Raw genomic sequence first — 55,846 nt, 5'->3', positions numbered from 1 at the left:
CACTGTCAGTGTGTGTACAGCGAGGACTGAGATATCCATCGTGTCACTGCAAGTGTCTGTACAGCGAGGACTGAGATATCCAGCGTGTCACTGTCAGTGTGTGTAAAGTGAGGACTGAGATATCCAGCGTATCACTGTCAGTGTGTTTACAGCGAAGACTGACACATCCAGCGTGTCACTGTCAGTGTTTGTACAGTGAGGAATGAGATATCCAGCGCGTCACTGTGAGTGTGTGTACAGTGAGGACTGAGATATCCAGTGCGTCATTGTGAGTGTGTGTACAGTGAGGACTGAGATATCCATCGTGTCACTGCAAGTGTCTGTACAGCGAGGACTGAGATATCCAGCACATCACTGTGAGTGTGTGTACAGTGAGGACTGAGATATCCAGCGCGTCACTGTGAGTGTGTGTACAGTGAGGACTGAGATATCCTGCGAGTGTCTGTACAGCGAGGACTGAGATATCCAGCGCGTCACTGTCAGTGTGTGTACAGCGAGATATCCAGCGTGTCACTATCAGTGTCTGTACAGCAAGGACTGAGATATCCAGGGTGTCACTGTCAGTGTGTGTACAGCGAAGACTGAGATATCCAGCATGTCACTGTCAGTGTGTGTACAGTGAGGACTGAGATATCCAGGGTGTCACTGTAAGTGTGTGTACAGTGAGGACTGAGATATCCTGTGTGTTACTGTCAGTGTGTGTACAGTAAGGACTGAGATATGCTGCGAGTGTCTGAACAGCGAGGACTGAGATATCCAGCGTGTCACTGTCAGTGTGTGTACAGCGAGGACTGAGATATCCAGCGTGTCACTGTCAGTGTGTGTACAGTGAGGACTGAGATATCCAGTCTTTCACTGTCAGTGTCTGTACAGTGAGAATTGAGAAAAATACAGTGTCACGCTAAAACGGCTGTATCTGCTGTTCTATGTGAGATGTCTAAGACTTTGCACACTGTGATGTCAGTGACCCTGAAGCCTTCTAGAGCACAGGACCAGCTCTGCGGAGTCAGAAAAGATACAGCAGCCCTGGGCTCTTGTATTGGCTTTCAAAAACAGTGTCAGTGCAGACAGACAATCTGGAGACACAAGAAAAGCCAAAAGTATTTACAGGTGAGCAGTTTATTTTTTCCTTTAAATAAATTTAAAAATCCTAGGCTTGAAGTTGACCAAAAAGCAATGTGAGCCTACAAACCAAATTACATTCACACCACACCTGTCTCTTTCTGAAAGAGCAGGAATAATCACTTTAGTGCTTGTCATGAAGAGTCATCTTTAATAAATTAGGATGACAGGTGTTAATACTGGTTACCGCAGCAGTATTCCCCTCCCATAAATCAAAACATCCTCTATCAAACACACCTTGTGCGGCACACTGATCCAATATCCCGAAGTCGCATGACTAAACATTGACCGTTTACAGCCACCAGGGGGAAACATATCACACAAAATGAAGGCAAAATTCATTTTCACAAATTCCTCTCAGAATTCAGCACAACCTTTACAAAACCACATCCACCTCCCCCTGCCAGTCCTTTTCAAACATACGAAGCAGTTAAACAGTTAGGATGCCAGACCTTTCCCCTCCAATCCCCACAAGCATCAGTCTCTTTCAGCTCAGCTTCACCCCTCTGACTCAAGGGATAAGGGACTATGTAGCCTCAAAAAGATCATCCTAGATTGTGATATTCGTGCTCATACTGAGACCCACTACAATAATTATTCAAGACTATTAAGATTAAAAATATATGTTACTACTTAAAAGGCACAACACATTGGCCAGCCATGGTGAAAAACTGAGGTGAGACAGACTGTATTCCTCCCCTGTCAGAGTCACAGGCAGAGTGTTGTGGATCAGATGTTAAGGAGCGCTGGTTCTGATTGATGTTCTGCAGAGACCAGGTCTGTGTGATGAGCTGGCTTGGGCTGAGCGAGGTTAGTGTCAGGAGCAGCCCCGGACAGCACCCAGGGCCGGGTCTGGATGAGGTTCTGCAGTGGTTCTAGCCCGATCCAGTGGGCACTAGGTGAGGCTGGCGTTGGAGCTGCTGGTGCCGCTGTTCCTCTTCTGCAGGCACTGCACAGCGCTGGGCACCTGCAGCCCCGTCTGCACCGAAAAACTGCCATTCCACACCTGCGGGGGGCGACAGCAAGCCAGGGAGTCAGCCTGTGTGCAGCTGTGTGACAGAGAGCTGTTTTCCCCTCCCCTCTCTCCCCCACAGTCCTCACCATGAACGCAGGAACTACAGGTTGGGTGAATCTGGATCTGAAAGTGTGGATCAGCTGCTTGGTTCTGGCATTGTAGAAGGACAGCAGGCCTGCAAGACAAGCAAGCCAGTCAGACTAGAGAAGGGGACAGGGAGGGACAGGGACAGGGCAGTGCGCTGCTCTCACCCTCCTCGTAGTTGCAGTAGACCCCGATGCGGTCTGGCACGGGTCCCTCCAGGCTGCGCGCCTTGTTGTTGTGCTTGGCGGTGAAGCTGAGCTGCAGCCAGTTGTTGAGGTGCAGACACCAGGAGGCGCTGCTCTTCCCCAGCTGGTCGAAGCGGCCCAGCGAGCGCAGCGCCACGCCCACCGCAAATGCCTTACTGTCGCGGTCAAAGCGCACCTCCCAGTACTGCTGCCCCCCCTCAATTGCCAAGTCCCCTGCAGGAGGGAGGGGGGGCAGACAGGCAATGAGGGAAACAGAAGACAGGAAGGGTAAGAGAGACCGCTGGACAAACAGGCTATACTCTGTCTCTGTATCCACCAGGACCTCTGTACTATCCACACCCAAAGCATCTGCCGCTCCCACTCTCACCCAGGACAGTGTAGGACTCCGCGGTGAACCGGTCTCGGCCCCCCCGAGACGAGGGCGCTCTCTTGGGAGACATCGCCGCTGTCCTGCAGGGGGCAGAGCAGAGACTGAGGGATAGAGCAGTCCAGGCTGACCGGACAGGAGACGGAGATGGACACTGACTGATGGATGGACAGTGACTGAAGGACAGACCTGGCAGGAGAATGCATGGGCGACCCGGTCCGGTTCTTGTCCTTGCGGATGTCCTGGACCTTCCCGCCCGTGGCATCCCACTCCACACTAAGCTCTTCCACTCGCAGGTTCTGGTGGGCCGAGGCAGCGTCCAGCTTGAACAGGAAGGCTGTGAGACAGCAGGGTTAGCAGTCTTGCTCTCTCGGCTCCAGCCACCCGCCTGGTCCCAGAGCTCTCCTCACCCTCCCACCCCCCAGCTGCTCACCGCTTGTTTCCAAGGTAATGGGTTCTGAGAATTCCCCGGCCACAGCCTTGTTACACGCCTTCACACGGAACGTCATGTATTGCGTGTCGAACCGCAGACCTGCAGGCAGTACAGCACAGCAGTCACACACAGAAAGCAGTAATCACCCACAGACAGTGTAATCACACACAGACACCAGTAACCCTACACAGGGCGGTGCGGTGGCTCTCTGGCTAAGGATCTGTGCCTGTGGCTAGAAGGTTCCCGGTTCGTATCCCGCAGCCGGCAGCCTACTCTGTTGGGCCCCTGAGCAAGGCCCTTAACCCTAACTGCTCCAGGGGCGCCATAAAAATGGCTGACCCTGCGCTCTGACCCCCAGCTTCTCTCTCTGTCTGTGTGCTTCACAGAGAGCAAGTTGAGTATGTGAAAAGACACATTCCTAATACAAGAAATTGTATAGGGCCAATAAAGTGATCTTATCTTATATAACAGTAATCACACACAGACATCAGTAATCACCCACAGAAAGCAGTAATCACACACAGACATTGGTAATCATCAACAAAAAGCAGTAATCACATTCAGACAGAAGTAATCACATACAGACACTGGTAATCACCCACAGACAGCAGTAATCACACACAGAGAGAACTGTGTGAGAACAATTAGTATGTGGAACATTCGGGGTCTGGGCTCGTCAGCATTTGGGCTGAGGAGCACTGATCCTGAGTTTATCAAGAATGTAAAGGAGACAGACATCATGATCCTACAGGGGACATGGTGTCAGGGAGACATGGCTACCCACTGTCCCCCAGGCTACAAGGAGATCATGGTGCTCTCTGTCAAAAAAAAAACAAATCACCGAGGGCAGAGACTCTGCGGGGATCATTGTGTGGTACAGAGCAGAGCTCAGTCACACCATACAATTAGTAAAGAGAGAAGAGTCACGAGTTTGGCTTAAAATCAAAAGAAATATCATCTGTACAGAAAATGAGGTTTTCTTGTGTGCTGTCTACATCCCGCCCTCAGAATATCCTTACTATAGTGAGGGAATTCTCCCTAGTCTCCACACGGAGATCAGTCATTTCCAGGGCCAGGGTAACATGCTGCTCTGTGGAGACCTCAATGCACGAAGAGGCATACTGTCAGACTTCACCAGCACATAGGGAAACACTCACGTATTCGGACAATCCCCTCTGTACCACATACCGGTCACCTAACACAGGTGCAGCCATGACATCACGGTCAACAGCACCGGGCGCGAGCTGCTCCAGCTCTGTCAAGGGCTGGGCCTGTACATCGTAAACAGCAGGACTAGAGGGGACTCTCTAGGCAGGTTCACCTACAGCTCAGCTCTGGGTAGCAGTGTGGTGGACTACGCCATCACCGACCTGGACCCCCCCTGTATCTGTACCTTCACTGTCAGGCCACAACCTCCTCAGACCATAGTCAGATCACACTCAGACACATTCCTAAACACTCTACATCAAACCAACAAATTAGCCATAAACTTGGCCACACAAAAACTAAATCACCTATTCCACAAACTAGCATCAAAATCTAAGCTAAAAATAACTAAATAAAAAAACTATGAAAAAACAAAAGCAATAGAAAAGTGGTTTGATACGGAATGCAATAACATCAGAAATTACTACGAAAACTCTCAAATCAAAAACACAGACAACCACACAACACAGATCTGCGCCTCAGCTACTGTGATTCGGTAAAACTTTACAAACACACGCTGAAAAAGAAAAAAACACATACATAAACAAACAACTTGCAGAAATTGAGGAGTCACTTAATCAGAACTGTTTCTGGGAGAAGTGGAACAATTTAAATAAATCAAAACCAGAAGAATTGGCCATCCAAAATGGAACAATCTGGCAAACATACTTTGAAAATCTCTATCAAAAACTCCCAAATACAAATCAATAATCAATAATCAATGGACAAAAACACCATTTATGAAAAACTTGAAATGTTGGAATTGGCTATCAAAGACAACCAAAACTCCCCAGTCACTGAGCAGGAGATACTGGACAAACTCCAGGCCCTCAGACCACGCAAAGCCTGTGGCCAAGATGGAGTCAACAACGAGATGCTGAGACAGAGCAGCTCAAAGTTGCAACAAGCCCTGCTCAGTCCTCAATCTCATCATGACAGTCGGATGTTTCCACGAGGCCTGGAACCAAGGACTGATCACACCCATCTGTAAGAGTGGAGACAGACTCGATCCCAACAACTTCCGTGAACAGTAACCTGGGGAAGGTATTCTGCAGTATCCTGAATACTCAAATACTGGCCTTCCTTACCAAACACAATGTCCTGAGCAAGAGTCAGATTGGCTGCAGAAGAACCTGGCACTGCTGGAGCAGTACTGTCAGACCTGGGCGCTGATAGTCAATCTGGACAAGACCAGAGTCATGGTCTTCCAGAAGAAAGCCAGACCTTGGGGAAACAGGTACAAATTCACACTCAACAATAACACATTGGAGCACACATCCAGCTACACATATCTTGGTCTGACCATGAGCTCATCTGGGAGTTTTGACCTGGCAGTAAAGGCACTGAGTCAGAAGGCACTCAGGGCTTTCTACGCAATAAAAAGGAGGCTCCTCAACATCAACCCACTAACAAGAATCTGTCATCAAATATTTGAAAGTGTAATCCAACCCATTGCCCTATATGGCAATGAAGAGTGGGGTCCCCACAGAAACTCTGCACATGGAGTTCTACAGAAAAACACCTAACAACAGGTGCAGGGGTGAATTAGGCCAGTACCCACTACTGATAAACATACAGAAAAGAGTATTAAATTATTGACTACACCTAAAAAACAGTGACCAAAATTCCTACCACCACAAAGCCCTGGTGAGCCAAGAGCTGAGCCCAAAACAGAGCCCCCTGAGCCAGCTGGTCCTGAGGCTCACTGACCCAAGCCACACAGACATTAACCAGCATCAGGACAGCACTGCTAGAGCACCACAACTCAGACTCAACCACATCACAGCACAGATCAGACAGCAATATCTCACACACTGGGACACACACACACACAAACTCAACATAAAGTGGAATGCTACAGAACCCTAAACAGACAATACACACTAGCCGAATATTTGACCAAGATAAGAAACAGCAAAAAGAAACAGACCCTGACTACTATAAGTACAGGCTCAGTGACCACAGCCTGGCCATAGAAACTGGACACAGGCAGACCTGGCTGCCCAGAGAGGACAGGCTGTGCTCCCACTGCCAGCGGGAAGAAATGGAGTCAGAGGTGCACTTCCTACTGCACTGTGACAGATATTCTGGGATTAGAGAAACACTCTTCCCTAAATTCAGAAATCTAATAACAGAGTTCCCACACCTGCCAGAATCACAACGAGTCCCAGTCCTACTGGGAGAGGGAGGAGGGAACTCAGTTTAACTGGCAGCCCAGTATGTGATCTCCTGTCACAGCCTGAAGAACAGTGAATCTGTCCCCCAATAATGCTCAATATGTTTACAGTATATGTAAATATTTTATAATATGTCTTTGCTGGAAATGTCTGTTGATTTTATTTTATTTTTATTTTGTTTCATGTTAATTGCATTATTTCTATTTGCTTTGGCAACACTAATTGTACCCATCGGTCATGCTAATAAATCACCTTGAATTGGATTGAATTGAACTAATCACACACAGACACTGGTAACCATCCACAAAAAGCAGTAATCACATAGAGACCTGTAATTACACAAAGACAGCAATAATCACACACAGACACTGGTAATCCTACACACACAGCAATAATCATACAGAGACACTGGTAATCACTCACAGAAAGCAGTAATCACACACAGACAGCACTAAGCACACAGACACGGTAATCACCCACAGACTGCAGTAATCATGCACAGTCAATGGAAATCACATACGGACAGTAGTTATCACAAAAAGGCAGCAGTAATCACACACAGATGCTGGTAATCACACACAAACATGGTGTAATTGTGCCACCTGTTCAATGTGTATTGTGTTGTGTCACCTGTACCTGTCAAGGTGTACTCGGTGTCGCGGATGCCCTCCACCACCATCCAGGGATGTTCCTCTTTGGCGCGTGGTGGCCCCGGGTGGTTGGTGCGACGGTACTCCAGGATGTAGTGGTCAATCTTTGAATCGGGCTCGGGAACCGTCCACACTACCCGGACATTGTTATCACACACCAGGCATTCCAACTGCTGGATCTCTGGGGTCCCGGGCACTAGGATAGAGGGAGGAAGCAGAGGGAGGCAGGGGTAGGAGAGTGGTGGTGTGAGAGGTCAGTGTCCAGAAATGACAGACAGAAGGACTGAGAGGTAGAGATTGATGTCAGGGAGACAGACATGGAGAGGAAGAGATGAAGGGCTAAGCAGCACAGGGCTAGCACTGAATTACCTGGCAGGAATTTGAGGGCCAGCAGCATGTTCCTCTCAGGGGAAAAGTCCACCATCAGGTGACTCATGTTGTCACTGACCTTTGGCTTCAGGGACAGACGGAACGCAGGGGCCATGGTCACACTGCGGACATACAGACACGGACAGCGTCAGTGTACAGACACACAGACAGGTTCAGTGAACAGACACAGACAGGGTCAGTGTACAGACACACAGACACTACAGGGTGTACCTAGAGAGGAACGCAGTACAGATGGACAGACAGTGTCAGCATACACAGTTACATGGCCATCATTAGCAGACAGACTCATGGACAGACAGGCAGATGTGGGATAAGGACACAGCATGGTAAGGGGATGAAGACTGACTGACTTTAGCCACTGATGGAGTGTTGATTGGTTTATGAACCGAAAAGACTACTGAACAGAGGCCGGAGACCAGTCTCAGAGTCTCCCAGCGCAGGGGGAAGGAGAGGAGAGAGGACAGGTGGTGAGAAAGAAGGAGGGCTGTGCCTGTCAGTGTTGAGAAGCAGGCTGACAAACTCACAGACTGTGAGGACAGGGGGGCAGTACTGTACCTATCCTTAATCTCTTTGGCAGCCTGTCAGGGAGGGGAGATAAACAAGGCAGAAGAGGAAAAGAGAGAAAGAGACAGAATTGTTAGTAATTGACAGGCTCTTCAAAATGTCAACCAAAGATTTCCTCCACTCTCCCCCTCCCTCCTGCCCACAACTCTCACTGTATCCCCTTCCTTCAAATTAACTCTAGCGTTAGAATAGCAGGCTGAGCATTCCTGACACTCACACTGCCTGCAGGTCTCACCTGATTGAAGCTGTCAGTCTCGGCCGAACACAGCGTCTGATTGGCCAGCTCCAGCAGCTCCTCTGAGCTCTCCAGCGCCTTGGTGCACGCCGTCAGCTGGCTCTAACGGGACACGAGCAGACAGATCACAGGACAGCACAAGCATTCCCCTGTGGCCCAGCGACACAGAGGACAGAGGGCAGCAGTGAGAGCGCACGGCCAGCTGCACATAACTGGTCTGAAGACCAGTTCATCAGCAAGTCTGACCTAGCAGGAGAAGGCGCACAAGTCTTTCTACACCACAAGAAGGAGGCTCTATAATATCAATCCCCCACACAAACCTCTGGCTCCAATTATTTGAAAATATTAACCAACCCATTGGCCTACATGGCAGTAAAGTCTGGTGTCCAGTTACGGACAGGGATTACACTCAATGGGACAAACACCCCATAAAAACTCTGCATACAGAATTCTGTAAAAACATCCTCAATGCGCAGAGAAAAACTCCTAACAGCGCACGCAGGGCTGAATTAGGCCAATACCCATTTATTAGCACATAGAAGAGGGCAATAAAACATTGGCTGCATCTAAAAGCACCTATAATAATAATGTTGTTGTTGTTGTTGTTGTAAATGTCTGCAAATGTTGTGCTCATTGTTCCTGCTTTGACATCACTGTTATCCCTCAGTCAGGCCAGTAAAGCTGGTTGATCTGAATCGAACAGCACAAGACAAGAGGGAACCACACAGCTGCTACAGCTGCGGACTCTGCCCAGAGGGCTCCTGATGGCGATGTGCTCCACTCCGGGGCAGCTGAGCTACGGAGAGACGGACAGACCTGCAGCTCATAGATGCGGCTGGCTCTCTCCTGCTTGATGCGGGTCACCATGTTCTCCTTCAGCTCATCCAGCACAGAGTACAGAGAGCTGAACTCTGCCTCCAGGTCCTGCTGCACACGGGTGGCGTTTCCCTGGGGGTCAGGGGAAAGCGGGGCTCAGCCTCATTGTGTGAGCTTGTTGTCAACTTGTATTCGCGATTTGAGGTGCAGCTGAGCTTTTTAACATGTTAGAGCTGTATAATGTCTTATTATGACCTTGTGTGTCAGTCACTGTGTCAAACAGTCAATGTGACAGTCAGGCAAATCTGTCAGAAAGTCAATGTGTCAGACAGTCAGAGTTTCCATCGGTCAGTGTATCGGACAGGCAGTGTGTCGGACAGTCAGTGAGTCAGTTAGCGTGTCAGTCAGTGTGACAGCTCTCACTGTGTCAGACAGTCAGTGTGACAGCTCTCAGTGTGTCAGACAGTCAGTGTGACAGCTCTCAGTGTGTCAGACAGTCAGTGCAACAGTTGTCAGTGTGTTAGTCAGTCAGTGAGTCAGTTAGCGTGTCAGACAGTCAGTGCGATAATCGGACAGTATGACAATTGTCAGTGTGTCAGTCAGGAAGTCAGTTTTAGTACCTCCAGGTTCTGCAGGGTTTGTTTCACAGTGCACACAAAGTTTTGAATTTCCTCATTCTTCAGTGCCAAGGTGGTGGTGATTTTTCTCAAAGCTTCCTGAAACAGTAGAGGTCACAGCACAAGGGTTAGGAGACACACTGACACCAGGAGAATAGGGAGAGAGACCCTGACACCAGGAGGATAAGGAAAGAGACCCTAACACCAGGAGGACAATGAGAAAGATGCTGACACCAGGAGGTAAGGAAAGAGACCCTGACACCAGGAGGACAAGGAGAGAGAGACACTGACACCAGGAGGTCAAGAACAGAGAGGCACTGACACTAGGAGGACAAGGAGAGACACTGACACCAGGAGGACAAGGAGAGAGAGACATTGACACCAGGAGGACAAGGAGAGAGACACTAACACCAGGAGGACAAAGAGAGAGACACACTGACAACAGAAGGACAAGGAGAAAGACACACTCACACCAGGAGGACAAAGGGAGAGACATTGACACCAGAAGGACAAAGAGAGAGAGAGCCATTGACACCAGGAGGACAAGGAGAGAGACACTAACACCAGGAGGACAAAGAGAGACACTGACACTAGAAGGGCTAAGAGAGAAAGACACTGACACCAAGCGGACAAAGAGAGAGAGACACTGACAGCGGGAGGCCAAGGAGAGAGAGACACTGACACCGGGAGGACAAGGAGAGACACACACTGACAACAGGAGGACAAAGAGAGAGAGACATTGACACCAGGAGGACAAAGAGAAAGAGACACTGACACCGGGAGGACAAGGAGAGACACTGACTCAATTTTATTTTATGTCTTTCAAAATCATTGTAGCTTTCAGTGACTAAAGCTGAATTTGTCTCATAAGCAGTGTTCCTTCTCTGCGATAGTGGTAGTTTCTTTTGGTACCGGTACAAGGAGAGAGATGCTGACACCAGGAGGTAAGGAAGGACAGGCAGGCAGGACAGATGCCCAGTGACCCCTGACCTGTGATGCCACTCTGTGTGAAGGCAGGAAGCAATGCCCTCTGGGTAAAGGGACTACAAGCACCAGAGGAGCTGCGGATCAGCAGCAGCAAGGCCACCGATACAACACCCCAGCTCCTCACACATCTGCACATCCAGGGGCGCGGGCAGCTGGAGCCCCTTCTGACCAGCAGGGCACAACGCACAGTCCACTGCAGCCAAGCAACAGCAACACAACATGCAAAACAATATGCACGGAAACAATTCGTGTGAATGGCTTCTGATTTGGCTGGCTAGAAACTAGTGTACCTGCAGTAAGTGTAGAGATTCAGAGAAAAATGCTCCTCTCTCCGTCAGTGCCTTGTTATAATGATGCTGATAACGACGCAGGGGCCATAGCGACCCTAACCGATCTCCTTGCCAACGGGAAGCCGTTAACTTGCCGTATGTACATACAGAACAGGATTCCTGATCAATAATGGTAAGGCGTGTCCCGTGTACTGCTGGGCCGACGCAGGTGGGCCCGCACACATCCTGGAATCAGAGCCGAACGGCGCTTTATCCTGCGGGCTCCTTCTTCTGGGGCGCAGGACACAAAAGACCGAGCGCAGCAGCTGTCCGTTGTGTAGGGTTTTTTGCCTGCTGTGAGTATACAGTACGAGCAGGGGTTTTAAGCAAACGTCGCGCCGACGGACGGTGTGACGGGAGAGGTGCACACCTGTCCTGTCCCGGGCCGCTCTCGGAGCTGTGGGAGCGGCCCTGCCGCCGAGGCGGACACTGCAGACTGCGGCGACGTTACCAGCGCTGCTGCAGCGCGGCACTTGTATCAATGCAGGCGGGAGGATATCGAGAACCGCGGCAGTACGAAGGCAGAGGAAGAACCGTTACTGCTCAGCTCGTCCTGACTCGCAGACTCGGAGCGCAATCGGCTCTGTTCCCCGCCGGCCGCCGGTATCCCGAGCACAGGTCGGCGATGCGCGGCGCGACTCCCTGCCACACGCGTTATTTCCCCACCCACCACCTAGTGCAGCGAAAAATAAAAACATTCAAGCCGCCGCAGCTCATGCATCTGGGCCAACGAGCCCTACTTGCCTTCTGATCAGCCATGTCGCCTCCTGCGTTTCGCGCTGCCGTTGTGTTAATCGCCTCTTCTCCCTCCGCTCAGCTGTTCCTCAGACGGACCGGGTGCTGATGCTGCCTGAGCGCGCAGCATCCTCCTCGAGAGCGACCAGCGGCAACCCCGCCGCAGTGCGCAGGCGCCGGGCTGCTGGGTAATGTAGTTCAGAAGGGCCTGCGCAGCTGAGAACTGCTCAGCGCGAACTGATGCAAGTCGGTGTCGCCTAATTTGACATGTGGGGAGGCGTGCAAGACTGGAAGCCACAAGCTATGCAGAATCACTTTCCCTGTCCTGCAGGTCTCCCGAGGTATTCTGCTGTGTGTCACCTCAGACAAGTCCTGGAGGATATTTACAGAAATCCTCAAAAGATTTTGGCTCCAAAGTCCCGCAGATTGTTTTTTTTATTTGTGAACCATTGGCAACAAACTGCGAGGAACTGTTGAAACCACAGCCTGTCCAAACTGCCAGCGGTAAAAGAGACACACAAGGTCTGCAGCCAGACCTCCCCGTGCCATGGCTGAGGAGGACAGAGCAGATGCTGACCTGCTTTCTCAGTGGTCTGTCCTACTTACAGCTCTCGCCCTTGTCTCACGAAAGACATCTCCAGGCCACGGTAAAGGAGGGATGAGTGCTGGGTGATTTTCACATGGAGAGACTACAGGGAGACACTGTGTGGCATCACAGCCCGACTGTAAGTGTGTCCACACCTGCTCCAGTGCACACACACATGCACGCACACACATATACACACGCGCTGTGTGCAGGGTCTGACGCTGATGCTCGTCTCTGGAGAGTACAGTGACTCAGGGAGGAACAGGGCAGTGAGAGAGAAACCGGGGAGACACTGGAGATGCTGGGCTTCTCAGGGGCACAGAGGAGCCCTGACCCTGAGCGTCAGTAAGTCACAGGGTGGTAACACAGAATTTACACTGAAATCTCTTTCTTCCTGTCCCTCTGCCCTCTCACTGCTGTCTGTGCCCCTTTCATCTCTCAAAGTTTCTATCCCTCTCTCTCTTCTCTCTCTCCTCTCTCTTCTTTTCTCTGTCGCCCCTCCTCTTTCTACCCCCCTCCTCTTGTTCTCTCTCTGCACAGGAAACTCTACTGGTGCCTGAGAGCAACAGAGGGGGCTACACAGTCAATCCGCTGGGGTCCACCTGTCAGAGCGCAGGACCTGTGTGAGAGACGGGGGGAGGCAGTGCGTCTGTGCCATTCCGCTGCCATGGTTACTGGCCAGGGAGGACTCTACCTGCTTCTACTCACAGGTAAGAAACCAGGACACACCTGGGCAAGCCCTGGAGGCTCCCGGCGTCTTAGCAGATGTGGTCAGTAACAGTGTTCAGAAACAAACGAAACAAAAGTATTAGACATCGATCCAAGGATAAAGGTGTCATTACATTTTAAAAGAAGATTGAGGTTTGCTCTTGACATGTATAAGGTCACCTGCCTTTACAGATGGCATAAGGAAGCACAGCTTCTGCACCTTGTTCAGGGTGTATTCTGAAAAACGAGATCTAGGGTTTACAGAGTGGGTCTGTCTACAAGACAGATCCTGTAAGTGATGCTTTGAGCCGCTGAGCATCACATCTTGCGAGTGCTGTGCTGTTTCCTGCAAGCCGCTCCTGCCGATGCAGTGCAGACGTGCAGTCCGGCCAGCCGCCCCTCAGTCTGCACGTAGGCAGGAGTTCTGAGCAGTCGACAGCCCCAGGCCCGCTGCAGACCGAGCTTGTCATACAGGACAGCACAGGCCCTGTCCCATCCAGACAGCAGCCCCAGCGCTTCCTGTCCGGGAACCAGGGCCATGTCTGGGACAGCAGGCGCTGAGGAGCTGAGGGCACCACTGTCTAACTGGCTGCAGTAAAGCAGAGGATCTTAATTCATTATAAACTGACAACAAGTAAGTCATGTTCTTTCTTCTAGTACACCTGGATACAGACACGTACACACACACACACACACACACACACACACACACACACACACACACGCAGATCTAGCTGCATCAGCACAGAACAGGTCAAACCACAGTACCCCCTCTTACACAACTGCACACAGACCACAGCAGCGCAGTGAGCCAAGATGAAACAGGGTTCAGAGTGCAGATGCCCCCACATGTGGCTGCCTGGGGAGCAGTGCACTCAGCCAGCACGACGAGAAGCACGCTGTGCTCTCTCTGGGCTTCACTAGGGCCAGGGCTGTACCATGATCTCAAAGGGCTTTACTGCACTTTACTGTGCTTTACTGCACTTTACTGTGCTGTTACCACGATCTCTCTATGCTTTACTGCACTTTATTCTGCTCCTACGCATGCATGCCACATTAGTCCCTTAAAAACTACAATTTTGTTTTTCCATCCATGTTCGAAACCACTTTACCCAGTTCAGGGTCGCAGGACGTGCCAGAGCCTGTCCAGCAAGCCTCAATCACATGGCAGGGTACACCTGGGCAGGACGCCAGTCCATCGCCGGGCCCACAGACACAGACACACACTGTCACCAGAGGACACCCACGAGAACGAGGGGAGAACATACAGACTCCACACAGACAGCACCCCAGGTGCAGAACTGAATGTGGGTCACCACTGCGCCTGGACAATTCTGTTTTCTTCCATGATGACTCTTTCATAGAAACTTGTGAGACAGGCCAGACTGCCCCGGGGTCACTCTAGAGAGGACAGGGTCAGTCCAACGAGCAGGAGCTGAGAATGTTACCTTCCCTCTGTTCCCTCTCTGCCTGGTTGTGTCCAGTGTCGGCCGGCGCACAGAGTATCCTGTGGGTATCCCAGCCCCCCGGCCCGGTCATGGCCGCCGGCGGCTCGTCTGTCTCCCTCAACTGCAGCTTCGGGGCTGAGTCTGCGGCGGTGCAGCTCCGGGTGGAGTGGAGGAAGAGGGATCGTCCCGGGTCAGGCTGTCAGAACGGCACCAAGCTCATATCCGCACTGGCCTCGTCCAACCAGACATCAGCTCGGGATGGTGCGGGTCGCCTGGTCCAACGGGTGGAGGCAAACTGGTCTTCGCTGACCCTGACAGGGGTCACGGCCAGCGACAGTGGGCACTACGTGTGCGTCGTGGTGATGGAGATCCCCAGTCTTGCCTGGCACTGCAGCAACGGCACCCAGGTGGACCTCGGTGAGCAGGCGGCAGCTGGAGGCGCAGGGAGGGAGGAGGGGGGTTAGGGGGCAGGAGGAGAGAGAGAGAGGACAACTGAGGGGCAAGTAGGATGAAAGAAAAAACAGGGAAAGGCGGACTAGGTGGATTGAGATGGACTGTGATGGACAGTGTGGACTGAGATGGACTGAGTGGACTGAGATGGATTGGAGTGGACAGTGTGGACTGAGATGGACAGTGTGAATTGAGATGGACAGAGTGGACTAAGATGGACAGTTCGAATTGAGGTGGACTGGGATGGACAGTTTGAACTGAGATGGACAGTCAGAATTGAGATGGACAGAGTGGACTGAGTGGCTGCTGAATGTCAATGCTAGACAACACTTACCACCCCTCCTTTTTGTCTGCAGAGATGAGTGATGGTCAGAGCAACTCCTCAGATACAGCCATCTCAGGTAACACACAGTCACTGCCTCTCCACCCTCTCTGTGCTTGTGTGTGGATGCCTGAGGCGTAGTGTCGGGGTACAGAGAGCGCTGGAGCCGCTCTGATACAGATAGTGTCTACTGGACGTGACATCTCTCTCTCCCTCTCTGTCTCTCCTGTAGTCATCAATGAAGACAAGAACCACGGAGTTACAAGCCCAGCAGGTTAAACAGGCTTCTTTCTTCTGTCATTCCGTTTCATCCCTCTCTCCATCTCTCCCTCTGTGACTGTTTATTTGCTCAGATCTGAGCCTAACACACACTCACCTCTGAGCCCAAAACACACAGCTCTGAGCCCAACACAAACTCATCTCTGAGCCCAACACACACAGCTCTGAGCACAACACACACTCACCTCTGAGCCCAACACACTCTCACCTCTGAGCACAACACACACTCAGCACTGAACACAAGACACTCAACACTGAGCAAAACACACACACAGCTCTGAGCACAACACACACTCACCTCTGAGCACAACACACACACAGCTCTGAGCCCAACACACACTCACCTCTGAGCACAACACACACTCAGCACTGAACACAAGACACACTCAACACTGAGCAAAACACACACACAGCTCTGAGCACAACACACACTCACCTCTGAGCACAACACACACACAGCTCTGAGCCCAACACACTCTCACCTCTGAGCACAACACACACTCAGCACTGAACACAAGACACACTCAACACTGAGCAAAACACACACACAGCTCTGAGCCCAACACACACTCACCTCTGAGCACAAAACACACAGCTCTGAGCCCAGCACACACTCACCTCTGAGCCCAACACACTCTCAAATCTGAGCACAACACACACTCAGCACTGAACACAAGACACACTCAACACTGAGCAAAACACAAGCTCAGCTATGAGCACAACACAAGCTCAGCTATGAGCCCAACACACACTCAGCTCTGTGTCTGATAGCTGTGGTCACACTGTGACATCAGAAGTATTACAGACAATCACGAGAACAGAGAGAGATGAAAGAACACATCCTGTTTGCACCAAGTGTTCAAACCACACCACAAGAACAGAGAGAGAGCCCCCTTTTTCTCACAGCGTCTGACCCTCTCCGCTCTCACCCTTCCCCCTCCACTCTGCTCTCTCTGCAGGCTGGAGGCTGTGGTTGCTGATGTCAGTGGGGACAATAGCTGCAGTCCTGGCAGTGATAGCAGTGTGTTACTGCCTTCTGCGCTGGAAACAGAAACACAGGAACACAGGTACAAGAGGTGAGGGATGCTCAGCGATGTAACTGTTCACTTAATCATATAATTGAATTAATTAGCAAATATTAAGAAGCTTGTAGTATGACACTGAAATTCAATGTGATGGAGGAACCATAATTGGACAATCACTTCTCCAGCCCTGAGCTGATTTCAAGAGCTTCATTCCCACACCTGACCAGCAGGGGACTCTTTTACGGTTCTTGAGGCCAGAGCTACCTAGCCTTTTCACTCTGATCCACTGCCAGACTTTAATAAAGTGGTGGTGTTAGTGAAACCATTAGGGGGCTTTCACCCTATGGTCTATGTGGGTCCTTATGCCCCCAGTATAGTGATGGGGACACTATACTGTAAAAAGGTGTCGTTCTTTGGATGAGACAAAAAAACAAGGTCCTGAGTCCCTGTGGTCATTAAAAATCCTAGGGCGGTTCTCAAAAAGAGTAGGGGTGTTACCCCAGTGTCCTGACCAAATTTCCCCCTGGCCTTTAACCATCATGGCCTCCTAATAATCCTCATCTCTGAACTGGCTTCATCACTCTGCTCTCCTCCCCACCAATTATAATAGAAGAGCATTGAAACAGCTCAGCGGCCTGCTGCAGCAGCATGGTCCCCTGGAAGAGTGCAGCCTGGGAGGAGATCTGAGCGCACCCCTGCAGAAGCTGCAGTGCGGACAGCAAACTCTCACTGGGCAGACAGTACAGCTGCAGTAGCTGCATCACAGATATCAAAGTCTAACTGCGCAGCTGCAGCGCAGACAGCGAGCTCTCACTGCGCAGACAGTACAGCTGCAGTAGCTGCATCACAGATATCAAAGTCTAACTGCGCAGCTGCAGCGCAGACAGCGAGCTCTCACTGCGCAGACAGTAGAGCTGCAGCAGCTGCAGTGCAGACAGCAAGGTCTAGCACAGACGCACTAATGGCAGCACTGCTCTGGCAGCTTCAGAGCAGACAGTCATCTTGTGTTGTTGTGTAACTTCCTCTCACAAGCTCCACGGAGAAGGTAGAGAGACAGGCTGGCGAGACAGAGAGGCAGACAGGTGGCGTGAGAGTAGGAGACAGGGTCTGTCTGTGGCTCTGTGTGTCTGAGTTCTTCTGTAGCTGTTTCAGTGGTGTCCTTCACTATGTTTTGGTGAGCTGGAGTGGAGGAACCTCTGTAATTTCCTTTCTACATATCTGTCTTCCTGTTTGTCTCCTCGTCAGTCAGCAGTTCTCGATCGGAGTGTCAGCGAGAGAAACTCTTTGTGTCGCTAAGACAGTGTGTCGGCAGGAACTGTAGGTCAGGCCCTAGCGGAGCAGAGCTGGAGGGGCAGTTCAGCCCTGCTGGCGACGAGCGGGGCAGCGGTGATCTCAGTGTCAGTGTGCCATCGTGCAGGAGAGAGTGTGCGAGTCAGTGCGTCAGTACTCAGTACAGTCTAACGTCCTTCTCCCTCTGTCCTGCAGACAACCCCATTTATGAGAACATGACCCGGTCAAGACCTGTGCCACCACCCAGTACCCTGGAGCAGAAGCCCCCGGAGCTCCAGTGCACCCCAAAACCACAGCAGAGGAGACTCCCTCCATCTTCTGCCGCCTGCCGCCCCACACCCCAGTCCCGCAGTCGGTCTGCAGTCGGAGTCTAACTGGGAGATTTCCGCCGTTCATGCAAGACCGCCGCCTCCGGAAGCGCTGTACCCAACGGATCCACTAGAGGGCGCGCCTGTGGCGGGGAGGCGAAGAGCCTGAGAAAGTCCCGCAGACGAGGAAGAGCGGCGGTGAACCAGACTGCAGTCTGATATACGTGATATGTTCATTTCATTAAACAACGACAGAGACCGTCAATAAGTTCAGATGCAGAAATAATAAAGTGAAACTCACTTTTTAAAGCCATTATTGTTGAAATGTAGTTTTTTTTTCAATTTGTAACTGTATTTTGTTTGACAGTTTTAGACAATTGTTACAATTACTATTCAAACAGAAGTTGCTGGCCGTTGGTATTTCACGAGGGGCTCCCGCGAGCCCCCCCGCACTGGGGTCACGTGCCGCGCGCGCCCCAGCCCCAGCCGCCCGTGGCTCAGGTGAGGCGCGCGGAGGTGCGGCAGTTGCTGCCGAGGAACAGAAAGCGGCTCCTTCAGCCCCGACTCGGCTCCCGGCGGGTCGAAAGGAAGAAAGGTGAGTCTGTCGGGAGGACGAACCGGGTTTTCGGCTGGCGGGGCTGTCCTCACACCGCTGGCGAGTCGAGCGGGAAGTTTGGTTGTGATCGGCGCTGTTCCGGACAAACCGGCGCCCCGGTCCTGCCGCAGCCGGACTGCTCCAGAGATCTGACAGGCGAGCTGTCCGGGTAACAGCGGGGGAAGTGTGGGGTAACTAGGGTAGCTGCTAGTGTCCCTGTGAGAGGGCGTCAGAGAGCAGCCTGGAGGACTGCCAGCGGTAACGCGTCAGGACTAATGCCCCTGAGGCTGAAGCTGGTATTGGGGTGTGCGGGACCTGTGGATGCAGTGAGAGAGGTTCGGTTTGTGCACCAGCGTCCTTTTCTTTCACGCTGTCTGAAACGTTTTCAAAGACCTCTTTCCCTCCTGCCTGACGGCCCGTGGTCTGTGACTGTAGAAATAATTCAATTAGCCGAAATTAGCTGCTGTGTGGTGGGTTTCGCAGGCGGGACGGAGGACCGGGGTACAGCCGGGCTGCAGTGAGTTGAACAGGGCAGCTGCTGCTGGTGTCTGTCAGGACTGGGGTCCACTGGGCTCACGCGCTGGGGAGCCCTGCAGGCTGTGCTCTCTCCTGTCCATCAGCATGGCGGGTCCTGGAGGGTCAGCGCCGTGCAGCCCGGGCCAGGATTCAAACTGGCCGGGGCTGGAGGATGCAGAGCGTCATGTGTTGTACAATCCTGAAGCAAAATTACATCGCTTCTAGCTAACAGGCCACTGAGGAAGGGCTCAGCTCGCTGGTTTCGTCATGATTATGGTTATTATCAGGTCAGTAAATCTGAAACCTAAGCTGAGCTCTGTTTGGAAATGAGTGCAAGATCTTGTGCCATATCCTCTTTTTGCATTTTGCTTTGGAGCCTCATGTGTTTTTTTGCTCACTAAATTCCAGTCAGAGTTTAATGTACTAGAGTAAACTGCTTGTGTTGTAGTCTCCCAAGACCCCACCCACCCCACTCCGAAGAATGAAGTGAAAAAAATGATTTCCCAAGAGAGAGAGAAGCCATGCTTTCAGGTTTTACCAGTTATAATGATAGGCAGCAGTGGTTTAAAAATGGTCATTTATATGTGATGGCATAACTGGAATAACCTAACCAGTAAGCCCAAGCCCACCCTCTGTAGCCCCTCCAAGCTGCAGTGCTGTGCAGTTCCCCTGCTCTTGATGTGGTAAAGCCTCAAATGTAAAAGTTCTCAAAGTTCCCCTACTCACTGTGATGTGTTAAAGCCTCAAAGAATGTTTGTAATAAACACACTGTGCTTGTCACGCTACTAAGAAGGAGGTTCTCATGGGAGGGTGACATTAATGCTAGTTCTGTTTCTCTTCTCCGCTGGCTCCTGTCGAGACTTGTCGGCCTGTGTTGGCTGGGTCCTGCTGGCTCCTGCCCTGGGAGTGCCTGACTGCAGGGGTTAGGGCATGAGGGCTGACTGCACTCTTACAACAAGAGCTCCAGAATTACTAAAGCCCCAGAAAACTAACATACAGCACTGTGCCAGCGCAGTCTCCCCGTTACTTGTCCTGGGACCTGAATGAAGGCAAGAGATGTGTGTGTGCACCTGTGTGCAGGGATTCAACACCTCACAGATGGGATCAGGAACCAGACTATTCAGCTTCTTAAAGCTTTATTCTGACATCCACAGGAGGTTAGTGCAAGGAAGCTAAAACCACAGAGTCGCAGAATACTCTTGCCCTTTAGTCTGAGTTCAGATCTGAGCAGCAGAGCCCTCAGCATGCTGCAGCTTGTTAAGATGTTTGGATTCGGCAGTCAGCACTGCAACACAATAATCAAGCCAGGAAGAGACAGGAGCAGGCATTAGTTCTTCTGTATCCGATCGGAAGAGTTGTGTGTGGATCCACACGGAATTACAAAGACGGGAAAAGACACCTTCACAGCACTGCAAACACGGGCTTCAGGTACGTGACTCGGAGCAAAGACAGCAGGATTTCTGACAGAAGAACCTGAGCTGATTCCAGAACAAACAGTAGTCAAACGGAATCTGGCAATGCAGAGTTGATAAAGACACTCAGCATAGTGTTGGTCTTGTCAGAGTTCAAATGTAACAGTAAAAGGTTGCTTCCATTTCTTAAAAAAAGCTCTGATACACTGACCTCAATCATTTGTAGACTGAACACCAAATAGACAGCCTTGACACATAGTTCAAAATATAATTATTAATGCTAAAACATAATAATTGATCATTTTGGAGGCTTTTATAGATATCTACTAATACAGGAGCATTAGAACCACTGTTCTTTCTTTTTTCTGCGTTTTCCAAGTTCACGGGTGATCCCAAAATCGGAGGACTTCAAAACGCTTTATGAGCTGCAAAGGAACTTTAGAAAGACTTAGACCAAATTCACTAGTGAGCCAACACCTGACTGGTTGAAGCTGATTTTCTTCTGTGAAGACGCAACTGAATGAGATCCTTCAGTCACCACTCTGCTGTGCTGTTCCAGTCTCCTGCAGCAGGGCCGTCTCCTGCAGGCCAGTGTTAATTCAGGCCTCCTCTCCTCAGCACATCACTGTTGTTTATCTGCACCCTGGATGTTTTCTGTTTCATTTGCACCCATACCTATATACTAGGCGGCTGCGTTTGTAAATACTGTATAATGACAGAAGAAAGGTTACAAGCACAAGGAAGCCACTTGGTTCTTGTCAATCAATACTGGCCTTTTGATTCCTGGATCTCTTCCAGCGAATTCTCTAGGAACCTGCTCCGAGAAGCCCTCTGTGTGAGGGAGTGCCGCCTGACTGCAGTATTTAGGCTCTCCCTCTTGTGTCCTTGTTTCACTGCTGCTTTTCAGAAAGTTAAACGGTGTTCTGTTGTAATAATCTCTGTGCGATTTAAGACAAGTTCCTTTAATCCATCTGAGTCAAGCATTTCTGTGAGGTTAAGGATGAACTCTTGTGCCTCTCTTTAAGCTGATTCCTCAGTCGCAATCTAAGCTTTTGATTGTGGTGTCCAAAATTGTGTGGTTTTCTAAATGAGGTCTTGCCACCACGTTGTGTAATTTTAATAACTTTGATTTACACTACTCATCTGATCTCTTGACATCCTATCCTAGACGGGAAGAGAGAACGGTCAGATCTCGTAGCATTATTACAGTTTGAGATTGGAAGGTTGTGCTGGTTAACAAAACAAGCTGCACCAGCCCTGGCCCCCTGCTCAAGAGCAGCACTTATTTTCCACAGTGTAGGAAGGACAAGGGGGAGTCAGGGGTACGATCTCTGCCCGCTCCAGCATCCTGTGGACCCACCCTGACGCCTTTCAGAGAAAAACACTGTTTTTCTTTTTTAACTGCTGCACAGGGTCCCTGCAGTCTGCTGTCGAGCGTCAGGGGTTTGGGGAATTTCTGGATGAGCTTTGCTGCAAGCAATACAAAGCCGTAATTCTCAGAGCAGTGGTCATTGTAATTCGCAGAGCTTGTTCGGTGCCCTCAAAAACACCCAAAGATTTCTGCCTGGCCCTGCATTACAGCAGTGCTTTTCCAGGGAGTAGCTATGTGTTTGTTTTCGACATGTGCATGTAAAAGACTTGAGGTAACACAGAGTCCTCCCAGATGAATCAGCAAGCGCACAGCCTTCGTGAGTCATCACTAGGACAGAAGGGTTTCACAACATCAGATCGACAGCTTCTTGTTTATTGATTTTCAGATGCGTCTTCCATCATGGAAAGCCCTGTATGAAATGGGAAAATGTTGTTCCTCACAATATCTAGGCTCCATCAAGGAATGTCTGGGTGAAATTTTGGATTCACTGAGCTACTAGTCTACCAAGCGCGCGAGATGGGCAGGATGGCTGCATCTCATTAGCAGCCTGTCTTATGTTCTTCTCTTGATCCATTCAGTCGGTACTGAAACACAAAAATAACGCTACAGAAACTAGTTAAAAAAACAAAAGGCTGCCCCACTGTATGAGGGAAGGAACTCATTGTTGTGAATGGCTGTTGAAAGGAAAGTCTCAGTTGCGTCTCACTGCTGAATGAATCAATTCTGTTGTTCCAGGCAGTAAGCGCCTAAGTAAACTTAGGCGCTTACTGCCTGGCACATACAAGGCTATGTGTGGAGCTATTATCAACTTAGGAATAATTGAAATTTGACTTTGCGTCCAACTAAATTTTTATTTGTGTTTGAGAAAACCTATAGGCTGAAGTGTTTTCTCAGTGCACTTTCTGTCGCGGCTCTAGGTGGCATAGGAGGTGTCTTCATTCTGAAGGAGTCTGTGCAATTAGAGTTGTTTAATTCAGCAAAGCTGAACTCACTCACACTCACTTGCTTTTCGCTACATTTTCCATCTCTGTCCCGGTTGCTGATGGGGGCCTGAATCTGAACCAGCATATTATGGGAGGTACAGATCTTCTTCTAGACCACGTGAGCTCTTCTAGACCAAGAGGTTATTTTAGGCTCAGACTGGGAGCATTACTACCAGACTGGTCTTTGTCAGATCACAGATGCTAAACGGTGTGGATGCAGAGCAGAAGTAATAAAAGCAGATGGTATATATATTTGTTTACGGTGGATATGAGCAATAAGCATATTGTATTGCTGGTCTGAAAGTGAGGAAGATCAGTATATTACAGTGTTGGAGAGACTGAAGGGGTGTGACTGAAGGTCCCAGGTGCTGTCTGTACAGGTGTTTTTTGAGCAGATGGCTGAAGGCGATCAGGTACTGAGCAGCCCTTGTGGATCAGTTCATTCCAGAGGGTGGAGAGAGAGGACAGTAGGGGACCCAGACCAGAGCCTTGGGGACACCTGAGGAAAGGACAGAGCTCCATACTGCAGATCAGCGAGGTAGGAAGAGAAGCAGGAGACCCTGACCGTGAAGGGTATCAGCTGTTGACAGGAGAATGCAGAGGTCCACAGTGTGCCAGGTAGCAGAGGGACAGAGGAGAGGGAGATCCGACGGTACACTCTCCTCTTCTTTCAGTTTGATCCCTCGTTTGAAAGACTCTTCTCAGCTGCGTTTTGTTGCTGTGTGTGAGTGAAGTCAGACAGCCTGTTGAGACACCCGTCCGAGGCAGGAACTCCCCAGCTGCTCCCTGGCGGCCGCTGTGCACTGCCACTGCGTCACAGCTGTGCTCACCAGGCTGTCAACCGATAGCCCTTCTTGCCAGCTTCACCCCTGCTGCCTTTGTCTGAGCGCTTGTCTCGGGTTCCCCTGTTCACTGTTTACTCTGGGTGGGCACAAAGATCTCTTTGTTACTCTTTTTGCATGATGGATTAGACCTAGAAATGAAGGACAAGACCTTTGAATTATTTTACTTCCAATCAGATTGCCTGTAGTGTACTTCTGAAAACTGTGCAGGGTTCTGGAGGGAAGCACATGTGCTCCTTCAAGTCGGCTTTCTGTACTGTTCAAGTTTATACACTGTGTTTTGCAAAATAGACAACAGGCACTGCTTTCCGAGTCAGTGATGAACTCTCCTGCTGTCTGTACTGGGCCGCGCTCTGTAAGCCTACTGGAGCAGACAGCAGTAAACCAGAGTGCTGACCGGGCCTGCAGTCTGACTGAGATTCTGGAAAATGTTAATAAACAGGGCTTGATAATGCTCTGTTTAAGTTAGGTTAAGAAGTTAGGTTAATGAGCAATCAATTAATAACTTGCATGGTATTCCAGAGTACTTCTAGATTGTGTTGTTATAATGCATGTGAAGCACGGCTCTAGGCAAATTAGAGCACTTTGCATGCAGTGTGTGCTGTATCTCTTATCTGTGGTAAGCATGTCAACATCGATATGAATCGGTTTTCTAGAGCAAAACTTCCTGCTGGTACTGTTCTGAGTGAATGGTTATTTATTAACCCAGAGCTCCACACTGAGAGCTGTTGTGTGAGCCGCTCAGTGGGAAAGGAGTGGATGAGTGGGGCTGGGTTAGCACTGGCTTCAAACTGTCAGGATTTCCTTTAACAGGAAGGGCACATACCTTTAAATCAATACTTGATAACTGCGCATGTACCAGAAATGTGACAAGTGTTTCTTTGAAAAATGCTTGTTTAACATTTATAGTCCAATTTGACTTCATTAGACAACAGCCTGACCTTCATGGGATTGGGATTGTGACACCATGACAGAACTCTGTTGAAGAGGCAGCACATTGTTATTAACTCAGGTACAGATTCTGGTGACGTATTGAAAAAGAAGTCCACTGTTCACCTATTGGAGGCTGTAGTATGTTAATATTTTCGTAACTGCCTTATGTTAATACAGTTCTTTGTTGAATGTTTGTGGCCTGCAGTAAAGAAGTGAAGGTTGCTACTAAGAAGAGAAGGAACAGTTATGGTAATATTGTTGTTTACCTTAATCTGTGTCAACAGAAGTTCGGTCGTATTTCATTTCTATTGTTTTATTTCTTGGCATTCATGTTACATTTCCAACATTTTTGTGATCCCTCATTATCATTATATTCCATTCTGCTCATCTGTCTTGTTTCCTTTGTACTTTCACACAGTGGAAAACACTGTAAATACTCTCTTACCCTAACTTAGCTTTTATTCTTGATGAAAGTGTTATCAAAGCAGTAGGTGTGAGCAGTCCAGAGTCCATAGGCTGTCTGTTCATGCTGTCACTGGGTTTAGTCACAGCCTCTGTCCTGCAGAGTTCCTGTGCTCTGTATCAACTCATCCTGAGAGAGAACAATCACATCATTGCCATTTGGTTTTCTTGTTCATTATAAAATGATTTTATTTTCCTTGTTTGGAAACTCTTGCACACGATAAGTGACTTGCAGTGACATTAAGGTTCTTATACTTCACTGGAGCTCTTGCTCCACGGAGATAAACTCTTGCATAGCTTTGTGTGAAATCATTTGGGTGGATTTCCTGTGTCCATTTCTAAACTAAATAGCATTTATAATTTTTCTCTGCTATGTTTCTGCTCATTTCTGTCCATTTTATTAGCAGCCTCATCTAGAGGTCATGACAAATGCACATTTTCCAGATGATCCTCAACAAACGTTAACAGTCAAAGGGCATTCCTGTCCAGGAGGTGGACGTTTCATTCTTGCTGTGTATCGATGCGTTCTCACTGTTATAGTGCAATTTCCCAGCCTCTCCTTTTAAGTACAAGTATTACTTTTACTTCCTGAATGGACAGTTTCTGTTCCTGTGGGTAAAAGTAAAACTTAAATTTGCGCACTAGAGCAGTGTTAATGCTAAAGAATTCTCATTTAATTTTAACATTGAATCTGAAATGAATTAAAGTTATTTGGGTTTCTCCTGTGTTGTTATCTTTTTGAGTGCAGCAGGGCAATTAGTGGTCACATGATGCTCTTGTAAATAGTAGTTACAACCCCATTTCCCACAAAATGCTGAAGGTTTGGGAAAAGGAAAATATCCCTTTCAAGGAGCAGAAGTACATAGACAGTAGTTCAAGGTGAAAAGGTAATCAAAAGAAAACATGTATTGAGCACTGGAGGAACCTGTGTGACAGTCACCTCAGGATATTTCAAAGCACTTTTATTTAAACCAGTATGTAATGGAGAAGAAAATGGTTTCTCATGCAAAGTTGAGTTTATAAATGTAATTTGATATTATTTTGCGAATGCATGTATACATTTCCAATACTTCAGTGCCCTCTGCCAGTCCATTCACTACAAGTCCAATGTGCTTATCATGAGCAATTCGTTTAGCACCGGCCTGAGTCTGAGTCACTTGGCTTTTGTTCATCGAATGTGCTGAAAAAAAGATTCCTGGCCAAATAACATAAGAACACTCCAAACGGGCTGGGTTACCACAGGGTCTTCAAGCTGTTTTCTGAGCCTCTCTGGTCCCTTGATTAATGGACCATGTTATTTCTGTCCAAGTCAATGGTATATTTTTGATGAGCTTTTCTTCTTGCCCCTGAGCACCTGGTAACACAGAGGACCTTGTTTGAAGGACAGGCCAAGGGTGGCTGTCGTAGCCGGGCGCAGGAGCGAGTGAAGGCTGCACACCCTGACTGACTGTGGGGCGTCACGCAGAGCTCCACTGCGTGACAGCGGAACACCTGAGACCGCCTGGATCTGCCCCAGGCCCGGCGTGCTCAGGCCTGCTCATTTGTTGTGTTGTAATTCACAACACAGAACCGGCCCGTCAGGCTGCTGCCTTGCTTTCCCCCAGTTGCTGATCAGACGAGTGTTGTGGAGTTAGTCTTATTGAGTTGGAAAGGAAATGTGAGTTTCTGCTGGAAGAGGTATAGTTGCTGCTAGAAGAGGTGTTAGTGGGGCCAGCAGGGGGCGCTCACCCTGTGGTCCATGTGGTTCCTAATGCCCCGGTATAGTGACGGGGACACTAGACTGTTAACAGGTGCCGTCCTTCGGATGAAATGTAAAACCGAGGTCCTGACTCTCTGTGGTCATTAAAAATCCCAGGGGGTTTCTCAAAAAGAGTGTCCTGGACAAATTTCCCATTGGCCCTTACCCATCATGGCCTCCTAATAATCCCCATCTATGAATTGGCTACATTACTCTGCTCTCCTCCCCACTGATAGCTGATGTGTCGGGAGGGTTCTGGCGCACTGTGGCTGCCGTCACATCATCCAGGTGGGGCTGCACGTGGTGGTGGAGGGGATCCCCATTACCTGTAAAGCGCTTTGAGTGGAGTGTCCAGAAAAGAGCTATATAAGTGTAAGCAATTATTAAATTATTGTTATTACAGGGGAGCGTGTCTCAGCCTGCATGTTTCTCTCGCAAACTAAACAAGCTCAGCTGCTTCACAGAAAGGAAAACAGTGACAGAACGAGTGTTGCAGAGAGTAGGAGGATCCTGAGTGAGGCAGGCTGTGGGTGGCGGCCAGCTGACTGGAGGCTGCAGATGGCCCTGCGTGTAGAACTTGAATTGCAAAGTGCTCGAGCACGCCTTTCCCAGCGGTCGGGGTGTGGAGACTGCTGCCCTTCTAGTCAATTAACTTCATGCGTCTGTTGATTAGAACTACCTATCAGAATTCGTGTATTTATTGTTTTCTAGACAAGCGCACAGTGCTCTGCATGAACAGGACTTGTCAGCTCTGTCTGCATAAGTACACCATTGTCCTTGCTCCAGTTGTAAAAGCACTCCTGAGAGGATTATTAAAGCCTTTTTCTCTGTTTGTCTACCTTCAGACCGTCACCACACTTTTACACACCCTCTCCTCACGTTGAATTACTCTGTACTCAGGCTCTTCTGTTCTGTTCTGATGCTCAGCACTCCGTGAGTGTTGTAAGAGATAACTGGGCTGGAAGGATTAAAATAGTTAAGCTGCTTGCTGAGTGACTCGGTTTGGTTTGAGTTCTTTAATCTTGCTGTTGGGATTCCCATGTGAAATCGGACGAGCTGAGACTGCGTGGCAATCCACCTGAACACTGTGGTGTGTGACCTGACCCAACGCTGTGTAACAGCCAGGGAAGGTGCTCGACTGCTGAGCCATGTGGGTCAAGTTGGGGAGAGTTAAACATATGCTGAGTGCTGATGACAGCTATCGTTGAACTAATCCGTTGTTGGAGTTATATTATTAATGACCATTACTTAATTAAAAATATAGCCCAGTTCTAGGGGCGTGGAATCTTGAGGATGTTTTTCCTTCTGTTTTTTCCAGGGATGCCTGCGGGGGGCGTGATGTAGACTCTCCCCATTATGAGGGTGTCTTGTCTGGGCTCCCATACCGGCCACATCTGCAAGCATCTGTGTTGCAGGTAAAAGCTATGCTGGGATCAGATTCCAAGACCAGCAGAGAAACGAAAACCAGCCCCCTCTCCCTGTGAGCCTGCTCCTGGGGCGAAGCCTACGGAATGAGTCCCCCTGCAGGCCTGCAGCCCCTGCTCTGTCTACTGTGCCTCCTGGCACGGGACACGGCAGGCTCTCCCCACTGCATCCCACGGAAGAGCGTCCTCTACCACAGTAGGTTGGCCCTCCCCGTCCCCACTCCTCCTCCACTGTTCTCTAAGACCACCTTACTCACAGCATGAACAGAAGAGCCAGCTACAACGGGTCTTCAGCACTATCAGTAAATTGGGTAAAATGAGGTCTTCAGGTTGTGTGTGCCAACGTGCTCAGGCTACTGTCTCACTCATTCTCTCTCTCTCTGCCTCTGGTACCAGTCTGTCTGTTGCTGTGCTGTCTGTGTGTCTTTGTCCTCTAGTCTCCTGGAAAGACAGAAGTGTTTGGATTTCAGTCTGTCCTGATCTCCCCAAACCGGCAACCTTCCAGCCACAGGCGCAGATCCTTAGCCACAGAGCCACCACAGCGCCCTCAGAGCCACAGAGCCACCACACCTTTATCTTGCAAATGTTTTCTTTAGAAGGCCAGTCTGCCTAAAAAACAAACATACAAGTGCTGACCTGACCTGTCAACAAGAGTAATATCTGTTCAGGACAGGAGAGTAGACCGGGACACATAGGTATCTTACTATATTTTTAAGAGACCAACAGAAGTGTTTCACAAAATCATTCATTTTCTGACTTTGCTCAATTTACTTAATCTGATTCTGTGCCAATGCTGCGCCCTGTGTCGTTCTGGCTGGCAGATGGAAATATAAAGCTGTTCAGAGAGGAGGGCATCTCCAACTACACCACCATGCTGCTGCGGGAGGACTTGGGCCTGCTGATCGTCGGGGCCAGAGAGGCCATCTATGCCCTGGATATGGGTGACATCTTCCGCAAGAAGTCCAATGTAAGAGCAGGTCGCTCGGGTTAAACTAGGTTTCCCATTGACTGTGAGCACCTTGGTGTTGATTATACAACACAAACAACACATTCGGAGCACCTGTGAGCATGTGTTTCAGGGATCCGATGTGCCTCTGTGTTTCAGGTGACCTGGCAGGTTATTTCAGATAAGCAGAGAGATTGCGTGAATAAAGGAAAAGATGCAGAGGTGAGTTTTTTCCAAAGTGAATTGGGTGTTTTGAACAGAAAGCTGGGTTCCGACTCCCAGTTAAGATGCAGGATTTGCTAATCTGTCAAAGCCTCAGAATTAGCCGGCTGCTGCCAAGCCTGCACAGGTAGTGGTGCAAAGCTGGAGCAGAGCTGCTGGGGTTGGGTGGGCTTGATCAGCCGAGACAGCAAACTGTTCAGTGACACTGCTCACATGAGCCTCCATTGCTGCTGTCAGGTAGGTAGCTAGCCCCTCCTTCGTTCGATGCTGACTGTGCTGTTGGTGCTGTTGGGCCTATGAAAACATTTCTGTGGACGAATGTTTGTTCTGTGTCCGGTTGTTGGGTTAGATGTAGCCACAGTAACTTTACACCACAGGATTTCTGTTCATGTTTTTAAACGCTAGCTTCTCATGCCTTTCCAGACAGAGTGTCGGAACTATATCCGGACACTCCACAAAATTGATGATGACAACATGTACGTGTGTGGCACAGACGCCTTCAGCCCCACCTGTGACGTCTTGGTGAGTGTGGTTTAGCCATCAGTATTGCTCAGCTGCCTGCTGCGTTCCCCTGCAGCTGCTCCTGGAATTGTATCTTGTTTTCACAGGTTTATAGGGATGGAAAGCTGCAGCTGAAAAATAAAAAGGAGGAGGGGAAGGGGAAGTGTCCCTTCGATCCGTTCCAGCGATACTCGTCTGTCATGGTCGGTATGTACACCAGCACACTGTCTCATGGGGCGTGGAGAGAGGAGACTGGGAGATACATCCAGCATGCTTCTTACTGGGCATTTTTGCAAGCACGGCTTCTGATCTTATTCATTTTTCTTGAAAATACATGAGCGCCTTGCCCCAGCAGTAGTGGGTATCAGGAATAAGCTGTTGAAAACTCTTCTCTGGAACCCTTCTTTCCAATCAAACCTGGTCTCCGTCACTCACATCCTCTCTCTTCCAGACGGAGACCTGTACTGCGCCACCGCCATCAACTTCCTGGGCTCGGAGCCCGCGGTCCTGCGCAGCTCCCCCAGCGCCCTGAGGACCGAGTTCAAGAGCTCTTGGCTGAACGGTGAGATTCACACTGCAGGTTGTGACCGAATCAGCTAGCCTGTTGCAATCAAGCATTCAAATATCCATCCGCCCGTAACCGCCCTTTCCCATTTGGAGTCAAGGGGGATCTCGGCAGGCAGCTTGCACGAGGCAGGACCTACCCTGGATGGGACACCAAATCAAATCAAATCAAAGTTTATTTATCAAATGCACAACAATACGGAGTGCAGCAGTACTTGCTGGCAATGAAATGTATTTTTCTGCGAGCTCACAAAAATAAAAAAAATCACAAGAATCACAAAAATCACAAAATTGAGGTTACAATTTTTTTTATTGAATAAAACTCAATATGAGTAGAGCTGTTATGTGTCCATGGTGTATGCAATATATACATGTAGTGCAGTTATGCTGAATACAGTGATAACTGTGTGTCCGTGTAGCCATTACAGGTGATTTGCTGAAGGAGCTGCAGGTTGGCTATTTAGCAGTCTTATTGCCTGGAGGTAGAAGCTGTTCCGTAGTCTGTTGGACTTGGACTGATTGCTTTTGTTCCGTTTACCAGACGGTAGGAGGGAAAACAGTTTGTGACTGGGATGAACACCCAGATCTGGAATTGACCCTGGGTCCCAGTGCCATGAGGGAGTAGTGCTAGCAATTGTGCAACCGTGTCACCTCCGTTCAAATACATACTTTCTATACATGGATTTCTTTGATGATGGTGTATAACAGTGTTGTCTCTTTTTGTGCTGCCACAAATGGTTCTGTTTCTCTTGCCACCTGTTTCAGTGCCTGTCCAACACTGTGGGTATGTGCAGGAAGAGCAGGAAAATAATTACAGGATGAAAAGATTACAGGCAGCCATAGGCTTGATTTGGTGTATATACAGTGCCTTGCGAAAGTATTCGGCCCCCTTGAACTTTTCAACCTTTTGCCACATTTCAGGCTTCAAACATAAAGATATAAATTTTTTATTTTATGTGAAGAATCACCAACAAGTGGGACACAATTGTGAAGTGGAACGAAATCTATTGGATTTTTGAAACTTTTTTAACTAATAAAAAAATGAAAAGTGGGGCGTGCAAAATTATTCGGCCCCTTTACTTTCAGTGCAGCAAACTCACTCCAGAAGTTCAGCGAGGATCTCTGAATGATCCAATGTTGTCCTAAATGACTGATGGTGATAAATAGAATCCACCTGTGTGTAATCAAGTCTCTGTATAAATGCACCTGCTCTGTGATAGTCTCAAGGTTCTGTTGAAAGCGCAGAGAGCATCATGAAGACCAAGGAACACACCAGGCAGGTCCGTAATACTGTTGTGGAGAAGTTTAAAGCCGGATTTGGATACAAAAAGATTTCCCAAGCTTCAAACATCCCAAGGAGCACTGTGCAAGCGATCATCTTGAAATGGAAGGAGTATCAGACCACTGCAAATCTACCAAGACCTGGCCGTCCCTCTAAACTTTCAGCTCAGACAAGGAAAAGACTGATCAGAGATGCAGCCAAGAGGCCCATGATCACTCTGGATGAACTGCAGAGAACTACAGCTGAGGTGGGAGAGTCTGTCCATAGGACAACAATCAGTCTTACACTGCACAAATCTGGCCTTTATGGAAGAGTGGCAAGAAGAAAGCCATTTCTCAAAGATATCCATAAAAAGTCTCGTCTAAAGTTTGCCACAAGCCACCTGGGTGACACCCCAAACATGTGGAAGAAGGTGCTCTGGTCAGATGAAACCAAAATCGAACTTTTTGGCCACAATGCAAAACGATATGTTTGGCGTAAAAGGAACACAGCTCATCACCCTCAACACACCATCCCCACTGTCAAACATGGTGGTGGCAGCATCATGGTTTGGGCCTGCTTTTCTTCAGCAGGGACAGGGAAGATGGTTAAAACTGAGGGGAAGATGGATGCAGCCAAATACAGGACCATTCTGGATGAAAACCTGTTGGAGTCTGCAAAAGACCTGAAACTGGGACGGAGATTTATCTTCCAACAAGACAATGATCCCAAACATACAGCAAAATCTACAAAGGAATGGTTCACAAATAAACGTATCCAGGTGTTTGAATGGCCAAGTCAAAGTCCAGACCTGAATCCAATCGAGAATCTGTGGAAAGAGCTGAAAACTGCTGTTCACAAACGCTCTCCATCCAACCTCACTGAGCTCGAGCTGTTTTGCAAGGAAGAATGGGCAAGAATTTCAGTCTCTCGATGTGCAAAACTGATAGAGACATACCCCAAGCGACTTGCAGCTGTAATCGCAGCAAAATACTCTACAAAGTATTAACGCAAGGGGGCCGAATAATTTTGCACGCCCCACTTTTCATTTTTTTATTAGTTAAAAAAGTTTCAAAAATCCAATAGATTTCGTTCCACTTCACAATTGTGTCCCACTTGTTGGTGATTCTTCACATAAAATAAAAAATTTATATCTTTATGTTTGAAGCCTGAAATGTGGCAAAAGGTTGAAAAGTTCAAGGGGGCCGAATACTTTCGCAAGGCACTGTAGATTACCTTTTCCTGGAGAGCACCTCGTCTTTACAGTCAGCACTGACTGAGGCAGGATCAGACTTACTGTACTGTGGTATAAGTAAAGTGTGCTCTTACCCATCAGTAGAAAAATACATTTGCAGTGGACCTCTTGTCTGGCTAGGATGTTTCGATTAATATACTGGTATTGATTATTACATGATGGCGGTTACACTTGTCTTAGATGATAAGGTGCCCAGTGTCTATATCAGAATAATCATAATAGTTAGTCATTGCTTTTCGTGCTGGTTAATGTGGCTCTATGTGGTGTCAGAGCCCAACTTCGTGTATATGGACGTGGTCCCGGAGAGCCGTGGGAACGCCGAGGGGGATGATGACAAGGTGTACCTGTTCTTCAGCGAGAGCGCGGTGGAATACGATTTCTTCAGCAAGCTCCCGGTGTCGCGCGTCGCCCGTGTCTGCAAGGTGCGTCCACACCGCCCTGCTCCTGCGCCCGATCCCAACCCCTTCTCCTCCAGGGCCAGCCGCTTACAGGCTGCTTACCAAAAGACTGGGGGTTCATGTTGACAGCATTTCTAATGACGTGACACAGCAATAAAAAAGGTAAACAAATATTATATAGTGCAGAATTTAAATCGAGGGATGTTACAGGGAGAAAGGAGGGCAGCTATCAGCTTGCTTTGATGTATATAGATGACCTTTTCCCTGTGAGTGCCTTGTCTTTACAGTCAGCACTGACTGAGGCAGGATCAGACTCACTGTACTGGGGTATAGTGAACAGTCTGAAGTTGTGCTGCAAGAAGAGAAGGTGAATTGCACAACTTATTAGTGAGTGTTGGTTTTGGTCTCCTGTTCTGGTGCGCTGCACGGTGCTGCAGGGCTCTGTCTGTGAGAGCTGTGTTGTGCGCAGGGGGACCTGGGTGGCCAGCGCACCCTGCAGAAGAAGTGGACGTCCTTCCTGAAGGCGCGGCTGGACTGCTCCGCCCCTGGGCACAGCCTGCCCTTCGTCGTGCAGGACGTCTTCCTGCTGCACTCCGCCGACTGGAGAGAGAGCATCTTCTACGCCGTCTTCGTCCCACAATCGTACGTGCTGCCTGGGACAGGGCTCCCGGCTCCTCCCGCCGCATCATCTCTGGGTGTCTGAGTCTGTGTCTGTGTGAGACGTGCGCCTCGCCGCTCAGAACGTTTCTGACCAGAACTGGTTATCGACAGCATGTGTCACGAGTGCAGCGCGTGTGAAGAGTTTTCTGTTCGCTCATGCCTGGCAGGGGCCTGCTGGATGTCTCGGCGGTGTGTGCGTACCGCGTGGCGGACGTCAGCCAGGTGTTCTCTCACGGGAAGTACAAGACGCCGGTCACCGTGGAGTCCTCCCACGTCAAGTGGGTGATGTACAGCGGGGAGGTGCCTGTCCCTCGGCCCGGCGCTGTGAGTGCCGCTGGACTGCGAGACTGCAGACACAAGTTGCCTGCCTCTCAGTGCCCTATTTATAATATAAAGACCTGGGGTCATCAATCTGAGCTAACCCTTAATTAATTTAACATAACATCCTTTTATTAGCCCTGTACAAATTCTTGCATTTGGAATTCGCTTTTTGCATACCCCAGCTTGCTCTCCATGAGACACACAGACAGGGAGAGAAGCTGGAGGTCAGAGCACAGGGTCAGCACTATGGTACAGCGCCCCTGGAGCAGTTGAGGTTAAGGGCCTTGCTCAGGGGCCCAACAGAGTAATATTCCTCTGCCGGCTGCAGGATTTGAACCTGCAACCTTCCAACTACAGGCGCAGATCCTTAGCCACAGATCCACGGCTCCGCCCCATTATTGAAGTAGTGTTTTTAGGTCCGGGGTTTATAAAGTAATTAAGGATAAATTCAGTAATTGATTGGAAGGTTTCACTGTCTCAAATCACCTGCAAAGGTGCACACATATACGGTATGTTAGAACCAGTGCTGAGCTGCATGAGCAGGTCTGGGTGTGTGGGATGTGGGCTGCAGTGCCAGTGCCAGTGCCTTGCAGTGGTATCACTGTAATGTTCTCAATTCGTGCTGCAGTGCATGAACAACGCTACGCGGGCGATGGGCATGCAGCAGTCCCTCGACCTGCCGGACAAGACTCTGCAGTTCATCCGCGACCGGCCGCTGATGGACGACGCCGTGGCACCGCTGGGTGGGCAGCCACAGCTGGTGAAGAAGGGTGCCCAGCTCACCCGTATCGCGGTGGACAGGGTGACCGTGCTGGACGGCCGGAGCTACCACGTCATGTTCATAGGCACAGGTCCGTGCAGTCAGCCAGCCAGCACATCGTTCTCCTACCTGTAGCACACCTAACCCAGACTCTCACTGCAGCATACACTGCAGCGCCGGGGTCACTGAGAGCTCGGCAGGCAACGCTCCCCTGCAACTGCACACAGACCAGGTCCTGTTTGCATAAAAACAAAGAGGATGTTAACACCAGCAGCACTGTGCAGCTCCGCGTTGCCATCGGCTCTCACAGGAAGTGCTGGATTTCTGGAGAGTGTACTGAAGGCAACAAAAACTGGGTGAATTGTCAGAGATTCTTTAAAAAAGAAACTGAAAGAAAATTCCATAGCAGATCTGTCCAATTTCCTGTAGCTCATGCAAGGTAGTGCACAGTATCAGAAACTTATTAATATGTGAGATGCAACAACAGATCAGGGTTGATTAGGGAAGAGCCTTGTTTCAGAAATAGTGCCTGTGATAGAGACCTGGTCTTCCAGCGAATTTTGTTAGCTTGTGCCTGAAACTGTGGCCCTTGTCTCTCTAGTGAATGGGTACCTGCAGAAAGCAGTGAATTTCGATGGCGAAATGTTCATCATCGAGGAGGTGCAGCTCTTCCACCCACCTGAGCCCATCAAGACGATGCGGCTGTCGGCCCCAAAGGTAGCGCCAGGCTTTATGCTCCCAAGCTGGGGTTAAAGGGGTAAGAACTGAGAACCAGCTTCAGCTTCACCCAGCTGCGGATCACCCGATCAGTGATGTGCTGAGCACCTGAAGAAGCAGCTTCGTCTCATGTGTAGCATATTTCTTGTGATTTTTTTCCCAAGTTGTTATCCATTTCTGTCTCGATGGCAGAGCGCTCTTCCTGGGGGCTCAGGAGAAAGAGCTGGCAGGGCTTGGTTTGCTCACGATAGGGCAGTTGAGCTGGAGCAGGTGTGATGAGAACAAAGGAAGAGATCCTGTGTGTCTGTGATCTGCAGGGGCAGCTGTACGTGGGCTCGGAGTCAGGTGTAGTCCAGGTTCCACTGTCAGTCTGCAGCCGCTATGAGACGTGTCTCGACTGCGTCCTCGCCCGAGACCCCTACTGCGCCTGGGACCTGCGCACTGCGCTCTGTACCGCCATCCCGCGCTCTGCCACTGCCAGCCACACGTGAGTATGCCTGCTCTGTGCTCTGCCAGGAGCTGGGAGAAACAGTGCTCCTTCACTCTGAATCTGCTGTCCTGGGCTCCAGCCATGTGCAGCTGCTTCACCCTCTGTGTCATTCTCTCTCCTGCAGGGACCTAATCCAGAGCGTCAGAGATGGAGACGCCTCTCGATGCCCAAAGTCGGGTATGTATGCATCTGCGAATTTCACTTAGAAATAGTGTGTATTCTACCTTTAGCAGTTATAAAGTAGTTTGCACAAAGCCGTCATTATTCCTTTCTCAGGTCAGCACAGCAGTGCAGACAGTGTGTGTTAATGTGTTAGATGTTCTTCAGAGATATTCAGGAATTGACTGACTTATAGAACTGGGCTTGGCAGAATTTAATCTAAATTGGTAAATATTTTTTACCCTTGATTTTTAAAGACTGAAATTATTTACAGTTAATTGGTAAAATCACCTGGTGTGTAAAACAAGTGATTAAAATGATTATATAATTGTGAAATTTCTCTATGGGCTTAGTCTCCTTGAAAAGTCCAAGGCCAGAGTACAGTGCAGGAGGACAGTAACGACAGGACTGATCAGTGCTGTCTGTCTGTTGTTGATTCAGGAACGGTCAGACTGGAAAACTGCACGCTGATTCCCGGGAACAACATCAAGCTCCAGTGCCAGCCCGGGTCCAACCTGGCGGAGGTCGAGTGGCGCTTCCAGGACCGACTCATCCCCAACTCCGACAGCAAGTACTACATCTACAGTGACGGCATGCTGATCTTCAACGCCTCGGCCGCGGACGCCGGCGACTACACCTGCCAGTCCGTGGAGCAGGTCAATGGCCGCCAGTACCCGCTCACCATGGCCGTGTACAAGCTGCTGCTGCGGCGGGACACCGATGAGCTCAGCCCTCTCACCACACCTGCGGGGAGCTACCTGCCCAGAGACACCAGCATCTTGAACAACAGCCAGTCTGCGTCCCAGGACCCCAAGCTCCCCCTCCCGCGTGTGAGGGAGCAGACCCTGGTGGCCCTGCAGGTCGCCGTGGCCCTGCTGACCACCCTGCTGGCTGCCCTGCTGATGTGGAACCTGTACAGAGGCCACATCTCCATGCAGTGCTGCAAGGGAGCGGCGCAGGGGCGAGCCAAGAGCTCCCTGAGGCCCAGACAGCTGTCAGGCGGCCAGGTGGATTCCACAGCACACCAGGTGCCCTTCACACCCAAGGGGCTCCCCGAGGCCACGTCCCTGGTCCAGGGCTACAACGATAACACCAACAACAACCGCGGCCGGACTGCTGTCGCCACGAACGGAGCCTCCACCCGTCCGCCCACTGTGCTCCTCTCTCCCCTGGACGACCTGAAGTTCATCGATGACGAGTCTGAAATCTGACAGAGCAGAGAGACAGAGTCCTTACTTCTCAATGTGCTGTTTTAGAAATGGAGGCAGCTGATTTTTTTAAAACGTTTATTTTTTATGCGTGTACAGCCTTTACAGGTCTATCACTGAGCAGCAGTGACATCCAGCTCTCGTTGCCTTGCTGTGCAAAGGGTAGGTGAACTCCGCTCTGTTTCACTGGTCACTAGGCCACTTTCAGACAAATCATTTTCGATTAGCAAGGCAGAAGAGGCTGCAATACAGTAAAAGGTGACTCGTGCAGTTAGAGGGAGTGTGTCAGGACAGAGCAGTTGCCAGCTGCTGGGGCTGGAAATCACTCTGTAGGCCAACGGAGGCCGAACCTGCTCTGGACTGGTGCACAGCGGTGACCCATCCCTGCTATCTGTAGCTGCAGGCTCTCGTAAAGAAGCTGACAAACTGGTTTCCTCTGTGGATTAACTGATATAACCAGATGTAAAGTGAAAAAATAATCTTTTCTTCATTGTTACTCTGGCGTGTTCTAGTAGAAGGTAAAGCCAGGAGCAGATCAGGCTCCTGCCCTGTGGAAGTTTGGTCTGTGTCCTTCAGTCCAGACGGACTGAAAGCATTTAAAGTTATATTGTACTTTGCAAGTTTACAGTGCTATAAAAAATGTATTTATTAAGGTCCCTTTGCAAGCTTCAGAGTTTGAAATGTTTTTACGGTTTCTGTGAATAGTTCACTTATTGCTACAGTGGGGCTGTGGCTCACTGCGGAGGGCAGCTCCGGAGCCCCTCTCTGGCCAGGGCAGGTGCCGTGTCTCTTAGTGAGCGGAGTGGTAAGCACACAGACTCCAGAGGGGCAGCAAGGGCTGGGCCCCTCTCTATACCCGGGCGGTCCAGAGAACTTCACAAAGAGTGCTGAACAACAGTATTATAAAATGAGGACAGCAAGTCGACTTGTTTTTTTCTGGTTTCAGAAAGATTTTTTGATTCCAGTATTACATTGTTTTTTTTAAATATTTTTCTGAGTCCATTTTTTTTTATAATTCATACCTGCTTAACTCTCCTCACAGTGTGACAATAAGTCTGATTTGCTACACTGCATGTATTGTTTCAATACTTTTCTGCCAGAGTATCAATTCTTTTACAAGGGTCACGGGGTTTAAAGAATGTATACTCAGATTCCTGATGTCCTTTTAAACATTAGTTTATGATTCGCTGTAGATCAGTTATTTTTCTTTTGTTACTCATTAATAAACATTCAAGACTGTAACAGATTTTACTCCTGGATGTTTTTATGCACCACTTGTGCAAGTACTATTCTGTGCTGCCAGGAATGGGGAGCCACAGCCTGCAGTCAAAGCCTGTATTTCCACAGTCTCTCTCCTCTGTGCTGTTCCAGGAGCAGCCAGTAGGAGTCACCTTTCACTCAAACATTCACAATCCACAGCCATCTGTCTCACCAGGTGGTAGTACCTATTACCTGATAGTCAGTTAGAACATACCCATTTCATAACATATCACTTTTAAAAAGACTTTATTAAAAAAAACTCAAAATGACCAAGGTGGGAGTTATACTGGTCCCTACCAATGAATGGTTACAAGATTTTCAAAAGTAGACAATTTCTTTATTCCTGTTGAAGTCACAGTATTTAATAATAATTCACGCCTTTAGTTGGCTAAACTATACCCGAACTGCAAGCTCCACTGAAACTCCAGTGGCCATCACACCAGCATCCCTGCACACCCTGCACAGTCCACACTGCAGGTGCGCTTCTGCTGGTCTCTTTATCGGCGATACCGGTATCTCTTAAAGTGGAACCACAGCTGGAAGATGCCGTTGGCGAACTGGCAGCGGAAGCCGTGCCGGTGAGAGTACTCCCACTCGCGGTTCACGATCTTGAAGGCGATGTCCTCGTAGGGCGGCCCAGCATGGAACCGCAGCACGCCAAAGTCCTTGTTGTCGGCGCAGGGCTCCAGGAAGTACTGGGGCGTGGAGCGCTTGTCGATGAGGTCGGGGTAGAAGATGTTGAACTTGTAGCCCTGCACGATCTTGGGCGGCGGGTTGTCGAAGTCGTAGTGCGTCTGGTTGTACTTGTTCCACTCGAAGCCCGTGTGCACGCGGTTGAAGAAGCGCGGCTTGCGCGGACGGTACTTGTCGGCCCACAGGTACATCTTGCCCGTCAGCGGCATCTCCACGCTGAACTGCGCCTCGTCTCCGCCCATTCCCTCCCGCGCGCGCCGCACAAACGCGTCCTCCGCGCTCTCGTTGGCATCGCCTAGGGGGAGAGCTTCCGCCGTCATTACCTCGCCAACACCCTCATTTAACTGCACTTTCCCTTTGCTTTGTAGACAATTTTAATCATTCAATTTGTATTCAAAGCTGAAAATAATTTCATGTTTTATTTAAACTATTTATTTATTTAAGGCTTCCGTCTAGTTACCATGAGTGCAGCTGAGTTCTGTCAGCCTGTCTTTGTGTGGCAATTGCTCACCAGTGACCCGCAGCTGTGTGCCAGCGTGTCTCTGCAGTAGCCTGTCTGCTCACCAGTGACCCGCAGCTGTGTGCCAGCGTGTCTCTGCAGTAGCCTGTCTGCTCACCAGTGACCCGCAGCTGTGTGCCAGCGTGTCTCTGCAGTAGCCTGTCTGCTCACCTGTGACACCAGCTGTGTGCCAGCGTGTCTCTGCTGTAGCCCGTCTGCTCACCAGTGACCCGCAGCTGTGTGCCAGCGTGTCTCTGCAGTAGCCTGTCTGCTCACCTGTGACACCAGCTGTGTGCCAGCGTGTCTCTGCTGTAGCCCGTCTGCTCACCAGTGACCCGCAGCTGTGTGCCAGCGTGTCTCTGCAGTAGCCTGTCCCTGTTGCGGTCGCTCACCTGTGACCCGCAGCTGTGTGCGTGCCTGTCTCAGCCTCTGGAGGTCCTCCTCAGGGTCCATGGTGTGGGTGTCCAGGGGTAGGTCAGTCTGGTTCAGGAGGCGGGGGCTGTAACGTCCAGAGTCATACTCCGCCAGGCTCTGCTGGATCAAATCCTCTTCTGTCAGCACGGCTTCGCCGGCTGGCCTGGCCTCGCCCGCTTCGCCCTCCTCCCCTGACTCTGACCTGCCTGCCTCACCTCCCTCCTCCCTCGGCCCGGAGGGAGAGGAGCAGGAGGCTGTGTTCCCAGGTTCCTCTGCACCGCCGGCCTCGCCTGGGGTCCTGCGCACAGAGACTCCAGTCAGCCCTGCTGCTCAGGAAGACGACACACGGGCACAAACTGTCTGCAGTGCACCGACAGCAGCACACTGTTAGCAGTCCAAACTGCAGTCAGATACAACAGTGAGAACTGAACCCAGAAGCCTGAAGGACCTGCTCCGGCGAGGACAGAGCGCTGTTACTCACGCTGGCTCGGGGGAAGGCAGCTCCTGCTTCACAATGGGGAAGAGCGGCTCGCTCTCCACACCCTGCTCCTGCTTCAGCTTGTACAGCTTCTGCCTCAGGACCTCCTGGTGCCTCTCTCTCAGGCTGGGGCAGGGAGACACAAGCAAGTGCTCTGGGTCAGTACAGCAGGAACGGCCCTCGTGCCCCCTGGCCCCGGCCCTCAGGCCCCCCGGCCCCTCACTCACCGCGCTCTGGCCATGTATACCCTGACCTGCTGCAGCAGGCTCTCCCAGTAGCCGATGTCGAGGTTGGAGCCCCCAGCCGCGATCTTGCTCTCGATGTTCATCTGCAGCGCCTGCAGCTGGCTGAAGGTTTTGCCCTTGAACACGCTCTGCACGTCCGCGCTCACGGACACGTTGATGCCCTCACGGCGGTCGCCTGGCCTCGGAGAGAGAGACACACAGCGTCAGACGCACCTGCACACTTCACTGGTCTGTCGCGACTGCTTCCAGGTACAGGTGCTTTAGCAACAGTGTGCGTCCTTGCAAGACACTTGTCACCAGGCAGAGACAAGGGCAGGCAGGGACATAACAACAGGCAGAATCATGACTGTTGGAGGCACTCAGACACCTTCACAGCAACTGGGGGGTGTCGCTGCTTCAGGAGGGGGGGCTTTAGTCAGCCAAGGGCTTCTGGGCTCCTGCTGGTGCCTGCAGCAGCTCAGCGGAACAGGTGGACTTGTCGAGGAGCAGTGTGTCTGTCCTCCTCTGCAGTGTAGGGCTGTTGAAACAGAGAGAGCTCTCACCCGGGCCCTTGCCCGACGCCTCCAGTTTGCGCAGCTTGCTGATCTCGTCCTCCGTGATGATCGTCATGTCGCGCCAGAAGTCCACATTCTTGCCCTGCTCCAGCTCCATGTACACCTGGAAGAGACGACAGTCAGTCAGGGAGCCAGAGGCGGAGTCTCGTGCGCGCGGGCGGCCGGACACAGACGGACCTTGATGTCCTCCAGGAGGTCGTCCATGTCGCTGACCGTCAGCCCGTTCAGGAAGGTGTAGGGCTCGTGCATCTCCACGGCCAGGTCGTCGTCCTCAGCGCTGATGTACTTGGCCAGCAGGTCGATGGGCTTGGCGCGCCCGTCCCGGATCCGAATCTTCGAGCTGCGAGCACAGGACAGGCGAGCTCATGACACGAGCTCCCAAACAGGGGCGTTCAGCCGGAGAGACTGACCGACAGGACAAGCTAGCCAGCCCTCAGCTAAGTGGACTACTGTGCGTGTTACTGTTCAACCACAAACAAAAGTAATTTGGGCCTGAAAATATGTTTTCTGGATTTTTTTTAACTTATATTAACAGTTAACAATAAACACAATGAAAATTGTCCCCGTGTCTTTTTACCATAAATGCACAAGCTGTTTATTTCACGTGTGGTAAATATACTGTATAAAATGAGCTAAAGCTCACGAAACTCTTAACACCCTACATAAGCAACTGACCTACCCCTACTGAGCATCAGTGATGTTCCTGAACTTTAATATATATTATTTTGATTTTACATTCTGTTATTGTTTGTACATTTCTCTATTCTTACGGGGAAAGACTAGCATTTCTTTATTTCAGACGGTAAGCTTTAGTGCATTTTGCCTATTATATCTGAAGTCCCTTAAAGCAAAGACCTTAAAAGCAAGGGATTACTGAATTTAATTTACAAAGACCAGAACTGTGAAATACGCAGAAATCAGTCACTGCCTCAGGGGCAGTATTTCTGTGTGTAATTATATTACAAACAGCCCTATGCTTGGGAGAAGGTTACAATGCATTTTAATCATTCAAAGATACATGGAAAACATGCAATTCTAGATACTGAGGGCTTGCAGTTCTGGATACTGGGAATCGCTACATGAACTGTGATCTTTACTGGTTACTAAATTCACTCAAGACAGTCAGACACAACCTAGGCTTGCTAAGCTACAGCACTGTGTGGCACAGTGCTGGGCGTGGCCGCACAGCGCTCAGCTCACCGCAGCTTGGCCTGCTGCAGATGGAAGTTGTCCTCTTGCTCCGCCCAGGTCTTGAAATGCTCCGCCTCCTTCTCCCGCTGCAGCATCTCCAGCTCCTGCTCCCGCATGGCCTTCTCCCGCTCGCGCTCCAGACGGAGCTGCTTCACCTGGGGACCCGGAGAGACAGAAACTCACACCTCGCTGAGACTCCGACGTCAGAGACACTGGATCAATTCAAGGTGCTTTATTGGCATTACCAATGAGTAAAATCAGTGTTGCTAAAGCAAAACAAATACAATTAACAAAAAACAAACATCTACACACATTTACAATAAAGACACAATCATAAGATACTATATATAAACAAGTGGAGCATTACTGGGAGACAGGCTCACTGTTCCTCAGGCTGTGACAGAAGATCACATACTGGGCTGCCAGTTCAACTGAGTTCCCTCCTCCCTCTCCCAGTAGGATTCTGGCAGGTGTGGGAACTCTGGGATTAGATTTCTGAATTTAGGGAAGAATGTTTCTTTAATCCCTGAGTATCTGTCACAGGGCATCAGGAAGTGCTCCTCTGTCTCTATTTCTCCCCGTTGGCAGTGGGAGCACAGCCTGTCCTCTCTGGGCAGCCAGGTCTGCCTCTGTCCAGTTTCTATTGCCAGGCTGTGGTCAATGAGCCTGTACTTCATCTGGGTCTGTCTGTCAAATATTCAGCTAGTGTGTATCGTCTATTTAGGATTCTGTAGCATTCCAGTTTATGTAGTGTTTGTGTGTGTGTGTCCCAGTGTGTGAGATATTGCCGTTTGATCTGAGTTGTGCTCTAGCAGTGCTGTCCTGAGGCTGGCTGGTGTTGGTGTGGCTCTGGCCAGTGAGCCTCAGGACTAGCTGGCTCAGGGGGCTCTTTGTTGGGCTCAGCTCTTGACTCAGCAGGGCCTTGTGGTGGTAGGAGTTTTGGGCACTGTTTTTTAGGTGTAGCCAGTACTTTATTACTCTCTTGTGTATGTTTATCAATAATGGGTATTGGCCTAATTCGGCCCTGCACCCACTGTTAGGTGTTTTTCTCTGTAAATGGAGAATGTTTCAACAGATCTCCATGTGCAGAGTTTCTATGGGGTGTTTGTCCCATTTAATGTAATCCTGCTCTGTGAGGGGACCACACACTGCACTGCCCTATAGGGCAATGGGTTGGATTACACTTTCAAATATTTTGAGCCAGATTCTTATTGGTGGGTTGATGTCGAAAAGCCTTCCCTCTCAGTGCCTTTACTGCCAGGTAAAAACTCCCAAATGAGCAGATAGTCAGACCAAGGTATGTGTAGATGGATGTGTGCTTCAATGTGTTGTTTAGAGTGAAGTGGTACTTGTTTCCCCAAGGTCTGTCTTTTTTCTGGAAACCCATGACTCTGGTCTTGTCCAGATTGACTGTCAGCGCCGAGGTGAGACAGTACAGCTCCAGCAGTGCCAATGGTCATCTGCACAGAGCAGGAACTTGATCCGTATGAGACCAGGAGCTGCAAACTGCAGATTTTTCCTTTGTCTTTTTGGTGGACATGTTTTTTTTATTAGTGTGCGTAGGGTGTAAATATGATCAGACATGCAGTGATCTAGTAAGAAGCCAATCTGACTTTTACACAGTTGTGTTAGGTAAGGAAGGTCAGTATTTGCATATTCAGGCTACTACAAAATACCTTCCCTAGGTTACTGTTCACAAGATGCCCTGGTAGTTATTGGGATCAAGTCTGTCTCCACTCTTATAGATGGGCGTGATCAGTCCTTGGTTCCAGACCTCGTGGAAACATCCGACTTTCATGATGAGATTGAGGAGTTTAAGCAGGGCTTGTTGCAACTTCGAGCTGCTGTGTCTCAGCATCTCATTGTTGACTCCATCCTGGCCACAGGCTTTGCGTGGTCCGAGGGCCTGGAGTTTGTCCAGTAGCTCCTGCTCTGTAATCAGGGGGTCCAGGGGGTTTCGGTTGTCTTTAATAGCCAATTCCAAAATTGAGAATTTTTCATAAATGATGTTTTGGTCCAATTTATTTGTACTTGGAAGCATTTGGTACAGATTTTCAAAGTATGTTTGCTTGATTGTTCCATTTTGGATGGCCAACTCTTCTGGTTTTCATTTATTTAAAGCAGGGCTACCATACATCCAGATTTTCCCGGATATGTCCTCTATTTTGATCCTTATATCTCCGTCCAGGGGGAATTTTCAAATATCCAGAAATGTCCGGGATTTCGACACCATTATTTTCAGCATGAAGAATAATTAACAAAAGTTATAAAGACAGAAGAGAGAGAATTTCTTAACTTCTCTAGTTCGCTTTGCAACCTACGTTATCATTCAGTTTTCGTCCTGTATGTGTGTGTATGATTATGTCATGAGATAGCAAAATCAGGTGTTAATGCCAGTATGCAGAAGCATTCCCTCAAAAGGCTCCCTATTTAGTTTCTCGTTCTCCTACCCTCAAAACACAATGCCAAAGCGAAAGTATAAATTCACAGCAGAACTAAAAAATACATTTCTGTGTTTTCGAAGTGACAGAGAAGACTTGGAAGCTGAATATTTGGTGTGTAAGCCTGGTACTTTTCTCTCCATGGCAAATAAAGGTGTACTTGACTTGCAAGCTCATGTTGACTCAAACACAAAAAGGCCATTCGAGGAGAGAGTTCGTTAACCAATACTTTGTCAAATCTGGCACCAAAACAGACAATACTGTTACTGCAGCAGAGGGGACTTGTGCATTTCACACAGTTAAACACCATGGGGGTAATCAACCACAACTGAGAAAAATCCAATCTGCAGAGAAATATGCTTGGTCACATCAACAGAAAGAAAGGTAAAGTTCGACACCGCTAAGGAGGTAAGCCAGATAAAAATCTTAGTAATTATTAGATATTATTATTAACAGGCACAGAATGTTTCTGTGCCAATACCTGATATGCAGGTACATTTACTACAGAACATTAAAAACGGGATATTCTGAAAACCCTCTCCATCCCGACCCCCTTCCCAGGTAAGGCAATGGGAAAGTTCCTCAGGCTGCCCTCTTTTTTTGATGTTCAAACATGGCAACCCTATTTAAATTGTTCCACTTCTCCCAGAAACAGTTCTGATTTAGTGTCTCCTCAATTTCTGCAAGTTGTTTTGTATGTATGTGTTTCTTTTCTTTTTCAGCGTGTGTTTGTAAAGTTTTACCATTTTAGACCGAGTTTTCGCAGTGCTTTCTGATGTTTTTGCACTCTATATCAAACCACTTTTCTTTTGCTTTAGTTTTTTGGTAGTTTTTTTATTTTGTTTTTAGCTTAATTTTTTTTGTTTGTCCAAGTTTTACTTAATTTGTTGGTTTGATACGGAATGTTTAGGAGTGTGTCCAATAGTGTCTGAATTTCTTCATCATGCAGTATAGATTGATATCTGTCCAGGCTGTCTGTGTCCCTTCTGCCTGGTTGAGGTCGTACAGCAGGCTGGGCTGTGTCAGTGTGTCTCTGTGCTGGTGTGCTCTCTTCATGTAGAGTGTGGTCTGACTGTGGTCGGAGAGGGGAGTTTGTGGCCTGACAGGAAAGGCACTGATACAGGAGGGGTCCAGGTCAGTGATGGCATAGTCCACCACACTGCTGCCCAGAGCTGAGTTGTAGGTGAACCTACCTGGAGAGTCCCCTCTAGTCCTGCTGTCGACGATGTACAGGCCCAGCCCTTGACAGAGCTGGAGCAGCTCGCGCCCGGTGCTGTTGACCTTGGTGTCATGGCTGCACCTGTGTGAGGTGACCGGTGTGTGGTACAGAGGGGATTGTCCGAATATATCATGAGTGTTTCCCTGTGTGCTGGTGAAGTCTGCCAGCCTGCCTGTTTGTGTGGTGAGGTCACCAAAGAGCAGCACGTTTCCCTTGCCCTGGAAATGACAGATCTCAGTGTGGAGACTGGGGAGAATTCCCTCACTATAGTAAGGGGATTCTGAGGGCGGGATGTAGACAGCACACAAGAAAACCTCATTTTCTGTACAGATGATATTTCCTTTGATTTTGAACCAAACGCGTGACACTCGTCACTCGTGTACTGAGTGACTGAGTATTGAATCACCCTGACATCACAGACACCAATACAGGAGACACTGACCCTGACAATACAGGAGACACCTGCAGAGCCTCCAATATCAGAGCCACTGATACATGAGACACAGCTACAGAGGTGAGAAACTATAACTTACTTGTTTTTTCAGTACTGCACTTGATCCTTCAAACTAATGAAGTCCTTGAACAGAACTAGAAAAACAGTCCACATATCCCACTGACCCCACTGTACCTTCTGCAGTTCCCTCCTGTTTTCCTCCTGGATGCGCTTGTTTCTCTCCTTCAGTTCCTTCTCTCCCAGGTGACCAATCCCTTTCTTCTCCAGGGCCTGAGCAGCAGAAACACAGCACAAACAGCACTCAGACAGCAGCACCGCTGACATAAGTCATGTTGCCAACTCGCCAATACCCCCTCAACACTTTCTAATGCCCCCCTGTCTCTCCCCCCACCTCTGTCCCTGCAGTACCCCATTATCCCCCTGTCTCCCTCTCTCTCTGTCCCTCCCAGTACCCCATTATCCCCATCTCCCTTTCTCTCTGTCCCTCCCAGTACTCCATTATCTCCCTGTCCCCCATGCACCCCATTATCCCCCTGTCCCCCTCTCTCCCCACCTTCTGCCACTTGAAGGTGCCGAGCAGGTTGTTGTCTCCGAAGGGGTTGTCTGCGTTGGTGTAGCCCATGTACTCCTCACTCCAGCCCATCTTCTCTCTCTTCTTCCTCTCCTTGGCCTCCTTCTTGGCCAGGCGGCGGGCTCTCTTCTCCTCCGGCGTCTCCAGCGCCTTCATCATTTCCCTCTGCTTCCTGCGCTCCTCCCGGACTTCCCGGTGCTCCTGCGCTGCCGCCCCGGCGCCCTGGCGCTCGGGGGACCCCGAGGAGAGCGAGGAGACAGACGAGCGGGAGAGAGAGCGCTGGCCCCTGTCCCTCTCCCTGCTCCCCCGGCCCGGGCTCCCCCCTCTCCCCATCTCCCTGCTCCCCCGGCCCGGGCTCCCCCCTCTCCCCATCTCCCTGCTCCGCCCGGAGTCCCGCTCCGAGGACGAGGAGCTGCTCCTCTCCCTCTGCCTGGGTCCCTTCTTCTCCTTCTTCTTCCTCCTTCTCCCCTCTCTCGCTCCCCTGGAGCCGGAGCTGCAGAGGAATGGAATCACAGGCTGAACACGCCGCACCGGAGCAGCTGAGCTACGCGCAACGAATACTTTCACAATCATAAGAGTCCGCCTGCCCTTCTGTCTAGATTTAGAATATATAAGCAGCTCTGTTTCTTAAAGCTTTAGGTCTTGCACAAGGCGTGACATGATCCTTCACTACCTGACCAGAGAGGGTCGCTGTAATCTGGGTCTGTCGTCTCCTGACCCTTAGTGTGATTATTACTTGTGTAGCGACAAGCCAACGTCTGCGCTGGCCAGTGACTGCGCCTTCCACTGACGTGCGTGTAAGGCTGTTCCAGGGCCTCCCGCAGCTCTGGTCCGGAGCACATACCTTGATCTGTCCCTGGCTGTTGATCCGCTGCTCTCCCGACGGCCTCTTCCCTCGCTGCTGGAGCCGGATCTGGATCGGGAGGACCGTCCAGAACCAGAGATGCTCCGAGACCTTTCTCTGCTCCTGCGGGAGGCAGACCGGGCCCGCCTCGACGCCACCTTGATTTCCGACCCGCCTCGCCGCTTCGAGCCCGACCTGCTGCGAGTCCGGACTCTCCTCCTCTCGGGGGAACGACTCCTGCTTCGGCGGGTCTGGTACCGATCCCGAACTCGGGTCCGAGACCCCGACCTAGACCGGTGGCGAGACTTCGATCCCATGTCGATTGTATCTCACGATTACGGGTCCTTGCGGTTACGCGTCGCATAAATAGTCTGTCTGAGTCAGACGGTTTAAAGGAGAAATTTACAGTTTGTTGACGTTTTCAAAGAAATAAACGAAATAACTGGCCATTATACGGAAACATTACTGTAAAGTAAGTTGTGAATTAAATTTAAAAAGCACTGTTGTTTTTCTACGCTTCAATTTTAAGTTAGGCGAAACTGTAGACAGCCCTTCTCGACAGCCTCGGTCTTGTCTCGGTACCCGTCGCGCTAGTGTGATACTCGAGAGATTTGAATATGGTATAGGTTATAGTCACTATTAAAGCTTGTTATTATTCGGGTTTGAAAAATCGCAGTTAGTTTGGTCGTTTTTTCTAAAGAGTTTTTTTCTGTGTTGTTTGTCTTTTTTAATGCCAGAGGTATTTGTACTGTAATATAGTTCAAAGAAAGGCGGTTTTTCTGTTTTGGATCATTTTTTACAAGAGATGCACTCAAGTCAGTCTGATTTTCAGTTTTGGAAGAGTCAATAATCTGGAGATGACATCTGGATTTCTAGTGTTATTAATCATTCAGCGGGCGTTGCCATCTCAAAGGGGAACTTTAAGGGGAAAATTCCTTATTATAACTGACATCACTCTGGGCGGTGGATATTATTAGTAGTTGACATTGATAAAAAGCAATATGAAATTGTTAATGTATATACTACAAATAGCGAATCACAAAATACACATTTTGTTAGAGATGAATATAAAACAAGTCTTAGATTTTTTTGAAGCAAAGACAATTTTGGGAGGAGATTTTAATACTGTACCTAATGAATCTTTAGATACTGTAGATGGCCCCTAAGGGTTAATAGTAGTTTGGAGTCAGTGGAAAAACGTGTGTGTGGATTTTGGGGTAATTGATATTTGGAGATGTCTGAATCTGGGAGCAAGACAATTTTCATGGTGGAATCGTGATTTTCATTTTCAAAACAATCAAGATTTGATCTGTGGTTGACTTAGAAAGAATTAGAAAGTCTTTATTAATATGAGTCCAGCAGTTTTGACTGATCACAAAGGGATCTTTTTATCGGTTTGTACGTCTGGGCCTTTGAAACCTAAAAACCCAAATTATTGGAAGTTTAATAAGAATCTCTTGGGTGATGAAAAATTTGTTTAGGATGCTACTCTAATTATTAGAGTTACGCTCTAAGGGATAAATCATTTTCTAAGAATTGGGAATTTATGAAATTCAAAATAAGAACTTGCAGTTAAAAGAAGTAAAGGATTAGTTCATTCTAAAAGCATTAAAGAAGATACTATTATTAAAGATATACTTGATCTCGCTTTAACTGCAAATTATAATCAGGAAGTTCAGGATAAACTAGATTTGCTTCAGTTAGACCAGATTTATGAAGAGAAAGCAGGAGGTGTGTTTGTAAGATCGAGATGAAAATGGCTGTAAGAAGGAGAAAAATCTAAATATTTTTATAATTTAGAAAAAAAAAATTGAGTTTAATTCGACCAAAAAAATAAATATTAATGGTACTATTTCAGATAATCCTAGAGACATAGCCTTTTACGTTGCTGATTTGTACAAAAAACGATATTCAGCAAGAAAAAATAATAATAACATCACTTTATTAACCCTTTACAATTTCTTGCATTAGGAATTATCTTTTCACCTACCCAGCTTGCTCTCCATGAGACACAGACAGGGAGAGAGCCTGGGGTCAGAGTGCAGGGTCAGTCATTGTACAGCACCCCTGGAGCAGTTGGGGTTAAGGGCCTTGCTCAGGATCCCAACAGAGTAGGATTCCTCTGCCAGCTGCAGGATTTGAACCGGCAACCTTCAAGCCACAGGCGCAGATCCTGAGCCACAGAGCCACCGCTCCACCCTACAGGAAGAGCCTCAAAAGAGATGCCTTTTTATCTTCTGTAAGAAATGTATAGATGAGGCATTTTGATCTTATTGTGATCAACAGATTACAAAAAATGAAGTTAAGATTAATATGAATAAATTAAAAGATAATAAAGCCCCTGTGAATGATGGGTTAGGTAGTGAATTTCATAAGTTTTTTCAAGATAAATTGACCGATTTTTTTTATTTGATGTTTTTAATGGATCTATACAAAAGGAAGAAATGCCCCCCTCTTTAAATACAGGGAGTGATTTCTCTTATTCCCAAACCCATTAAGGACAATTTAATCTTAGAAAATTGGAGGCCCATAACACTATTGAATAAAAGGTTTAGATCAGATTATTGATGAGACACAATCTGGGTTTATGAAAGGTAGACATATACAATAATATTCGTCTAATCTTGGATTTCATAGACTATAGTGATCTTATAGAAGATGACAGTTATATACTTTTTCTTGATTTTTATAAGGCTTTTGACACGGTAGAGCATAATTTTATTTTTAAATATTTGGAATTTTTTGGTTTGGGTCAATATTTTCAGAATGTGATTAAAACTATTTATAATGGTTGTAATAGTTCAGTTAACTTACATAGTGGGACTTCTCCAAGATTTGATATTGGTAGAGGTATTAGACTAGGATGCCCTATTTCTCTTTTTTGTTTTTATTAGTAACTCAAACTTTAACTCTTTATATTAATAATAGTGTTACAAAAGGTTTAAATATCATCAGCTTGCAGATAATCCTACTATATTTCTTCAAGATAGTAGAGAGTTGGCTAAAGCAATAAAGACATAGGTACATTTTCTGTAGTGTCAGGATTATATCTAAATATTAATGCATGTGAATTATTCTCTCTTACAGAAGACATAGGTACATGTTCTGTAGTGTCAGGATTATATCTAAATATTAATGCATGTGAATTATTCTCTCTTACAGAAGACATAGGTACCTTTTCTGAAGTGTCAGGATTATATCTAAATATTAATGCATGTGAATTATTCTCTCTTACAGAAGACATAGGTACATTTTCTGTAGTGTCAGGATTATATCTAAATATTAATACAAGTGAATTATTCTCTCTTACAGAAGACATAGGTACATTTTCTGTAGTGTCAGGATTATATCTAAATATTAATACATGTGAATTATTCTCTCTTAAAGACTCAGAGTTAAATGTTGTTGCCAATATACCTGTAAAAAAGGTGGTGATTTAGGGATTATAATTTCTAAAGATCAGGAAGAAAGATATAGATTAAATTTTGAGCCTATTTTAGACAAAACAAAGAAGCAATTTCAGTCTTGGTTAATGAGAGATTTGTCTCTGATAGGTCGGGTTTTATCCTCAAAAGCAGATGGCCTTTCTCGCTTTGTATATGCTTCTCTCTCATTGGATGTCCCCAAGTATATTATTAATGATTTTGATAAAGTACATTATAACTTCATTTGGAAAAACAAACCTCATTATATAAGAAAGTATCTTCAAAGTCAACCTAGGAATTACAGTGGATTGAATGTCTTAGATTTTTATACTGCTAATATTATCTTTAAAAGCAATTGGATTAGAAATTATACTATAAACAAAAATAGTATATGGAATTTGATTCCCAAGTTGGTATTCAATATAAAGGTGATCTTGAATTTTTGTTAAAATTTAATTCTGATATTAATAGAATTATTAATTATTAGAATTATCTAACTTTCATAAACAAGTTTTATGATGTTGGAATTTCATATATAAGCATAATGTTTCACCACATACATATTATAGTTGGAATAATAATAAAAATAAAAGCATATTTTTTCTGATTATGATAACAAAGTCTGGCTAGTGGCCCACTTTTTAAATGAAGAGGGCAGATTGTTTACATGTACAGAAGTTTGGGAAAAATTGAAGATTCCTATCACTCCCTGTGAATATGCCATAGTCTTTGATGCTATTCCTGAGAAAGTGGTGAGGCTGTTGAGATGTAGTCTTGTCCTTGCCAATAGAGTATCTTCGGATTTCCCTGATAATTTCTTTTTGTATGGAGTAGATAGAAAAATGCAATAATAATTATATTAGGGACCTGTGCAATTCATTCAACTTGTGCATTTCCTTTTGGAATACTATGTTTAAGAATATACATTGGAAGTTAGTTTGGACAATTGCTGATAGATACTGTCTTACAAATAAAGTTAAAATAAATTTCATTTAAGATCGTTCACAGATTTTATCCTGTTAAATTGACACGTTCTAGATTTAAACATGAGCAAGATGACTTACGTGTATTTTGTAATAATGAGAAGGAATTTTTGTTACATTTGTTTTTTAATTGTATACAGTATATACAAAGCTGTTTTGGATAGATTTGCAAAATGTTATCGTTAAACATTTAAAGGTAAATGTTAAATTGAAAGATAGCAAGTGCCATTTTCTAATTAGTGGTGTGCTGGGGCTCTGGGATTAGAGCAGGGGATGTTAACAGGCAGAACAAGCTCATCAAGAAGGCAAGTTCTGTCATTGGGTCTTATCTGGACTCTCTGGAGGTGGTGGCTGAGAGGAGAATGGTGTCCGAATTAATATCATGGACAATGTCTCCCACCCCCTCCATGACATGCTTGTGGGAATGAAGAGCACCTTCAGCAACAGGCTGATCATACCACAGTGTGACAGGGAGCGCTACAGAAGATCATTCATGCCTACTGCCATAAAACCTTACAACCAAGCCACGGTATGCCTGGGCAGGGGCAGCACTGACCTGTTGTGACTCCATACCTGTACACCTGAAACCTGATTCCTCTGTAACAACTGGTGCTCAGTTTTACTGGTGTTCTGTCTACATCTGGTTTATAGAAGTGTAATACGTGGAAGAATGGGCAATTTATTTATTATTCACAACTGTGCAATAGTTACTTACTCTGTGCAATATCCATACTGTGTATGACATCTTCCTTGTGAATCTCCCATATGGGATTAATAGAGTACCTACCTATCCACCAACCAACACATTAGTGCCAACTGCAACAAGGATTTTAAAGATCATAGCTTTAGTGAGGTGATCTGGCGCTGCCTTGGATCTCTCCCGAAAACCAATTCCAATTTCTTTAAGAGCAATATTTACCATATACCCTAGTAGTCTTAGTGTCATTTCTAGTTTCTTCTTCAGATGAGTTCTTCATTAGAGAATGGTAGATTTTCGTTTTTTTGCTATGGTACATTTTTAATTTTACCAATCCTGAGACAATGATTTTGCAACCGATATAAACTCAGCAAGGTTTTGAGGTTCACAGCTCCTCTCATTCACCTGTTCTTCCTCAAATGTAGTCAGCTTTACCTCTGGACAAGAAAGAACTTTAGTTGCACACCAAAGTTCTCACCCATGTCTGATGACCATGCACTGATTGCCTGTAAACAACTGCTTAATCAGAATTAAGTGAGAAATCTTACTGCAAGAGAGAGACTGCTTGGAGTTCTGCATCCTGTAGTTGGCTTAAACAACAATTGGCTTAAAGTCAAAGTGCATTTTATAAATAAACATTTTTTTAAATAAATGTTATTTCATAAACATGTGACTGTGCATAGGAAGAAGTTAACCAAAAATCTAAGCAAGCAAAGACACCAATTAAAGGCCTCCTTCAGAATAAAAACTACAAGTCACTCATGACTGTGAGTAGGGAAACATCGCGTATTGTCTTCAGTGTGTCTTCTCAACAACACACTCCTTCAGCTTTGCCTCCTTCTGATGTAGGTTCATGCATTTAAACTGTCCCCCGTTTTCATGACACAGTGACACATGCCGTCAGGAAACAGCAATGTTTTATTGAGCTTAGTCCCTAAACAAGTCAGTCAGATCAGTTTTCCGATCCCTCAAACCAGACCAGAACATTTTTCAGTTTAAAAAACAACAGGTTCTACCAAAAAAAAAAAGGAACAGAGTTCAACACCGCTGGCCAGCTGCTGGAGATGAACAGAGGAAGGAGGAATGATGAACGAAGGAATGTCTGGGATAAATCCCTCGGAACGTCACAACGGCGATCAGATAAAACATGAGGGTTTAACTCCCACTAGAATGCACCCTCATGAAAGTGACCCACACAGAGAGGGGGGCAGTAAGGCATATCCCCACAAGCGCAGCCACTGCTGAGACAGGCCTGCAGCTTGTGCTGACAGATGAGATTGTGGTGTGCAGAGAGAGAGGGTTGATTGTTAAGGCTCAGCAAGCAGACCCACGTGGGGGGGTCTTGGAGTCTGAGACAGGGGAGCCCCCCTGACTCACACCCCTCAGACAGTCTTCCCCAGGCAGGGCGTGGGATTCATGGGTGTCCTCACCTGGCGCCTGGCGCGTGGAGTGAGGAGTGAGGAGTGAGGGACAGTGCAGAGAAAGTCCCAGGTATACAGACATCAGTCTGCCACTCCAGCTTTCACCAGCTGCGGGGACCTGCAGACTGTGCTGATGTTCTTTAACGCCACTTCTCTCCCGACAGGTTTCTCCAAATTAAGGCCACAAGCATGAACAATCCCGTGCCTGCTGGAGTTGGCTTATGTGCACTGTATCTGGGAAAACCTGGACTGGACCAACCACTATCAATGGAAGTGTAATTGACACTCCTACATTTTGCCCATGATGGCAACTGGTGGTGCTAAGTGTGAGAACCAGCCAGTGGTCCAGAGCAACTAGGGGTAAAAGTC

General features: G+C 48.3%; 4 protein-coding genes across 10 annotated transcripts; 2 read left to right on the top strand and 2 right to left on the bottom strand.

Annotated features, from left to right (window-relative positions):
* Positions 1 to 1,103: 1,103 nt before the first annotated feature.
* Positions 1,104 to 11,957, bottom strand: fsd1 (fibronectin type III and SPRY domain containing 1). The gene is made up of 13 exons (XM_069185877.1): positions 11,939 to 11,957; positions 9,886 to 9,998; positions 9,266 to 9,397; positions 8,450 to 8,551; positions 8,206 to 8,228; positions 7,630 to 7,751; positions 7,247 to 7,456; positions 3,228 to 3,326; positions 2,984 to 3,131; positions 2,795 to 2,877; positions 2,389 to 2,640; positions 2,224 to 2,312; positions 1,104 to 2,128 (listed from the first exon to the last, which is right to left on the bottom strand). Exons 1-13 carry the CDS (start codon positions 11,955 to 11,957, stop codon positions 2,018 to 2,020), a joined length of 1,503 nt encoding a protein of 500 aa, XP_069041978.1. The 3' UTR covers positions 1,104 to 2,017.
* A 45-nt stretch (positions 11,958 to 12,002) lies between these two features.
* On the top strand, positions 12,003 to 18,662 carry LOC107079672 (transmembrane and immunoglobulin domain-containing protein 2-like). The gene is made up of 7 exons (XM_069186136.1): positions 12,003 to 12,121; positions 12,964 to 13,229; positions 14,712 to 15,092; positions 15,482 to 15,526; positions 15,680 to 15,721; positions 16,686 to 16,802; positions 18,237 to 18,662. The coding sequence occupies exons 1-7, from the start codon at positions 12,042 to 12,044 to the stop codon at positions 18,413 to 18,415; spliced, it is 1,110 nt and encodes a 369-aa protein (XP_069042237.1). The 5' UTR covers positions 12,003 to 12,041; the 3' UTR covers positions 18,416 to 18,662.
* A 101-nt stretch (positions 18,663 to 18,763) lies between these two features.
* On the top strand, positions 18,764 to 39,330 carry LOC102696479 (semaphorin-4E-like). Of its 7 annotated transcripts, none has more exons than XM_015365536.2 (16): positions 18,764 to 18,944; positions 23,666 to 23,765; positions 28,618 to 28,822; positions 29,448 to 29,593; positions 29,732 to 29,794; positions 30,218 to 30,316; positions 30,403 to 30,502; positions 30,747 to 30,857; positions 33,646 to 33,797; positions 34,243 to 34,415; positions 34,601 to 34,757; positions 35,383 to 35,605; positions 36,116 to 36,231; positions 36,549 to 36,718; positions 36,846 to 36,898; positions 37,322 to 39,330. In XM_015365536.2, exons 3-16 carry the CDS (start codon positions 28,714 to 28,716, stop codon positions 38,089 to 38,091), a joined length of 2,442 nt encoding a protein of 813 aa, XP_015221022.2. In that variant the 5' UTR covers positions 18,764 to 18,944; positions 23,666 to 23,765; positions 28,618 to 28,713; the 3' UTR covers positions 38,092 to 39,330. The 7 variants fall into 7 exon arrangements, with proteins under 7 accessions (XP_015221022.2, XP_015221017.2, XP_006640154.2 ...); XM_015365531.2 differs by having other exon boundaries at positions 28,521 to 28,822; XM_069186135.1 differs by lacking the exon at positions 18,764 to 18,944 and adding an exon at positions 20,366 to 20,888 and having other exon boundaries at positions 28,521 to 28,822.
* A 247-nt stretch (positions 39,331 to 39,577) lies between these two features.
* Positions 39,578 to 49,382, bottom strand: cactin. Its single transcript, XM_015365529.2, has 10 exons — positions 48,952 to 49,382; positions 48,090 to 48,600; positions 47,711 to 47,806; positions 43,432 to 43,577; positions 42,409 to 42,571; positions 42,220 to 42,334; positions 41,660 to 41,852; positions 41,436 to 41,558; positions 40,933 to 41,252; positions 39,578 to 40,336 (listed from the first exon to the last, which is right to left on the bottom strand). Exons 1-10 carry the CDS (start codon positions 49,266 to 49,268, stop codon positions 39,846 to 39,848), a joined length of 2,475 nt encoding a protein of 824 aa, XP_015221015.2. The 5' UTR covers positions 49,269 to 49,382; the 3' UTR covers positions 39,578 to 39,845.
* Positions 49,383 to 55,846: the final 6,464 nt, after the last annotated feature.

The sequence above is a fragment of the Lepisosteus oculatus genome, chromosome 29 (genome assembly GCF_040954835.1).
Source record: "Lepisosteus oculatus isolate fLepOcu1 chromosome 29, fLepOcu1.hap2, whole genome shotgun sequence".
Lineage (NCBI taxonomy): Eukaryota > Metazoa > Chordata > Actinopteri > Semionotiformes > Lepisosteidae > Lepisosteus > Lepisosteus oculatus.
This window is presented reverse-complemented; position numbering and strand designations above follow the sequence as displayed.

Bases quoted from the DNA above. Each gene is read 5' to 3' on its own strand.
- fsd1 (XM_069185877.1), bottom strand. The intron at 9,398-9,885 runs GTACTAAAACTG...CCTGACCCCCAG, and splicing joins AAACCCTGCAGAACCTGGAG to GGAAACGCCACCCGTGTGCA. The intron at 2,641-2,794 runs GTGAGAGTGGGA...TCCCTCCTGCAG, and splicing joins GGAGTCCTACACTGTCCTGG to GGGACTTGGCAATTGAGGGG.
- LOC107079672 (XM_069186136.1), top strand. From the start codon at position 12,042: ATGCTGCCTGAGCGCGCAGCATCCTCCTCGAGAGCGACCAGCGGCAAC. The intron at 12,122-12,963 runs GTAATGTAGTTC...CATCTCTCAAAG, and splicing joins CGCAGGCGCCGGGCTGCTGG to TTTCTATCCCTCTCTCTCTT. The intron at 16,803-18,236 runs GTGAGGGATGCT...TCTGTCCTGCAG, and splicing joins CAGGAACACAGGTACAAGAG to ACAACCCCATTTATGAGAAC.
- LOC102696479 (XM_006640091.3), top strand. From the start codon at position 28,714: ATGAGTCCCCCTGCAGGCCTGCAGCCCCTGCTCTGTCTACTGTGCCTC. The intron at 30,317-30,402 runs GTGAGTGTGGTT...TTGTTTTCACAG, and splicing joins GCCCCACCTGTGACGTCTTG to GTTTATAGGGATGGAAAGCT. The intron at 30,503-30,746 runs GTATGTACACCA...TCTCTCTTCCAG, and splicing joins ATACTCGTCTGTCATGGTCG to ACGGAGACCTGTACTGCGCC.
- cactin (XM_015365529.2), bottom strand. From the start codon at position 49,268: ATGGGATCGAAGTCTCGCCACCGGTCTAGGTCGGGGTCTCGGACCCGA. The intron at 43,578-47,710 runs GTACAGTGGGGT...CCGGGTCCCCAG, and splicing joins ACAGGAGGGAACTGCAGAAG to GTGAAGCAGCTCCGTCTGGA. The intron at 41,253-41,435 runs GTGAGTAACAGC...CTCTGTGCGCAG, and splicing joins CTGCCTTCCCCCGAGCCAGC to GACCCCAGGCGAGGCCGGCG.